This window comes from Zea mays, chromosome 5 (genome assembly GCF_902167145.1).
Source record: "Zea mays cultivar B73 chromosome 5, Zm-B73-REFERENCE-NAM-5.0, whole genome shotgun sequence".
Lineage (NCBI taxonomy): Eukaryota > Viridiplantae > Streptophyta > Magnoliopsida > Poales > Poaceae > Zea > Zea mays.
The window spans coordinates 219106599-219176090 of record NC_050100.1 but is presented as its reverse complement, the minus strand read 5'-3'; the positions used below and the strand labels follow the sequence as shown (position 1 = coordinate 219176090).

The 69492-nt window shown below is 50.4% G+C and overlaps 6 protein-coding genes and 1 pseudogene across 8 annotated transcripts; 6 read left to right on the top strand and 1 right to left on the bottom strand.

Annotated features, from left to right (window-relative positions):
- Positions 1-2353: 2353 nt before the first annotated feature.
- LOC100191321 (1-aminocyclopropane-1-carboxylate oxidase 1Acc oxidase) lies at positions 2354-4809 on the bottom strand. Its single transcript, NM_001136755.1, has 3 exons — positions 4631-4809; positions 3844-4073; positions 2354-3273 (listed from the first exon to the last, which is right to left on the bottom strand). Exons 1-3 carry the CDS (start codon positions 4745-4747, stop codon positions 2667-2669), a joined length of 954 nt encoding a protein of 317 aa, NP_001130227.1. The 5' UTR covers positions 4748-4809; the 3' UTR covers positions 2354-2666.
- Positions 4810-15442: 10633 nt separating this feature from the next.
- On the top strand, positions 15443-18404 carry LOC103627800 (uncharacterized). 2 transcript variants are annotated; one of them, XR_002262554.2, is made up of 3 exons: positions 15443-16242; positions 16318-16416; positions 18247-18404. XR_002262554.2 is itself a non-coding variant. In XM_008648103.4 (2 exons), exons 1-2 carry the CDS (start codon positions 15944-15946, stop codon positions 16346-16348), a joined length of 330 nt encoding a protein of 109 aa, XP_008646325.1. In that variant the 5' UTR covers positions 15444-15943; the 3' UTR covers positions 16349-16602. The 2 variants fall into 2 exon arrangements, 1 of the variants encoding a protein (XP_008646325.1); XM_008648103.4 differs by lacking the exon at positions 18247-18404 and having other exon boundaries at positions 15444-16242; positions 16318-16602.
- A 7294-nt stretch (positions 18405-25698) lies between these two features.
- Positions 25699-29924, top strand: LOC100283963 (tyrosine specific protein phosphatase family protein). Of its 2 annotated transcripts, XM_020553379.3 has the most exons (6): positions 25699-25780; positions 25876-26195; positions 26320-26413; positions 27577-27670; positions 27782-27825; positions 27935-29924. In XM_020553379.3, exons 2-6 carry the CDS (start codon positions 25933-25935, stop codon positions 28100-28102), a joined length of 663 nt encoding a protein of 220 aa, XP_020408968.1. In that variant the 5' UTR covers positions 25699-25780; positions 25876-25932; the 3' UTR covers positions 28103-29924. The 2 variants fall into 2 exon arrangements, with proteins under 2 accessions (XP_020408968.1, NP_001384489.1); NM_001397560.1 differs by lacking the exon at positions 25699-25780 and having other exon boundaries at positions 25854-26195; positions 27935-28368.
- Positions 28546-29897, top strand: LOC100273955 (uncharacterized). The gene has a single exon (NM_001148344.1). It carries the CDS (start codon positions 28597-28599, stop codon positions 29662-29664), a length of 1068 nt encoding a protein of 355 aa, NP_001141816.1. The 5' UTR covers positions 28546-28596; the 3' UTR covers positions 29665-29897.
- A 2002-nt stretch (positions 29925-31926) lies between the features above and the next one.
- LOC100286122 (ubiquitin ligase protein COP1) lies at positions 31927-40747 on the top strand. Its single transcript, NM_001159010.2, has 13 exons — positions 31927-32582; positions 33229-33306; positions 36383-36538; positions 36731-37090; positions 37301-37455; positions 37548-37613; positions 38140-38218; positions 38302-38457; positions 38549-38647; positions 38931-39035; positions 39135-39314; positions 39990-40100; positions 40209-40747. The coding sequence occupies exons 1-13, from the start codon at positions 32217-32219 to the stop codon at positions 40377-40379; spliced, it is 2082 nt and encodes a 693-aa protein (NP_001152482.2). The 5' UTR covers positions 31927-32216; the 3' UTR covers positions 40380-40747.
- LOC109940008 (uncharacterized) lies at positions 33315-35837 on the top strand (annotated as a pseudogene).
- Positions 40748-46084: 5337 nt separating the features above from the next.
- On the top strand, positions 46085-49523 carry NAR (Nitrate reductase [NAD(P)H]). Its single transcript, NM_001175872.2, has 4 exons — positions 46085-47122; positions 47210-47350; positions 47594-47826; positions 47937-49523. Exons 1-4 carry the CDS (start codon positions 46159-46161, stop codon positions 49269-49271), a joined length of 2673 nt encoding a protein of 890 aa, NP_001169343.2. The 5' UTR covers positions 46085-46158; the 3' UTR covers positions 49272-49523.
- Positions 49524-69492: the final 19969 nt, after the last annotated feature.

Genomic DNA, 69492 nt, shown 5'->3' with positions numbered 1-69492 from the left:
AAGTGGCCGTTCTCGGGAATTCACCGGCGACGTACGAACAAAATTCACCGGACTGTCCGGTGTGCACCGGACTGTCCGGTGAGCCAACGGTCGGCCGCGCAATCTGCGCGAGACACGTGGCTGAGCCAACGGCTAGAAGATGGCACCGGACTGTCCGGTGTGCACCGGACATGTCCGGTGCGCCAACGGCTCCAAGTCTGCCAATGGTCAGCTTCGCTATTTAAGGAAGGAAATCAGGCACCGGACAGTGTCCGGTGTGCACCGGACTGTCCGGTGCCCCCGATGACAGAAGGCAAGAATGGCTTTCCAGATTTGTGCTCAACGGCTCCTAGCTGCCTTGGAGCTATAAAAGGGACCCCTAGGCGCATGGAGGAGGATACCAAGCATCCTTTGAGCATCATTGATCACTCACACTTCATTCTTGCGCACTTGTTCGACATTCTAGTGATTTGAGCTCCGTTCTAGTGTGCTAGTCTCTTGAGCTCAAGTCTGGGTTTTGCGTGTGTGTATTCGTTGTGATCTTTGTGTCGTGTGTGAGTTGATAATCCCTCCCTTGCTCCGTGATTCTTTGTGAACATCTTTTGTAAGGGCGAGAGGCTCCAAGCTGTGGAGATTCCTCGCAAGTGGGATTAAGAAAAGCAAAGCAACACCGTGGTATTCAAGTTGGTCTTTGGACCGCTTGAGAGGGGTTGATTGCAACCCTCGTCCGTTGGGACGCCACAACGTGGAGTAGGCAAGCGTTGGTCTTGGCCGAACCACGGGATAACCACCGTGCCATCTCTGTGATTGATATCTCTTGGTTATTGTGTTGTGTTGAGACCCTTCTCTAGCCACTTGGCAAATTACTGTGCTAACAATTAATCAAGTTTTGTGGCTTAAGATTTTGAAGTGTTACAGGATCACCTATTCACCCCCCCCCCCCCTCTAGGTGCTCTCACATTCAATACAAGACACACCAAAGAGATCAAATCCTCTCCCAAGTTCAAAGATCATTCCAATCAAATAGTGACTAGTGAGAGAGTGATTTGTGTTCATTTGAGCTCTTGCGCTTGGATTGCTTTTTCTTTCTCATTCTTTCTTGTGATCAACTCAATTGTAACCGAGGCAAGAGACACCAATTGTGTGGTGGTCCTTGCGGGGACTTAGTGTCCCGTTTGATTGAGAAGAGAAGCTCACTCGGTCTAAGTGACCGTTTGAGAGAGAAAAGGGTTGAAAGAGATCCGGTCTTTGTGACCACCTCAACGGGGAGTAGGTTTGCAAGAACCGAACCTCGGTAAAACAAATCACCGTGTCACACTCTTTATTTGCTTGTGATTTGTTTTCGTCCTCTCTCGGACTCGATTTTAATTCTAACGCTAACCCCGGCTTGTAGTTGTGCTTAAAATTTGTAAATTTCAGATTCGCCCTATTCACCCCCTCTAGGCAACTTTCAAAACTCAATAGTGAAGACAATGAGGAGCTGTGCGGGAGATGTGATTCTGGAAACCCACTTGCATGTGGGGCGAGCCTGGGGCTATCCACAAAATTACTCGGTCGGAGCTTGGACCTCGCGTGCGCAGTCTTGCGAGATGCTCCAGCCAGAACTATCGAGAAGTTTATATGTTTCTCGATGTCTAGGTAAAAATACTGGAATCGTCAATGAGTGGTTGTGTCTCTATCGTATTTTAGCTTCTACATTTATATTGTGTTTATTTGTCTTCAGCTATATCTTTCTAGTTTAGTCCATATGCTAGTTGATAGGTTTGGAACCTAGTTTGCATAACTTCTGTGCGGTAGAGATAGTAACACACTTAACGTACTTGCGCATAAATATTTTATTTTTTGTATATACTTTTATTGTATAGATTTTAACTTAAAAATAGAGATCTTAGTTTATAAAATAGATTGTCTACTTCAGCACCTTTTAGACGTCATGGTTCATACATAGGTTCAAACATTTTAGGGTTTTCTATATTTGGCAAATTAGAAAAATGGGGCATAAACAATGTTAGGATGTGCTTTGAAGCAAAATATTTTTAGAGTTTTGAGATAAAATCATAGTATTAGAGAATATTATGTATTTTTTCACCAAAGGGTTGCATGGCTACCTTGTAAAAAAAGTTTGTTTTGAATATGATGGTTTAGTAGTTACCATGTTATTTTTGAAGTATTTAAAACTCCACTCTAATATAAAGTTTTTGTATTTTACAAATTTCTAGCACATGTACACTAAATACTATGGTTTGACTTGTCCAAGGGTCCCTTTACGCAATTCTTCGGAGTTTCGAATAGTCCCCTTTCTTGGCCGGGACATCATGTTTTTATTATATATGCCATATTCCGATTTGGTTGTCAATACCTGGGGTGAGTCCGTGAGGGGGATGAACATCTAGTTTTAATACACCAAAAGGTTTGATCATTCACCGGATATGGTAGTAATAGCAACTACACACCGGGTCCTGGTCACATACACACTGCTCGTACATTAACCAGACGCTACACACTTTTGAGTACATAATGTATACGCACATATAGATCGATCTGAGGCAACCGAAATACATTAGGCCGTTCCACGATCGGTAGTTACACACACAACTGTGCCACTATAAGCACATGGACGTACGTTGTTCGTTCAAGCCTCAAGGCTTGACGCCACGAAGGAAGCCGGCAGCGGAAGGCAGTCTTTCTCACGCGGTGGCGATGGCCGACTTCATGGCCTCGAACCTGGGCTCCTTGGCCTCGAACTTGTGGCGCACGTACAGGTTCATGTAGTCCTCGAACACGAAGCTCGGGTACGCGGCCTCGGCGCGGTCCTCCTCGGCGGCGCCGACGAGCGCGGGCGCCGGGAAGATGACGGCGTCGGCGCCCGGGTTGTAGAAGGACGCGACGGACATGCGGTTGCCGTCGGGGCGCGTGAGCACGCGGTGCATGACGCTCTTGTACCGCCCGTTGGTGATGACCTCCAGCTGGTCGCCGACGTTGGCGACGATGGCGTGGCGCATGGGCGGCACGTCCACCCACTCCCCGCCCCTGAGCAGCTGCAGGCCGCTCACCTGGTCGTCCTGGAACAGCAGCACGATGCCGCCGGCGTCGGTGTGCGCGCGGAGGCCGTCGACGAGGTCCGGGCGCGGGCACGGCGGGTACGCGCTCACCTTGGTGCCGAACGTCGGGCCGTCCGACCCCGCGAAGGCCGCCTTCAGGTACCCGGGCTCCAGGCCCAGGTTCTCGCACAGCAGGTCCAGCAGCCTCTCCGACAGCTTCCGGATCTCCGATGCGAACTGCTCCATCACCTGCCTGCAGCGACACGGAAGGAAGGAAGGCTTTGAGACACGGCCGGAATATTCCACCGGACAAACAGCGCTGTCGCCTGCTGAAAGGCGATTCGACCTTGTCATAGCTACGGGGCTCGCACCGCATTCTGCTGTACAGCTAGCTAGCTTGTCAAGCAATTAAAGGCAACGAGATGAACAGATAACTAACTGTTTTCGCGTCGTCGTCGTCGTCAGGCAGAATTCTGATAACTTAATTATATGCGTATGGACAAAATTTCTCGAAACATTACTTAATCCGTTATGTAGGAGCAGGTCAGGTCAGGTAGTATCCCAGCCTGGTATACTCAAGTCACTCTCAAGCTAAGACTAATCAGATCAATTAAAATAAACTGATCAGTCAAAAGCGGGTGACATGGCACTTAGAACATTCCGAGAGAAGCCAACAAAAAGTCGATTAACAAAGACGACTGATCATTGGGTCGCAGCTAGCAGATAAACACTAATAATATATGATACTGATCCACACGTCATTAATTTAATGGCGCGCATCCGCACGCACGCACGTAGTGTTGTGTTTGAGGTCTGAACGCACCTGTAGCGGTCGTCGACGTCGGGGAGGTCGGCGAGGTTGGAGGCCGGGAGGTGGCGGACGAAGAAGGTGCTCTCCCAGTCCACGTCCTTGACGTCGGCGCCCTTCTCGCCGGCCTCCAGCGTCCGCGCCGCGAACTCCTGGAACTTGGCCTCCCGGAAGGTGGCGTAGTGCGCCTTGGTCAGCCGCTCCACCTCGTCCATCAGCTCGTGCGAGATGCCGTGGTTCAGCAGCTGCATGCATGGGGATGGGGACAAGACAATACATGAGATGGTGATTCGTTCGAGAGCTGGGCATCAACGAACCAATAGATAAGATGCTACTTGTGTGTGTGCTGATCAGCTAGGCGCGGTGAGAGAAAGACGTGATGGAATCAGCTGGTGGTCGGCCGGTTGATGGCATGGAGAATAGGAATCTGTACGTTCGAGGATCGTTGGCTGTTTGTTAGGTAAAGCAAGCTGCTAGAATACTTTGTTTTGCTTTTCTTTTTCTGGAACGGTGCTCGCTTTAATGTGTATCGGTTTCTACTGTCAGGAACAACTAGATTGATTTAATCCGAAACGAACAGCCTGCATGTGCTGACAGAATGAAGGGGCTCTAGATGTTGAAGAAGCAGGGGGGTGGCAGGTCAGGCAAACAACAAGTGAAGTAGTAATTCTTCCTGCTGTGTGTGGTTAGATCATTACTTATTGTGATCAGGTGTGGTGCGTAGGTTAGTAGAATAATTGTGTTCTGTGGTAGCTTCGTGTGAGCAGCAAGCAGTCTGCAGAGTATGTATGTATATGCACACCTCGAAGAAGCCCCAGTTCTCGCAGCCGTCGCGGATGACCTCCATGGCCGTGGCCCTCTCCTCTGTCTCCAGCTTCTCCATGTTCACCACCGGGAAGGAGGAAACCGTGGCCGCCATCTCTCTCTAGCTCTCGTGATGTCTCGCTGTGTTGCTTAACAAGGCAGGACAGGGCAGGCTTGAGTTTGTTTGAGTGGAGAGCGAGGCGGTGCGCGCGGCCCAATTTATAGGCGGCTGAGCGAGAAATGTTGGATTACCAGAATGGCCTCGCGACGGTACGTTTATTATTACTTTCATAGTTTAGTCAGATGGATTAGGAAGCCAAACTACGCATTCTCAAATAAAAGCAGTCTGGACGTATATAGCCCGCCGCCCGCGATGCTCGCTGATCGGCTAGAGCTAGCCGCCTCGACGCTCGACGGTGTAGATGAGCATGCAACCTGGGAGGCTGGGACAGGACAGTCCGGATGTGCAGTACCGTATTCGAAACAATTAGAACTGAATTTATTCCTTCTTGCTATAATACCATCTATGTCTATGTTTTTTAGTCTATATATCTGCACCCATAATTTATAGGTCTGAAGACAAAATTTCTGAAACCCACTAATTAATAATGTTGGTAATTTAGCAAATCACCTATCGTGTACACCAGTCCGACACATTATGACCTAATCTACAAAAGTTAGTCCAACAGCAGCCAAGTCTGCTAAGATTTTACTAGACCATCAGCACACCACTCAACTTGCCTGGTAACCTTTAACTCCCCCTCCCCTCCTCAGTGCGACCCCTTCATCGCACCGCGTCATCTCTAACTAGGGTGCCGTTTGGTTCATATATTTGTAATGTAATGGGTAACGGATAACATTAAATCATGTTTGTTTTAGTCCAACCGTAATCAGATACCACACTAAAATTTGATACCAGCCTATTCAAATTTGTTACCGCCAGTAATCGAGCCGAAACCATTACCATTACCATTTGCGTTACATTTTTTGAACCAAACAGCACCTAGATGTGTGCACGGCGAGCTGAGTGGACAATATACCGAGTGGACAGATTTTTTTACACATCTATAACTAGACGTGTGCATGGGCACGGCGAGCCGCAATTATGCGGGCTATTCGAGATAGAGACAAGTCCTCTGAGGATTATTGCAACTGATCCCAGCTAATTAGGCTGGATATATATGATATAGATTATTGTACGATATCATACGGCTGTGATCCTATTCTATTACTCCCTCCGTTTCTTTTTATTTGTCGCTGGATAGTGTAATTTTACACTATCCAGCGACAAATAAAAAGAAACGGAGGGAGTACCTAGCTATCTGTAGGCCTAATCCTATACTTTACAGATTGATGTGGTCAAGACATTAGAGATAGTGGCATACGTAAGTACTCTACGACGATTCCAGATTTGAATACGGCTTTGTATGTCTTTTTTTTCGGTCACCGCCGCACCACCTACCAAAATTAGCAAATTCCTGTTTTTATTTGCCCCAAATTCCGACATAAGTACATAAAAATCTTGATTTTATTGCATTAAAACTTCAAGACTAGTTTGGAAACTTAAACCACCGTACCTCGGGGTTTCTGGAGATTTGAGTCTCAATCCCCAGAAAGGATTTCAGTTTTCAAACTAGCACCAAAATAATATATATACGGATTGTTTAGTCACTGAAGCCCAATCTTAAGCTAAATGCTATTCTATGAATTTTACATTTTTTTTATACCTACCTGTGAGGTACATAGGTTTGGATTTGATCCCTAATCTAGACCCTATGTCCCTCTCTGATAGCGCGGAGTTGGGTCATTTCCACGATTGAGCAGGCAGCACGTTGGCCTGCTGCCAGCAAGCCGCTCAAAAATAAATGATATGGTTTGCTGTCTGGTCTGGCCAAACAATTCTGTCTGGAGGTGCCACTGACCAGACCCGAAATGGCGAAACGCCATGCCTTTGCATTACTACATGGCTGGCATACGCTACATTTAATCTGTGCAACCATGTACGTACGGCTGTATCTACACTAGATTTGCCACTGGATGCCAATTCGGTTGTGAACCAGTTTAGACAGGCTAAAAGTTTAGAGACGCCGAAATTGAAGTCCTTGACAATTCTCTAGAATGAATGAAACTGGCTGGCTGTTCCTCTAGTTCCTGTACGTGTTAAAAAAATTTAACATTTTAATCCTAAAAAATGCATTCTACCCGATCGCGTGGCACGTTGTTGCTAGTGAGTTAATTAAACGCAGATTGACCCCGCCTTCTTTCTTTCGACATCTAAAAAGACTGTCTCTCCGTCGATGTACAACAAACACACGCGTGTTAGGACTTATGACCCGTGTAGGAACGGCGTCAGCACTCGCATCGACAAGGAGAACAATTCGTCTGCTCAACAATCCCGGACCCGGCGGCGATCGACCTTGCTGCTGGTGCTGGACCCCAATCTGATCGGTATCGTCATCCCTGACCGGCGTGTCTCTTGGCCCTGATCTGTCCTTCGCCCATCACGGCATCACGGGGTAGGGGCCGGATTAAACGCATCGCTAGCTGCGTGTCTCTCCGATCTAGCTGCTAGTCTGGTACACGATCTTTCAAGCGCTTTCTTGAGACCGCATGAGAGAGCGTGCGCCAACTTTTTACCTGTCCCCCCTGTCGCGCCAATTTCGGTGTTGCAGAAACTCTGTGGTTTCTGAAAGCAGACAAAAGCATGGGACGAGACAAGACCGGAGATAGACGCTTTTTACCAGGATGGAAATCACTCAAGCCTGCTCGGCTATGCTGCTAGAAACACTTACTTTTAGGCTGTAAAGGGTCCAAAACTCTCTCTCCCTCTCTAGTAGAGAGAGAGAGAGGAGACTCACTCTTGTATATTCACAGCAACATCCTTTAAATGTGTTTTCTAATGTAGTATCTGGTTGAAGAGTCAAGTAGAACGGAGTCATTCTGTCCTAGTTTTATTGTTGTTTGGTTACAAAGTAACTAGAACATAGTGACTCCAATTAGGGAATATTCTCCTCAGATCCGGAACCATCCCACTCCAAAAAATTAATGGAACGGAGCCGTTCTGTTCCCAGCCCGCTCCCACAGCTCGCTCTCCCATCTGTGCGCAGCAGCTCGCGCGCCTCCCTCTGCAACCAAACAAAGAACAGTATGGAAATCACTCAAGCCTGCTCGGCTATGCTGCTAGAAACACTTACTTTTAGGCTGTAAAGGGTCCGAAACTCTCTCTCTCTCCCTCTCCAGTAGAGAGAGAGAGATAGGAGACTCACTCTTGTATATTCACCAGCAACATCCTTTAAAGTGTTCTCTAAAAGTATGGCTAGCAAATAAACATCCTTATGATTTTTGAACACAGCACTTGCATTCACTAGTGCAGAAAGCATTTGTGTTGGCCACCCTGGGAGGTGGGTGGTGTCGAGTTTATACATGTTGGTACCAGATCCCATCATGATGCAATTACTGTAAACGTAAAACAAACAGTTTAAGTGAAAAAGTTTGAACTAGAAGGTTTTATATCTTTTTATCATTAGTAAGGTCCCATTCAGATCCTTAGAATTGAATTCCATTCTAATAATCGCAATCTATACTACTGTTCGCCATATGAGAGATATTATGTGCTACATTTTCTACTATAGGGAGCAACCCGAAGAGCATGTTATAATTCCTTCAAAATAATGGATCGAAACGGCCCCTAATAGTTTACTTAAAGTTACCGGGAATACAGATCCTAGGTTTACATTGGAAGTGGACTTAACAGCCACCATTGTATTTGTTAATTTTGGGGTTGTCTTAAGCCTACCATGCGTATATATAGATGGATGATTTGCGCTAGTGGTATCCTTAGGAAATTCACCGGTGGAGATGTATCTGGCCTTGAACCTACGGTTACATTTCTTATGACGTCTACCCTTTCATGAATAATCGGTTAGAATTACTCTTTACGAATCATCGCTAAAAAAAATCATAGCGTCGACAACAATTATTCCTGTAACAGTAATAGTGATTGCAAGTTGCATGGCCGAGGGAGTTGGTAGCGGACGATAATGATTAACCAATCATGTAGTACTATACAGATGTTGTTATTATTACTGCGATCTTGACGCCCTGTGCCTAGGTAGGCCCCACCCACACGACACAAGCGGAGCGGAGGTGCGTGCATCGCCCCGGCCGGTCCCACCGTCACAGTACTTGAGATTTGATAAGGTGGTGCACTGTTGAGGTGTCGCGGGCCATGGTGGCATGCATGGTCCATAGATCCCTGGACCTGGATCATGTATCTATCTATCTATCTATCGCATCATGGAGCGGCGAAGCCATGTTCGCCGTCGGGTCAGATCGGAGCCGTCGGCAGGCATCTCCTCCGTCACGGTAACAGCGCGCGGCGGCCGGCGACGCAACATGCACGTCGCACTCCGCCGCCCCGCGCGCCACGGGCCGCTAGCGAGCTGGCTCGGCATGGCCGCATGCAATGCAAGTGGGCGCGGCGCGCCCGTGGCCCGTGCCGTGTGGACCGATCGTCCGTCCCTGATTTGCTTAATTACGCGGCAAAGTAATATTATTTGGACGTCACGGATAGTCCCTGATTTGCAGCGCTCACACACATGTGTGTGGGTATTTGGTTTTGATCTTGGTCCCGTACGTCTTCAGTGCTTATCTAACTGCCAAAAAGAAAATGGGAAAAAAACTTGGCGCACGTACGGGTTGGACCAACCCGGCCTTCTAATCTGCGTCGACGAGCGACTATTTTACAGAACCAAACTGCTCACCGTGGACAGGAAATATCGTATTCTATTCTATTCTATGCATCGGAAGCCACTATCTCGCGCGTGCGTGCGCCAATGCAAGCCGCAGTAAAAAAAAAGGAGGAGAGGCACGTCCGATCTCGCCGTACGTTGCGATCTCGCCGAGTGCGCGGGTCAAGATTCAGATCACGGGGGCGCGCGCCGGGAAGTCAATGGCCTGTTTGGTTCAGCTTTTTTTTACCAGCTTTTCTGAGAATCTGGCTGTGGAGAGAATCTAGCTGTGGGAAGAATCTGAGTATTGTGTGGATTACGTACGGAGAAAGATGAAGTGGTCCAAAGAGTTCAGGATCTAGAAAGCAACAGATTCCTACTATCATGACGATTCGACCGATTTTGTGTTCATGTTGATTTTGGACGGTTTTTACCAAAACGGTTTTTATAGAAGCTGGCTGAAAAGCTAGGGCGTTTGGCGATCTGCAGCAGCTTTTGTTGGCCAGAAGCTAGAAAAAGCCCAAACAAACAGGGGCCAAGCGTGGGGTGGGACACTTGTTCGCTGGACGATGGACATGTTGTTATCCGATCCGATGGACGGCGCAAAGCCGAATAAAAATCAATACCCAGGACGCGTGACGTCCGCAGATCTCCGGCAGGCGCATTATATTAGAGAGACAGAGAGAGAGTCACGTTAGCCTTTGTTATATACTGTATGCGGCAAACAAAAAGGCTAGGAAGCTCTAATGGCGACTCCAGAAGATGATGTAATAATACACCCTAGATTGTAGTCGGATAGGTTTGTGCACCGTACGTGTATACACAAGTAATAGTGGCCGACGTTGACGCATCAGTGCATCACGTACGCCAGGCCCCGGCGCGAGCAGTCCCGAGCCCATTCCGCAGTCGTCACTGCGTCGAGAAGGTTCTGTGGATGGAATGGAACCGCGAGAGTGTGCCGTGCCGTCGCCGTCCCCCGATCGACAGAGATCGATCAACTGGCCGTAGCAGCAGTACGTGCCGACGACGCCGATCGTTCATACGACACGACGACGCGCTAGCTAGCTGCTGCTGCTTTATTTTACAGAAAAATCGCACGCATGCAGTAGAAACGGAGCCGCTGTGTTTGTCGGCGAGCATGAACAACTACGTTGCGTTCTCGATCGCCTGCTTCCTTTCGCTGCACTTTATAAATGTAGCGCTACCTAGACACTTTTTCACGTGCAGTTTGGCTGCTAGTCGTACAGTACATGCAGCCACCACTACTCGCACTGGAAAGAGGCGTACGTGCATGCTCAACTTGTTGAGCTCATCTGAAACCAGGAGAATCTCTCGTGCCGGAACGCGAAAGCGCAGTACGTACGTGCATGCACTCGCGCTCTGCCACGTACGGCACGCACGATCGATGGCGCGGAGGGGCGGCGAGTGCTCTTTACAGTCAGGTGGTCGGCCCAGAACGTGAGTGAGCGATCGAGCAATGCGCCAGCGCCAGCGCCAGCATCCTACCTGTAGCCGCCTTCCGTTGGAGGCAACGGCATCGGCACACGTGAGAGAGTATTCAGATTGTGCGATCTCGGAGGAAGGAACGTGCGTGCTTTCCGGTGCGGTACCTGTCTTTTGGATGAACACTTGCACCAGCAGCAGACACGGGAATCTAGCCTAGTACATCACCCAGCCCTGCCATTGGCCTTCCCGGATCGCACAACCTTAAACTTCGGGCATCCCCTAAGCGTAAGCGAGCCAGGCACGAATTTTCCGGCCTCTTTCCGGGACAGATCTAGCTTTACAGAAAATTAAAGCAGAATTTTATCCTACACGTACAGTGGTAGGCTCCCGTTTATTATTCATTCCATTTGGATAAGCACTGCTCTCTCTGTCTTTCTGTATTGTGCTGTATGTTACCCCCTCTTGTTAACTAGTGCGGGAATAATCTCAGCATTGTCTATGCATGTATCCTGGCTGGACTGGTTGCTACCTTGGATACGCATGCTATATACGTTGCTCGCACAAACTATTAATTGCATCTGTGCTCCTCGCCGAATCTCTCTACCAAGAATTCCTGAGAAGGAGAAAGGAAGCGAGGCACTTGACGTGGACTACAACTTACATCTTAATTAAGAACCAAATTCACTGGCCTATACTAGCCGGCGCCTTGGCTACGAAGTTCTCTTCACGAGCTTGCGCTGCTAGCTGCTGCAGTGAAGTAGTATAACAGGACGTGTTTCGTTGATGGCGATAGGGAACACACACACACGCTTTAATCTGGCTTTTTACAGGGGCGCTTTATGTAGCTACACTTTAATCCAGAGCGGAGGGGGAGTCAGGTCACTTTCGAACCCTGACGTACCTGCTGATCTCAAATCAGAAAATCTCAACTCGATCGTGTCAACAGTAATATATATAGCAGCCTAAGCATCAAGTCCCAAAAGAAAGAACGGGCAGTTAACTTATTGATAGCTAATCTTACCGATCTACCGATCATGGACTAAACTTGATGGCCTTATTGATACTAGTATATAGCTCATGATAATGCTACAATTCTACCGAGATGATGGAAGGAGAACATTCAAATAATATTGTCATTGAATTTATGTCGAGTAGGGACGGGGTAGCACGAGGGCTCTGAAAACGAGGCAACCTGGTCGCATGCAATTCATTAACCTAATCGCCCCTGCCGTTTTCTTGCACATGGATGGAGGGCATGGGTAGCGCGATGATGATGGGAGCCGATTGGGGGCACGGCAATCATCGGCGTACGGAACGTGCAACCGTGTGGCTGCCACCTGCTATAGGGCATCACCAGTCTCTGTCCGTCGTCATGAAACCATGTGACACTTGTGGGTACGTACGTAGGTGAGACCTGTGCAATGCAGGACTCGTTGGATCTTTTATGGGCTTGTCCCATTTATTAAATAAATTCTATGATGTGTAATGGTGGAGAATATCAATAGTACCACATTGGAAGTCCCAGGGTCTTTTGCCTTGACTTATATGGTGGGATTTATTCCACTTAACTTTAGAAGTCAAGAAATGGACAAGGGCGTGCCACACGCGCGCGCGCCGCCGCCGCCGCCGGCCGGGCCGGGCGTGGCGTGGCGTGGCGAGGCGAGGCAGAGCCAGCCGGGTGACCCTTCTCCTTCAGCTGCCGACTCTTGGCGTGACTCGGCGACTTTTCTCCTTCAGCTTCCCTCTGCGAGAGGTTAAGTAGAGGAGCACCCCTGTCACTCGGTACGCGCGAGAAACACTTTCAGTCTCACAGTCCAGCCGCCACCGAGTGAGGGTATTTCTATCTCGTGACTCTGCGCGCACAGAGAAGCGAGAGGGCAGGTGCCTCCGAAGCCGGTGCCGTTCGAGATCTTGCACGGGGGATCGGCAATTAGGTTTTTGGGGAGCGTCTACGCGACTGCCCAACGTCTGTCGTCGTCTTCATCTCAATTCAGTTCATTACAGTTTTATATTCTGCATATTATATATGTCATATGTAGTTTTGTTCTATCGTATTATAATATGTTATATCTGTCTGTCTTAATTTTACAGTCATCCTGTTTATATTGTTATCTGTTTATTTCTAGTTGTTCCGCAATAATCCATGAACCATGTTTATACACTTATTTTATTTATATGATTTACATGCTTCATATGTTTTGTGTTCTCATGATCCATATTTTATGGATATTTTTGAGATCATGTTATCTATGTTTGATTATCTATTATACGTCATCATCATAATGTTAATTTATGGAATTAAAATGGTACAGAAAATGCCTATATTTCTAATAGGTCTATACTCGGCCTAGTAGCATGGAGCAGATCATCCTGCATGTTACATGGCAACAGATCGCCTCCAAGCTATAGTACGTGTACACATCAGGATTGCAGTGGAATGGAACAAGGGTTTATATTTTGATCAGAAATCACAAGGGTGTAGGTGTAGGCGTCTAGCAGCCGTTCGCCGTCAAGTCCATCGTCGTGGCGAAGAATGGATAAGGTGATGGTAGTGACTTTGAGAAGGCAGCAGAAGCATCATAGATCGCGTCGCTGAGCTCTGCTACAGTTCTTGCCAGCAGCTGCATGCAACGTGGTGTGCCTGATTGTGACTGGTGAGACGTGACGTGAGAGGCCAATGTTCCGGTCCGGCGTGTGTGGAAGTGTGGAGTGGGCAGTACTAGCTAGTACGCTAGTAGCTAGCGCATGGAGAGAGGCAGAGAGCTAGCTGGCGCCGGCACCAGCAGTGCCTCACCGACACCAACTATTGTGAGCTGCTCATCAGGTCATCTCATCTGGAACCAGTAGTAATTCCGAGCAGTGTGTTGTCTTTTATCTGTTGTCCCAAAATATTTGTTTTGCACTGACATATAATGTCCGTAATACCGTGTCCTGTTGAACCGTATGCTCAGCTAAAACATTGTTTTATACTATTTTGCACTAGGACTGGAATCATATAGGAAAATATATGCACGCTCGTAGCCTAAACAGACTGGATCAAGTTAGGCTCTCTAAATTCACAAACCAGACAGGCGGATACTACAACCTACAGGACACGGTGGTCACGCGTATATGGCTTGCACAACTTGTTCTTGCTCACAGGAAAGATTGGCTGCTAGCTCGTCTACTTTCATCTGCCACGTCTTTGCTTATTTAATTCCCCACACAATCACCACGCTTCTCTTGTCAGTGTAGCTCAGTCAGTATAGCCACCAGTCACCGCACCGTACCGGATGCATGCATGCATACCTGATATGGTATCGGCGAACAGTGCTGTCCCCTCTGGCCCGAATTATTGGTACCTGTCGCGCCGACTAGTTATTAAGTGGCAACAAGTTTCCAGAAAGCGTGGATGGGCTGGACGATGATTGGTGCCCGGACGCCTACGGAGACGGCGCGGCGCATCTTGGGCCCGCCCTGCCAAGCCCGCGAGGCGTGCAGGCCGCTCCGCCTGTCTCTGACAACCTCGCGTCTGTGGGCTGGCGCGTGCTCGGCCTGATTCGAGGTCTCTTTCCCTTTCCTTTCGGGCCGGAGCCATCCCTCTATGCTGCGCCTCGCTCGTCACGCGGAAAGCCCTGGCGTTGGGCTGCGCTGTTGCGTTCTCAGTGGGCCGCGGTGGAGCGAGCCGCGCTTGCGGATTTGTGCTACTCGACCATGCACTTTCGTGTAGTTAGGCATGTAGTGGCAGCGTTGTCTTCGGGCCCTTCGGCTATCCACACGCCCGTTTGCACGGCCCCATTACAAGCTGACACGGATAGAGATATCAATGGGGACCCGATACCCGATAACTCGTGGGGAATTCCCCTATTAGGGCTGATTTGGTGACCCGGGATCTCAAGAGGATTGGAGGGGATTGAGGAAGAAATTAGTTTATTTCCCCCTCGATCATCTCCAATCCTCTCGTGACCCCCTTGTCACCAAATCAACCCTTAGGATACGTGTATGGGACAAAAATTGTCCCCATTGTAACACCCCAGGTGTTTATTTCTCGTTCGACAGCGAGTATGGGCTTAAGCGAGGGATATCGTTGAGAATAATAGTATCTATGTCCTGATTATTTTCGCTTATCATGATTTCGTTATCGCATTCATCTCTGTCTATCAGAACTATCCAAAATGTTTCATGAAGTTTGGAGTTTAGTTGTCTCGGAAATTATTGAGTTTGGTGCCTGTTTAAAAATCAACTAAGTACTGTGATCTTGTCCCAAATAAATTTATTAGAATTCGATGACTAAGGTTTTTGATACAAAATAAACGAGACCAGGGTACTCAGAACCAAACCCCAATAATTGCTTCTCTATTCATAGATGTGGAAAATCGTATCTTAGCCTGTGTAGCATTTTAATTTGGTCCATTTAAACCTCTCAAACTCAATCCTAAAATCAAAATACGTGTAAAAATGTGTTTCTTTATCTTTAATAATAAAGGGAAAATCCTCTTTTACTATCTCACCGCCGTTCAAGCATTTTGTACCGTAAGCTTTATCCCCTCCACGCACTAGCTTCTTCTTTGATTTATCAACCATTTTCATCTCCCTTTTATCCAGAATACAGATCATTTCTAGAAAATCCTCCTCACTGCACGTCATCAGCCCATGCAGCTATGTGGCCTCTAGAAGCCACACCAGGCCTCTCCCTTACGACCAGCTGCCATTTTTTCTCAGTCGTCGCTCACTTTTAAGCCAACGAAGGTGCTTGATCTCCCAGCTTCGATCGTCGGTAGCTTACCTCTGCCTCTCACGTGCTCAACGTTCATCACACATCCGCCATCGCCTCCAACTGCAAGCCACCAAGCCTCCTGCTCGCATGGATGCGCCCTCTGGTCCTCATCCTGTTCTGGCACAGGCGCCCTCTCCCAGCTCGTGCCGGCCAATCTCGACGTCGGGCCTCTGTTCGCTGGTGGTCAGCGCTCACTGGGATCGGATCGGCCTCAACACCGTTTCACCTCCACCAAGCCTCGCCGGCGTGCTCTCCTAGCCGCGGTCGGATCTGGCCTCCTGCTTTCCCTCCGGTACCCTCTCGTTCCCAGCTCGTGGTGCCTCTGCTCCTCTCGACGCCTAGGTAGCCATGGCGTCTCCTCCCCTTCCCTTCCTCTGCCATGGACGCGAGCTCCAAGATTCTGCTCGTCCAGGCCCCTTCCCAGGTGCTCCCGCTGAGCCCCTGGCCGAGTTTCTTTCCATGGCCGCCGCAGCACCTGTTTCCTGCACGCTGGTCGCCCCTGCCCCCAGCCATGGTGCCGTCAGGCCACCCGTCTCCTACCTCCCAACGCCAGCCCTACTCCCATGGCCGCGCCCTCTCCTCACTTGAAGTCAGCAACAACGCCTCGGTAGTGGTCGAACAGCACGTCGTCGACTCCGTGATTTTTGGGCAGCCTGGTTGCAGTGTCGTTAAACCCCGGTGAGATCTCGCTGTCCCTGCATGCACTGTGTTTGATGTAATGCCAAACCTATAAATCGATGTCGTTTCTTGCAGTCCTCTTTCGAAGACGCGTGACGCTTGTTAGGTATCAAATAGAAAGACTGAACCGAAACTATCGCCATGTTCGCGGACACCGCGTCAAGTTTAGTCGTGGTAAGTCGATATGTTATTTTCGTTAGTCGGATAAATGGTTGGTTTGTATGGATGCATTGGTCACGATGACCATCTTGTTTGTAGCATGTGTATTTTGGTTATGATCGATTAAATAAAGTGTTTGGTAGAAGGCCGGAGCCTGAGTCGTATTTGTTTTGTGGAATTCACGGCGGATTAATAATAGTACTCTGATTTGTTACTACTACTTGTGGCTTAGAATTAGAATTATCTACTCTTTTGCGTTCATGCAATTGTATGCGAGACAGACGTGCATTGGAATGCCCATTTGTTTATATGTATGGTTCATTGCTTTCTTGATACTTGGGCTAAACCTGGTTGGTTTAGAAAGGAGGCTACAATTTGGTTTATGTGATTGTCGAGTACGATTTAATAGATTCGATGTTTGAGATGTGTTGTTCTGTGGTGATGTTTAGAAAAAGAATATGCTTGTTATTTATAGCTCTTGGCCGATAAGGGTTATTAGTGTTTATTGGATGAAATCCTAATGTATGGTAACATTAATGACTTATCTTAGTAAGTGTCAAGAACATAATAATTGCAGAAGCCAAATATGAACTAAATTGAAATGTTTGCTCTTTGGACTGTGTGTCCAGTTTTAGTTGCGTAGCTTGTATAGGGAAGTAAACCGTGTCTTCTGTAGAAGTGTTACATATAAAACTTGTAGATAATTGCTTTATCTTGCTTGTGTAAAAATTTCATGACCATAGGCTTAGCAGTTTAGGAGTTATGATTTTTCCAAGTCCAGTTTCAGAATCTGTCGAAATTCTGTACAGGTTCCAAAAATTGGATTGTTTGGCTAAGTTAAAATGAGAATCAGCTCTTAGTAATTATAGGAGAATTGCAGTACTTTGCTTAAGCTTTCCAACAAGTTTTGGATCACCCTTTTTGGTGATCTAAAAGTTGAGTTACAGTTGTTTGAATTGTGATGTCCAAACCTGTCCAAATCTGGACAGAGAAGTTTGTTTGTATTAGCTGACTTTGATCCACATTGAATCAACCTGAAATGTTTACAAAGGATTTGTAGATAATTTTATAAGCTTTCTAGAAAGTCTAAGATCATCTGTTTTGGATGCCTAAATCTCCAGTTACGGAGTTTTGAAGTGGATAATCGAATTCTGTCCAAATCTGGACAGCATTATTGTTTTGTACTGTTTGACCTTTCTAAGTGTCTAATCTCATGGTGATGATAATACCAAAGTTGTAGAGGATTTCTTAGGCGTTCCAGAAAGTCCTAGCTCATTAATTTTGGATGAATATCTTGTGAGTTATGAGCAAAACCATTGACTGCTGAATGCTGTCCAGAAAATCTGCAATGGGGGTATTTGGTTTGATTCCTGTTTGGCTAAGTAGGAGTAATCAGTTTTTGATTCTTGAGTGATGAAGACTTATGACATTTGAAATGTTTATCCAAATGTCTTCTTGCACATGGTTGAGTTTTTCTTTCTTAATGTGTGCTCTAAACCTATTAGTTTGGGAATTAATACTTTGATGAATGTATTGGAACTAGTAGCTAATTAGACCTTGTGTGGTTATAATGAACTCAATAATGTGAAGAAGGTCAGTAGACATTTATATCTAGTATTATTGAGTTGATTCGATTGTCTTATGTTTATAAGTGTGTTATGAGTGCCTGATACTTGCGTTAGGCCTATTTAAGTGTAAAAGATGCGCTTGTGGTACATAGCAATATCTTCACATCTAGTGTGCTCATAGGAGTTGTGATTTTTTTAAGTGGTTACCCTCTTTAGTATAGAATATCTATCTCATGCTATTCATGTCCATGCTTATATGCATTATGCATTCCAATAGGTACGCTAGATGATTATGCGAGCTGAAGGACATGGATCAGAGCGAACCATAAGAGGGTATCGGTGGATTAATCTTGTGGATGCATCAAGCCAGCAACATAATGGAAGATGCTCACCAAGTGGTCGTCAATTAACAACACTAACATAGTGTTATCCCAGGCAAGCCCCGGTGCATTTGTCACCTCCTTGTTGTTTTAAAACTTTTATCACTTATATGATGCATTAGGTGATAGGAGTTGAGTGATGAAACAATTGATGCATTGCCATTCCTTGGAATTCGATTACTATTCCTTGATACCTGTTTTATAAAGAGAACTAATGAGGCTTAGCCCTGCTTAGAAACTAAAAGTTATTTCTTTTAAAAAGAATGTTGTGCAACACTGGATATGGGTTTTATGAAAAAGGAACTTGCAATAATGAAGGCATCACTCGCGATGATGAATTCATTATTCGAGTATTGTACCTCTGTCAGGTACATGGCTTGGGCGTTAAATAATAAGATGAGACCAGACGTTGAGCAGGAAATGTCGCCCGTCTGTGTCGCTTAAGGACCGTTCCGATTGTTGGCCTGCTGATCTAGGACCCTTTAACTGGCCACATGCCTCGTCATGGGTAAGCTTAGCCTCGGTCGGACCAATACCAGAAAGGCCGGCCCGCAATGGGAGTGGAGAGATGGCGAGAGTAGCTTGTACCCTCCGTGGCAAGAGACTGGAAGGTGGGGTGCTGTACTCTCGGAAACATGGCGGGCACCATGGCGAGGGTAACGTGTACCAACCAGGCCAACGGCTGGAAGGTGGGGTGCTGTACTCTCGGAAACATGGCGGGCACCATGGCGAGGGTAACGTGTACCAACCAGGCCAATGGCTGGACGGTGGAGTACTGTGCTCTCGGTTGGCGGGAACCCGTTCTGGTCTTGAGAAACCCGTGGGCGAGTTGACATATGCAAGGGTTAAGTGCTACATATGTCGTGTGGTTGGAGATCCCCAGCTGGGTATTAATCGATTCGGATCGCCGAACTTCTCGGATATGAAGACTGGATCTTCGACCCTCATCGTAGATAACAAGTGAAACTAAAGCTACTAAAATGAAGCTAGTGTAGGACAAGTGAATGCTCTAGATCAGGCAAATCTAGATTCAGGAAAAATACTTAATTTGTGAAGTAAAAGTTTGGCATAAGGATCCACTACTAGTAAGCTTTTCTGCGAAAATGTGTCTTTGAAATTCGATAAGCTTTACCTTGATTCCCGACAAACCAGCATACCCTTGAGAGTCTTTTCTTTAGTCGGGTAAGTCTTGCTGAGTAATTGTGTACTCAGGGTTTTATTCCCTGTTGTTTTTCAGGTTGTAATTTTGTTCTGTTGTGGATGGTGCTAAGTGCCGGTGGGCTCGGCCTTCTTATATAAGTATATCCCATCTTTAGCTTCTCTATCGAGGATTGTCTCTTAAGCTAGCATGTATTTTAAAACTTATAAATGTTTTATACATTCAAATTGTAATCTTTTTGAATCAAGTTCTTTTGTAATCAACTCCGATGATATATATTGTAATCTTGTTATAACTTGTAAATGTTGTAACTTGTAACCATTCTGTAATAAAGAATTTCCGCTGCAAATGTTGGTGTGTGATTTGTGTTTACTTAATCATGCGATCTTGGTGGTAAGTCGTTTATCCGAGGTCCTCGGGGCACTCGGACAGATCCTGTTAAGTTGTTTGGTGCACACGCATAGCTGTCTGAGGTCTTTGAGACAAGGACAGGTGCATGTGGGCCCGATAACTTAGGAGGTTCTGCGACACCCATGGGTATGGATATGGGATAAAATCTTCATCCATTGGGTAAACAAGTATGGGTTTGAAAAGCAATAATCCGAACCCAATTACCCATGGGTATTTCATACGTGTACACATGTCCTATTTGTATGAATGAGTTGAGGTCGAGCCGGCCACGAAGCCCAGCATGACAGCGCACTAGGCCCCATGTCCTAGCCCAACAAGGCAATACGGCAAAGCAACTAGCAGACTAGCAAAAAACAAAACCCTAAAATAACCAGCCATACGCTACGCCCTGTCTAGCCGGCCAACCGGTGCACGCTTGGACAGTTACACTAGCACTGCACACTGGCGACTTCACCAGCGACGAGGAGCATCGCCGACTGCTACGAGCCTAGGACGACGGTGACGACCTTGGATTCTCAGGCGCCAACGAACTTAGATAATGACCAAGGAAGGTGAGCAGACATAATTTCTCCATTTCTTCTATCGGTCCCGAAGTACTGATTTCTTTTATGATGGATGGATGAATGGATCATGGTTCATGAATGAGTGCTCGTCGATGTGGTGATGTCTAAAATCTAGATAGTTTGTGCCAGCTGTTAGTACCTAGTTATACCTTAATTGGGGATGGGGACCCGTTGGGGACCCGAAACCCGAATGGGTTTTTTGGAAGAATCAGGAGGGGGAGACCCCTACTGCGAATTTTATTAAAAAGCGAAAAGAAAAGGTTAGAATTTAGTCCTTTTACAAACAATAAAAAGAAAAGAATAAGAGAGCACTATTCCTATGTCTGCCACAGACTCAGCCAATTCGGGATAGAGGTGTCAAATTTCCCCCGCGCTCTGTGAATGATCAGTCGCATTTCTTTGGAGAATTCCTGCGCACAGCGATGCACTGAGGGATCTTTGTTTGAAAACAACCACTCGTTTCGGCTTTTCCAGATGCTCCAAGTCATGAGAATAATAATCTCCATAGAGAAGGGAACGTTAAGCTGATGGTTAAGGTTCGCTGATGCCTCCTCAGGATTAGAAATTCTGGGCGGAGTTATGCCAATTGAGTTCCAGCAGGCTTTCGCGAAGTTGCATGTGAGGAATAGATGATAGAGGGTCCCCTCTCTTTGCCAAAGGTAGTTTTCACAAGAATAAGAGTCCAGCTCCATGTTTCTCCTTCTCAGCATATTTCTGGTATTTAGCCTATTTTTGAGCCACAACCAGTAAAAGACTCTATGCTTAGGCTGACATTTGCTTTTCCAAACTAGTCTGTAGATAGGGTGAATCTGCATCCGGCCCATGGAAAATCTGTAAGTTTTTTGGGATGAGAATTTGTCCGACCCCCAAATGTACCTCAAACGGTCGTGAGCATCATTCAGAACAATTTGCTCCCAAGATCCCTTCAACACCAGAACTTGATCATACGCTTGTTCAGAGATAGGCAAATGAAAAAAACCATCAAACTGCTCCTGCTCCTTGGCCTCTTTGATAGTCAATTTTGTGTTTTTGACAAAGGAGAATAGCTCTGGAAAATTATGCCTCGGGATGCTCTGACTCCACTGATCATCCCAGAACGAAATTGATCTGTCATTACCAATAGCGGGAATAGCCAGTCCTTTGAAGTTTGGAAGAAGCTTGACTATGCTCTTCCACCAGAAAGAGCCGACACTTCTATGGCCAGGGAGACCACGGAGTGAGTAGTAATTATTCCAGATAAGATGTACCCAAGGTAAGTCACTGTGATTGAAAAATTTATACAAGAATTTGACTAGAAGAGCCTCGTTCTGCGATTCTAAGCGGAGAGCCTCCAGCCCACCATTCACTTTCCTCTGAGTAACCGAATTCCAAGCAATCAGATACCCGAATGGGTGTGAGTATGAGATGAGTTTTGCACCCATGATGGGTATGAAAATAGATATGGGGAAGGATCAAGCATGATGGGAATGAGTCTGGGATGTTATAACCCGGTGGGAAATTCCCCATCAACATCTCTGCGTCCGGAAAAGCAAAGCAAAGGCTGTCTGTGTACCAATACGCCATTGAAACGAAAGTTAGTTGGTGCAGCAGCCGCGAAAGGGCAGAAAATCCTGGCGTGCACCGTGGATCTATAGAAAAGCGCAAAAAGCGGTGGCCGTATCATTGGACGAAGCAGGATAAAAGCGGATAACATATAAGTCACTATCCAGCGATGTACAGAGCAGTAGAGCACCGGCAAACACCTCTTTCTTTCTTTTTTTTTAATATCTTCTTCAGATCATCAAGAGCTTACCGCGCTCAAGAATGGGACTGAGGAATACAGGCTGGTGTTTCAGAAATTCAGAGTGGGTGGGCTCTGCTGGTCGACAGCTGCTACCGGCCCTGCGTAGATTTGGCGGCCCGTTTCTTTCGACCCCGAGACTTGTCCGACGTGCCCCGTCCTGCTCCTGCCTGCCGGGGCCGGCAGCCAGTGGATTCGAATTCCAATCCTTACTGCGACAGCCGCTGGCGCCGTGTCTCCGTCCCATCCGTTCGCATCGGGGTAACCGTCTGTCTCGTTGCCCCCCATTTGGCATGCCCAACGCCAGTGAGAAATGCTTCGTCAGGCATCAGTGAGAAATGCTTTTAGAGGTAAAGGGTAAAAAACTAAACTACAGCACAAACGAGCGATCGACAGGGCAATAGAGAAGAAAAGCGTGGATCCCGCCTTTCGATCTTTCTCTTTCGAGTTCGGTTTGGCTTTGGCTTTGGCCCCCTACTTCCCTCTTCTTATCATTTTTATTTATCAAGCAGCCATTAGCGTCGGGCAATGGTGCTGTTAACATATCCATTCTCGTCTCATTGGCACCGTGTGCCATCGCATGGGGTCCAATTCCAATTCGTTAAGCCAGGGGGGGGGGGGGAATAACCGGTCCCAAGTCCATGATTGCCGCGGATAATACTTTCGATGCATAATATATTGGAGTGGATTAGCAAATCTGAATGTGTCCACCTGCAGCTTTAGATAGGTGGCCTGCACTGTTCAGACGATAACCACGCATGCAAAAGCAAAGCCAGGGGAGCAAATGGGGTCCTGGAGAAGAGGAACCCCTTTTATCCGGCGGGCCAGTCCCCTGACGCCGCCGTGGCCTGTCTGCTTCCTCTGCGGCCTGCACTAGCGCTATGCTCGAACGCCACTGGGACGCCGTGGGCATGCAATCAAATCTGCAATGCCTCATTGCCTCGTGACTCGGTCTGCACACGTCCGTTACCCGTCGGTTCCTTGCCTGATTTGGACCAACGATTTGCCTTCACTTTTCCACGGAAATTCGTCAGGTATTCAAGAATATAGAAGGTGACGAGTTGTTCTATACTTTGCCTAACGATGCAACTACAGATGGTCAATAAGCACGAGGTCCACGAGACCAGCACGGTCCGGTTTATGCGGGGCCGAACCGGCCCGGCACGAATAAACGGGTCGGGCTTGGACATGAAACTAGACACGATGGGTTAGCCCGGCACAGCCCGTTTACCGTTAAGCCCAGTTTTTTTTGCACTAAACCGTGCTTACCGGCCCGCTTAGCCCGTTTTTAGCTCAGTTTTTTCCGTTCTAAATGGGCCGGTCTCGGACAGGAAAACGAGCCTGCCGGCTTAGACGGCTTGGTCCGATTTTCTAACTGTGTCTGACGGGTCGGGCCCAAAATGAGCGGGGCTTCACCGGGCCGAGCGGCCCGTTTGACCATCTCTAGATGCAACTACCAATATTTTTTCGTCGATTTAGATACGGTTCAGATTGATTCGAGAATGTTGGATCTTGTGGCTTGTCCAATGTTTTGTGGTTGATCTTTCGATTCATTAAATATGGACTATACTCTAAATTCGGTGTTCCACTGCATTGAAGGAAGTCACAAGAGAAAAAAACGATGAAAAAGTTCAAATATAATTCGGTGTTTGTCATAGCTCTTCCTTTTGAGAAAAAAGATTCAGAGCAAAAAAGTTGTCGACAATTTCATCTACTTTTTTTTTTCTAACGGTGTCAACCAGCACGGAAGAAGGCCAAAATAACATAGAGGAGAGTGAATCCCTCCTTGTCTTGCACGGCATATGATCACACGTGTCGTTTGGATTTCTTAACTTGCCATACTATATCATTTAAATCTCCGAACTTTCATTACTGTTATCATCTGGTTTATTTATCTTATGTAAAAAATATTAGTTTTTAACTTTTTATAATGACGTTTAGGAAAAGAGATATAAATAACAAAGCCATATTTGTTTACCCTATCAGGTTTCTTAAAACCCGAAGCCTTTTCGAGCTTCCCCGCGTTTCACGGTCTGTCGTCATCGCGTGCGCGGACGCGTGCCTAGGCCCTGGAGCGGCCTTACGCCCATGTTTCGCGTGCCTTGTGTCCCTTCGCTTGTCCTGAACACGCGCATCTCAGCTCCCCAGGGACATCTTGTCCTCGTCCCGTCCGTCGCCACGCGAGGTATGGTCGTCCCTGCCACTCCGGTGAGGCCGGGCGTCGCAATCCGCGAACAGGCCTAGCGTCGCGTCCACTCTGACCCATCGCGCTTCATCTGCCGCACCGGAGCCACCACACCTTCGCCCACCCCACAGGAGACGCTCCATCGCTGCTATGGTGGGCCCTACCATCGAGAGGACCTATGCACGGTTGCAGGCTTGCAACGGGTAGACGACACGGTCCGTCGCATGGCCGTCGTCGTACCCACCACCCGACGGCTGCGCACGGTCTCTAGATCTGAACAGGGAGGCGACCCAATGGCTGCGCACGGTCTCCAGATCTGAACAGGAAGCGGCATGGTCGCCGTTGGCTGCCACTGTTGCCCTGCTTCGACCCAATCGTGCTTCATCCACCGTATGGGAGCCGGTCTGCCGCTACTATGGTGGCCCCTGGCTCCGTGCGGACCCACGCGCAGCTGCAGCGAGCAGGGGATGCAGCCCTTTGTGTGATCCTCGTCGGTGAACCCAGCACCCCACGGCTGCGTACGCTTCAACACTAGAGATGTCAATGGGGACCCGATACCCGTTAACCCGTGGGGAATTCCCCTATTAGGGTACGGGTATGGGACAAAAATTGTCCCCATGGGTATGGATATGGGACAAAATCTCCACCCATTGGGTAAACGGGTATGGATTTGGGAAGCAATAATCCGAACCCGATTACCCATGAGTATTTCATACGTGTACACCTGTCCTGTTTGTATGAATGAGTTGAGGCTGAGTCGGCCATCAAACCCGGCAGACTCCATTTCTTATATTGGTCCCAAAGTACTGATTTCTTTTCTGACGAATGGATCATGGTTCATGGATAAGTGCTTGCTGATGTGGTAAGGTATGAAATCTGGATAGTTTGTGCTAGATGTTAGTACCTAGTTATCCCTTAATTGGGGATGGGGACCCATTGGGGACCCGAAACCCGAATGGGGATGGGTATGTGATGAGTTTTGTACCCATGATGGGTATGGGTATGGATATGAGGATTTATCAAACATGATGGGGATGAGTCTGGAATGCTATAACCCGGTGGGGAATTACCCATTGACATCTCTATTCAGCACTGTAGCGACATAGTCGCCGACGCTGTTGTCCTCTCCACAGAAACTAGGTTAGTACCTTCCTTCAGTTTATTATGTGCCCCCTACATTTCGTCCCTTCTTGACATTTTAGAGACCTACCTCTACCGTCGTCCTCGGTCCAGCTCTTTTTTATTTTGGGTTCTTGCCGGACACCGTTAAGACTCTCGCTTTGCCGCTGATGGCGTTCGTGACCTAGGTGCTGTGAAACCTTCGTGTATCCAGGTTAGTTGGCCTATTGACCTCTGCTTGTTCATCTCGTAGACTATAAATAACCAAGTCTCCATGCCTCGTCCGCATCTACACACGCCCTTCCCAAGTCCCAACCGAACACACAGAGCACAGCAACAGCGGCCACCTGCCGCTCAGTGCGTGCCATGACCATGAAGCTGGATGTCCCGGCGAGGCAGAAGAGCCAGGACGCAGAGCAGAACGGCAGGACAGCGGCCGCGGGCGTCCTCGGCATTGACGAGCCGTGGAGCCAGCCGAAACTCCGTCACCCCGGCGACGCGCAGGCCGACGCCGACGCCCTGGTGCCGCCGCTCAACTTCGCCATGGTCGACGACGGCATCTTCCGCTCGGGCCTCCCGGACGCCGGCAGCTTCCGCTTCCTGCTCTCCCTCAATCTGCGCTCCGTCGTGTAAGAAAATAGCTCGTCCGTCCTACTAGCCCACCGCTTCAGCTCTGGCCTCTGGCGAGTGCCGCCGCCTTGACCCGCGACAGCGTCGCTATGCCTATGCTTGCGTGACCGATCGATCAATCAGGTACCTGTGCCCGGAGCCGTACCCGGAGGAGAACGCGCGGTTCCTGCAGCAGAACGGGATCCAGCTTCACCAGTTCGGCATCGAAGGGAGCAAGGTACTACCGTACCATCCTGCCAGACAGATGTCTCAATCGTCGTGCGATCTCTGAAATCTTCGGTCTGTGCACCGAGTCCGCGGGTGCATGGCAAAACGATCTTTGCGTCTAGTTTTTCTTTTTACTGGGCTTGATCGGTCTGCATGTGGTACCGTCCCTTTCAGAGTCTCAGCAACACACCATTTGGGATTTGGCACAAGTAGAAAATATTTCCTTCAGAATCATGCATTTCCCTGCACACCTGCATCATCACATCAGTGCTCCCCTCACAGGTGGCAACTGGCAAGTGGTTCATATATGAATACAAGTAGCACTCCATTGCAAGACCGGCCCTCCCTGCACTCTCTTCAGATGTTTGTTTGGTTTTGCCATTGCCATGAGCAAGTGCAAGCTATTCTTTATTTCTTTTTTAGTTATCTTGCATCCCGGGGTGGTGTTTTTTATATTATTCTTGAAAGTGAGCCGCTGTCGATGGACTTTGCCTGTCACCGAAACAGATGGCAGTTTCAGCATCACTGCTTTCAGGTTTAAGAGATTCTTATGTGCATTATGCCCATTTTGCGGCAATGGTTTTATAGTGATTTTAGCCGGTCAAGGTTAAAAGTGCTCAGGTGGAGCAAAGTAAGCACAAGAGCTGAAAATAAAAAAGGAGCATCTGGAGGCTGTAATGTAAGCCTGTAGCACATACAAAGACACTTTTTTTTTGCCTGTCGGGTGCTGTTTGACCAATGCTGTTTCTGCATAGTAAATTTTGTTGGTGATGTCGGGGGGACTCCAGTAAGCGTCAAGATAGACCAGGTATTCTCATCTTGTAGCTGCAGCTCTGCATTCTGTGTGCAATCCCCACTCCCACAAAAGCTCTCCAGCCTTTCACTGAAACATGTGTTTGTGTGTCCTCGCTTTCTACCTATGCTATGCTGCCCATACGTTTACATTGGTTCCTGAACAGACAGGCCGTAACAACACGCTGGTCTATACTGCACTCTTGTAAGGTCGCTTCTTCTCTACTACAAGTACAACTGTACAACGGCTCTAGGCGGCATGTTGTTCTGAAACCAAACCAGGGACGTCACTCGATTAGACAAACCCAGGCGCCCGCTATAGTATCAAACCACTTTTAAATCGTTGACAATGTGTGGAGCTTACTAATCGTTGTTGTCCAGAGTGGTCCGGCAGTGCCGGATGCCATGGTGGTGCAGGAACCATTCGTCTACATCCCTGAAGAGATCATCCGAGAGGCGCTCAAAGTTATTCTTGGTACCGGCAACTTCACTGATACGATACCTCTACACTTCTACTAACGTGCCACAGAACTGCACCTTTCGCCATCTGACATCTCTAACTCTGCTCCCGTTTCAATCTATCCAGACGCAAGAAACCAGCCGGTGCTCATCCACTGCAAGAGAGGCAAGGCAAGCCTGTTGCGTTCCAGTTGGTTCAGCTCAGCATCTTGCTTCCACGATACTACTACAGTTGCATCTGGTTTCCCTGACGCTGACGCGACGAGTGTTTTTCTTTCAGCATCGCACTGGCTGCGTCGTCGGGTGCCTGAGGAAGCTGCAGAAGTGGTGCCTGTCTTCGGTGTTCGACGAGTACCTGCACTTCGCGGCGGCGAAGGCGAGGAGCACTGACCAGAGGTTCATGGAGCTGTTCGATGCTTCGAGCTTGACGCACCTGGCGGCCTCATAGTCACAGTATTGAGCGCTGACCAGAGCGAGTGGCTCCCGACCGGTCCCGATCCTGCAACCATGCTGCATCAAGCAAGCGATTTTCCCCTGCTGTTTCCGAAGCAACTCGGCCGAGAATAATGCTGCTGGAACCATGAGTGTGTCCGCGAGAATTGATAGGCAATGGCCTTAGGTTTTGTTGTGTGAGTGCTGTGGTTGCTTCGTGTGCAACTGATTTCAGATTCTGAATTGGTGATGGCTGTGATTGGTGATGGCTGAACTCTGAACTGAAGATGTTTCGACGCCCTGAATCGAACGGCTGACAGAGTCGCAGACAGTGTCCGCGTTTTCATAGGAAATGGACGGCAGATTCGCACTCCTGTGCCAAATCCAATGGACGACCATCCTAATCGGACCCATATAAAAAAATGAACAAAACCGCGACGCCGCGAAAACCCTAGCTTGGTGCCGCCTCACCAGCTTGCCAAATCTCTAACCCTAGGTGCAGCGGCGGAGATGGCCCCCAAGCGCTCGGCTCCACCTCCGCCGCCTCCGCCCCCGGCTGCCTCCTCCGAGGAGACCGCCTCTGGTTCGGGCTCCGAGGAGGAGGAGGAGGAGGAGGAGGAGGAGGAGGAGGATGATTTGGAGACCGCCCACTCACCGCCTCCCGTCGCTCCCAAGAGCGTTGCTCCGCTGCCGCAGAAGGTCCAGGAACCCGAAGCGTCCGACGAGGATGAGTATGACGATGAAGATGACGAGCCGCAGAAGGTCCAGGAACCCGAAGCGTCCGATGAGGATGAAGACGACGAAGAGGAGGATATCGAAGAGGACGAGAAGGCCAACCACGTGGTCCCTTCTTCCGCCACCAAGAACCCGCCTCCGCCGCCGCAGACTGGCGAGGATTCCGAGGCTTCCGACGAAGAAGAGGATAGGGAGGCGGACGACGAGATGCCGCAGACGAAGCCCGCTCCAAATCAAGAGGTGGAGGCTAAGGGTGCAAAGCGGCCGAGCGCGCCGTTCCAGCGCACCTGGTCGATTGACGACGACTTCCGCATCCTGGAGGCCCTCGCTGCGCAACGCCTGGAGCACGGCGCGCTGCCTCAAACGGACGTGCTGGCCGACGCCCTCGCTGGCAAGCTCGACAATAGTGGCTGCAGCCTCTCCGATCTCAAGAGGAAGGTGAGGAGTTTGCAGAGCCGGTACGCCAAAGCGGTCAAGAAAGGCGCGCCACCGAGCAAGGATCAGGATCGCCGTCTCTTCGACCTCTGCAAGAACGTCTGGCCTTCTGTTAGCAATGCCAAGCCTGTTACCAAGGCGGTTACCAAGGCGTCGGCTAACGGTGGTGCTGGGAGGGAGCCTGACGAGATGTGTGAGCTGTACCCATACCTTGCGGAGGAGGTGAGGGCGCTTCAGAGGGCACACCCAGGCTTGTTCAAGCGGGAGTTTGGGATGATCGAAGACAGCAAGGCCCGTACACTGGACGAGAGGATCAAGAAGCAGAGGCGTGCACTGATGAACCTACATCTTCGTCGCCACGACCTGACCAAGGAAGTGACCAGGACGCTCATGGACCTGGCTGAGTGATGCAGTGGACTGAGCTGAGTATCATCTAAGAATTCTATTTTATGGTATTTAAGTGCACTGATGATCGATTACCAGCAAATGTTGTATGACCTACTCAAGCATGGTAGGTGAATCTTGATTTTGTTATCTATCTGGTGTCGAGTTTTTAGTTGTTCATGGTGTCAGACATGTTGCAGCGTCAGTGTTAAGTCAGGAAGTGCCTGAGTATGCACCTGTTCAGTTATTATGTTTTGATATGGTTTCTCAATTTCTTAGGATAACTCTGTAGTCTAAATTTGTCAGTCTGAGCTCTAGTAATATGGAAATACTCCCTCCATCCTAAATTATTATAAGTCATTCCTTGAGGAGTCAAAAGTAATTCAAATTTAACCAAATTTATATAATAAAGTAGTAACATTTATGACACCAAATAAGTATCACTGTGTTCATTATTAATTACATTTTTATACTATAACTATTTGATGGCATAGATCTTTGTAATTCTCTCTATAATTTTAGTCAGACTTGAGATGCTTTAACCCTCTAAAAATGTTAAAATTAACTTATAATTTAGAATGGAGGGAGTATGTACTATGTTATTCGGAAAAGCAAATCCACGACCAACCGATGTGTCTTGTGACGTAACTCAATTTCTTTCACACCCCACTGTCTCAGTGGATGAGTGGTTTCTGAATCCTTCTCTTAGAGTCTTATCTCTTCCCTCTGTTCCTCTTCTGCTCTTCCATTTTTTCAGATTGCTCATATCAATCTTGAGTATCTATTGTGCTCCCCTGCTCCTGGAGGTTAAAATTCAGTCATGCTATTCACAGAGACCAGTAACTGGATCCAAATGTTTCGTTTGTAGTGTGTGTTTCCAGGTTGTGTTGATACCATTTTATAAGTATCACTATGTTACTTTGAGAATTTGTTCATCTGTTAGTCCTAGTGGTAGTGGAGTCATTCACTTAACATGTCGATAAATTATGGACTCTTGTGTACATCAGGCATGTTGATTAGCTATAAAGTTGTACATGCTTGGAAAATGGTACTCCGTAGTTGCGACAGGTTTGGCTCTAATAAACTAGTGACTGCAGGATTTTTTTTATGAATCTGATGGAGCTGTGGCCTCTATAGCAAATTAAAAATTGGAGACGCCCCGACAAGGTGGTTCAAGAAACGAAAAACGAAAAAAAAATAAACTCAAGAGTAACGGTTACAAGTTACAACAGGCTCTGGATTCATAAAGTGAGGATAATTATGTTCATGGAGAAGCCTTGGTGTAGTTGAGCCTTCAAATCTTCAGCAACTTCAGGGAAACTACCCTGGCTTGGAATGTGTAGATATAATGAAGCTCCAACAAGAGGTGGCAAAGGGACATCTAAGAAACAGGTGCTCAGCAGTTTCTGCTATTGTTTGCTGGCAGAGAACACAATCAAAAGAGTCAAGAACCATGTTTCTTCGAATATTTCTTGCGATGGGTCTATCTTTGCTGAGCAACCAGAAGAGACTTCGTGCCTGTGTTGGCAGGAGGACTTCCAAATCCACTTGAAGGCATCATGAACTTGGTGGTGGCTCCCAAATCCCAATTAGCTTCTTGTATATATTGGCAACGGACAATATCTGAGCTCCCAATAGTGATCCAAATATTTGTATCGGTGTATTTGTCCATACGCACTATCTGCTCGTCACAGCCTAAGTGTTGGTGCTCGGTTGCACGGCATGATTATCGTTAGCATTTCATTAGTATAAAGATGGGTGAAATCCATTAGGTCTCGTTTGTTTCCTTTCATTTTGAAGAATTGTAATCTTAATATTGGAATAGACTATTTTTTAAAAATATGACATTCCATCAATTTCTAAAATTATCATATAAGCCTATCTCAAATTCATGGGTGAGAGATAGAAATTGATTCTATAAATTTAGAAACTACTTTTTTGATGTACAACTTATAGCACACTTTTCTACTTGCTTCGTTATAACATGAATATAGCATATAACTACCTCTCATATGATTTAAGATAATATACAAATATATTACATATATAAATATATGAATTTAATTAATTTTATCTAAATTATAATTATTAAAATGGAATTCAATTCCAATGAAACAAACGGGCTTGTAGAGACCCGCTTCAACTAAGATAACTCACACGGTGACCCAGCATTTCGTTCTCTGTTTGTTGGATGCACTGATGCATCAGTTTAAGTGGTGGTGGTGGATCACGCGCCTCGCCTGATCAACTGAGCCTTATTTGCACAGAGATTTCACAGGCTCTCCCATCGTCGGTTGGTGCGCGCGGCGCGTCTGGCGTGCAGCGGCGGCACGACACGCAACTAGCGCGAGGAGGGCGCGGCAGCAGCCGCTCCAGTCGACTTCTCCGACGTGGTCTCCTCCCACCCATACACCCATCCCTTCCCCTCCCACACAGGCACACACACACCCACAGCACCCAATTCCCTCGCGCTCCCCCTCTCCCGCATCACACATCCCACCGCCGCCGCCACCACCACCACCCGCCCTATACCCGTATATAATTACTCGTACCCGGACGCCACCGCCGCCTGCGCCATGGGCGACTCCTCGGTGGCCGGCGCGCTCGTGCCGTCCGTGCCCAAGCCGGAGCCCGCGCCGTCCGGTGACACCTCCGCGGCGGCCGCGGCGACTACAGCGGCGCTGGCGATGCCGGAGGAGGCGGGTATGCGCGCGGCGTCGGCGTCGCCTCAGGGGCCTGCGGAGGAGGGGGAGGGCCCCGCCGATAGGGACCTCCTCTGCCCGATCTGCATGGCCGTCATCAAGGACGCCTTCCTCACCGCATGCGGCCACAGCTTCTGCTACATGTGCATCGTCACGCACCTCAGCAACAAGAGCGACTGCCCCTGCTGCGGGCATTACCTTACCAAGGCCCAGCTCTACCCCAACTTTCTCCTTGACAAGGTTAGCTGCCTGTTCTAGTTGCCTCGGTTACTTTTATAGAATTCGTGTCATGTGCTGCAACTGCAAACTGCAAACTGACATTTGCTGAATGCAATTTATGTATCGCCCGCTGTGGCCGTGGTGTGGCAAAAACAGTAGGTGTTGCATGCAATTCCGAATTCTACTGTTTCGCAATGAAATTCCATTCGATGGGTCAACACTTGCACTGCCACATTACTCTGATCTCGATGTGGTTTGTATGGGATGCTGCTGCCATTGGGCTCGTCGATTCTCGGTTTACCCCTTATTTACACCGCAGTATTAGAAGTTTGGGGTAGCTTCTGTAGTACATGTTCCTCAGTGTCCGTGTTGACCAGTTGATTTCCTCATACATTTCAGTATATTGTTACTGATAGACTTTTCAGAATTGCTTCCACAACTTCTAGTGCTCCATGTCTGTTAGGTAGTATGCAATTACTATGCCATTCATCGCTATGTGTTCATAAATCTATGTTACTGGTATGCACTTATGCTATTGACTTTTAGCATTACTATACTCAGGCCCTTACTGGTATAAACATTTCTGTCTGTCTATTTTTTATTTAGAACCGATTGCACATATGACTTGCTAAATTTCTTACATTGCATCCTTGTCCTGTATATATAGGTTCTGAAGAAAATATCAGCCCAACAAATAGCAAAAACAGCATCGCCGATCGATCAATTTCGATGTGCATTGCAACAGGTCAGTGATTCCATGTGTTACTTTGCTAGTTGCTACTATTTTCAATGATAAAACAAACTCCACTCCTGCATTCACCACTTAACAGGCACATTTTAAGTCTCTGCATCGATCATTTTCCTTGCATCCGCTTTTGTGTAGCGACTACATTTGTATATGGCAGCCCAGCAGCTCTAATAAAATCAGCTAGTTTGTTTGGATGGATAAACATATCAGTTTGTTAGTCTGAGATGGAGTTTAGATGGATAAGTATTGGTTTGTTAGATAAGGTTTGTCGGCTGAGATAGAGTTTAGATGGATAAACATTGGTTTGTTAGATCTTAGATAAGGTTGGTTAGCTAAGGCTGCTATCTTAGATGGATAAACACTGTTCATCCACGTGAACAGTACCACGTTCCCCCAGCCAGCAGCCTTAACCCTAGGACGATAACGCCCAAGAGTTGGGATCCTGGTTCTCGACCTCTCACCCACCACTTGTACTACCTCTGTAACCCTAGTTCCAACAATCTGGTATCGGAGATGTCAGGTTCCGACGACGTGCCGCCGAAGTCAGCACCACCCACCAACTCCACCGTTGCAACAACTATTGATGCGAGGGCTGCTGCCACCAGCTCAATTTTCTAGGCGGACTTCATGGCTTTTCAGCAGTTGATGGTGTAGCAGTTTGCCGCCCTCATCGCCTCCATCAACGGCATGTCTAGTAGGACACCGCCACCACCGACGTCTCTAGCTTCTGCCACCACCAGTGCTGCTGCTTTCCCCTATGGCATGTTGAGCTATGGTGGCATACCCCCCCTTCCCACCATCGCCGCGCCATCCACCACCACCACCATTGTTCCCTTCCCATCTGCCACGACACCCCTTCCATCACCGATCGCCGCCTTGGTGCCACTGGCGTCAACCATGCCCTGACGCTCGTACCCATCCACCACGTCGCCTTCCCACACTCCCCATCCCCGATCCCCAGCTTTCCCGAGGATGCTCTTCCTGCAGACCATCACCCTGCTATGACCTGCAAGCGCCATCACCACCACCCCACTTCCACAAATTATCCTTCTCCACGTTCGACGGGAAAGATGACCTCGTAGGCTGGTTGAACCACTGCGAGCATTTTTTTCGCGACCAGCGCACTCTCGAGACAGACAAGGTCTGGCTCGCCTCGATCCATCTCACCGGGACTGCCCAACATTGGTACTACATGCTGGAGCGTGACGAGGGCTCCATCCCATGGTAGCGCTTAAAGGATCTCTGCCTACAACGCTTTGGTCCCCCTCTGCACAGCAACTTCTTGGATGAGGCTGCGCGTCTCTAATTTCGTTCCACAGTTGAAGACTATCAAGACCATTTCTTGGCTCTCATCTGCCACGCCGATCCGCCACCAGCATCGTGCCAGCAGGCGCAACTCTTCACCTTCGGCCTACCAGGACGCCTCCGCGTCGATGTCGAGTTGTGCAGCCATGCGGACTTGCAGTAGGCCATGGTCTTCGCCCAGTCATACAAACGCCACTAGCAAGGTTCGGCCGCCCGCCCACCCGCCTCAGCCCTCTGCGCGTCTACCGGTTGCGCAATTCCCTATGCTGGCAACGTCGTCCGGGTCAACGGCGGCGGCCTCAGCCCCGACAGCACTGACGTTCAAGTGCCTCACCCTAGCAGAGATGGCGGATCGATGCCGCCAGGATCTGTGCTACAACTGCGACAAGCCGTTTGTGCGAGGCCATCACTGCCAACGTCACTTCTACCTTGAGGTGACCGCTGACGACGACGGGGTGGCTGCTGCGGAAGGTCCCCAACCCCCGTAATCCTGCCTTCCAGGTCGAGGACGAGCTGTTTTTGGAGGCCGGTAGAGCTGTTATGACCAGCAGCCCTAATAAAAGCAACTAGTTTGTTTGGATGGATAAATATCAATTTGTTAGTCTGATATAGAGTTTAGATGGATAAGGTTGGTCGGCTGAGATAGAGTTTAGATGTATAAACATTGGTTTGTTAGATCTTAGATAAGGTTGGTTAGCTAAGGCTGCTATCTCAGCTATATAAATGTACCCCTTCAATTAATAAAAGATCAAGCAGGAAAGTATCTTGCCCGTGCTTCCCCTACGTTTCTACTGTTCATCACGGGCATTGTTCATCCCCATTACTGTCATCTGCGTGAACAGCCACGTTTCCCCCAACCAGCAGCGCTAACCCTAGGACGATGGCGCCCAAGCGCCGGGTATTGGTCCTCGACCTTCCACCCACCACCTGTACTACTTCCGTAACCCTACTTCTAACAATATGAGTAGCCACTGACGTTTTGTAAAGAGTATAGAACTTAAGTACATACCTCTTAAGTGTTTTTATGAATCAAAACTTCAGTAATGGAAACATCTTGGGATTTTATTACTTTATTTACATCATTTTCATGCAACTAATCTAAATATTCATAAAGATATTAGTCAAAAGTCAATTTGTTTCACTGCAAGTTTCCTAAGGTAATACTACCTCCGTTCACAAATATATGACACCATTGACTTTTTTCGAAAATTTTGACCGCTCGTCTTATTTAAAATATTTATTCAAAAATGTAAAATTTTAAGTTAAGCACAAACTACCTTAAGTGATAAAACAAATCACAAAAAATAAAAAATAACTCATTATTTTTTTTGAATAAGACGAGTGGTCAATTTTTTTTGTAAAAAGTCAACGGTGTCATATATTTATGAACGGAGGGAGTACTTTTCTGAGGCTAAAAAATGTTGTTTCAAGTGGAAGTTTTTAGACTAATTATTTGGGAATACATGGCTATGTTGCCCTTAGGATTGCAGCTGCTGTCTATGTTCTGTCCTCTTATGATTCACTGTTCACATGATGTACCATGCATTATATGATTGCCTCAGACAGCATCATTGCATATGTGAATCTAGTAGTAATATAATCGCAAGTTTGTAACCTGTAAATTTTGGTATTTCATTTAAGGGTTATTGTTATCTGTGTTTACTTGCTCACTATTAGTTGTATAGCTTCATATATCCTTGACATAGCTGTTGTAATTTGTGACCCCGTGAAAAAGCTACTGACAATTTATCATTTATTCTTGAGATAGGGAAATGAAATGGGGGTTAAAGAGTTGGATAGCCTTATGACTTTGATTGCTGAGAAGAAGCGGCAAATGGAACAACAAGAATCAGAGACAAATATGCAAATATTGCTAGTCTTCTTACACTGCCTTAGAAAGCAAAAGCTAGAAGAGTTGAATGAGGTTTGTCCTTCGTATTTTTATGGTTCTGAATTTCTGGTTCTTTCACACAATTCTAACATTTTAATGTCAAGCAACCTTCATCAATCTTGCTAATTAAATTAAATGAAATGAAAGTTTTACCTATTGCATTTATGTTGCTCTTTCTTATTCTGAAGTCTATTGTTGTTAATCATATTCACATCTTCTCAACAGATTCAAACTGATCTACAATACATCAAAGAGGATATAAGTTCTGTGGAGAGACATAGGGCAGAATTATATCGCACAAAAGAAAGGTACTCCATGAAGCTGCGCATGCTTTTAGATGAGCCTACTGCGCAAAAAATGTGGCCCTCTCCTATAGACAAAGCTAGCTGTCGCTTTCTTCCCAACTCTCGGACACCACTTAGTGGATCATGTCCAGGAACTTTACAGAATAAGAAGCTTGATTTGAAAGCTCAAGTAAGCCATCAAGGATTTCAAAGGAGAGATGCTCTAACTTCTTCTGATCCTCCTAACTCCCCTATACAATCGGGTAATGTTATTGCTAGGAAGAGGCGAGTTCAAGCACAGGTGTGTTTCTCACTCCATGCATTACTACATTTCTTAAGGCACAGTTTCCTCCCACATTACACCCAAAAAGTAGGCCTCTTATGTGTTGCATACATGTTTTGAACAGTATACAGTACACACATGGCCTTTTACTTAACTTCGTGTTAGATAAAATGGCACCGATCTTATGCCATTTATTTTTTAAATCTAATTCTATGAGGAACTTTGCAGTTCAATGAGCTTCAAGAATACTACCTGCAAAGACGTCGTACTGGAGCACAGGCACGCAGACAAGAAGAAAGAGATATAGTTGCAATGAATAGAGAAGGCTATCATGCAGGTCTTCAGGATTTCCAGTCTGTGCTAACAACGTTCACTCGATACAGGTGTGTGGTTATCTCTTGTGTCGAGGTAATATGCTTTTGTCTTTGTTCCATTCTCACTAGTCTCACCTTGTTTGTTGTCATGTTTACTTCAGTCGTCTACGTGTCATTGCGGAACTAAGACATGGAGACTTGTTTCACTCTGCCAATATTGTATCCAGGTGTGTAGTTTGCGAGTTTCTTATCTGTGGTTTCAGAATGTAACTAGCAGCAGAACCAGTGCAGTTACATGGATTGATATATTTATGTTTTGGTCATCTGATTTTAAATATTTATGCCTACACTATAAATTGTAAATCATTATCGAGCCTTTTTGCAGTTCTCCAAGAGTTACTACCGATTATAATTCTGGAGGTACCAAAATCAAGGGCTGTAAATGTTTATAATTCGTTCACCTTTTAATCTGGGCCTACCTTCCAAAATAAGAAGTTAAATCTTCACATCATTACTCTGGTTAACGTGGGAGAATCAGCTCCATTAAAGCAAACATGGAAGCTGCCTTTTGGTGTAATGTAAACATTAAGTTTTATTATACAATATATGAAGTAGACTTTCCTGCTCTCCTATGGGAGGATGCATGATTCAGCACATTTATTTCCAGTTCTGTGTGCTAGCCAATCAACTACTTCACCTTTGTTTTATTGCAAATATTTGGTATGGGCATTTGATGTTTTTGTTATATTGCAGTATTGAATTTGATCGTGATGATGAACTATTTGCTACCGCTGGAGTCTCGAAACGTATTAAAGTCTTCGAATTTTCCACTGTAAGTTTGCTTTTGTCAGGACATGTCCATTTCATAGTTCATTGTAATTGAGAATAGTAAGGTTGATTTGCATCATTACTTAGGTTGTTAATGAACCATCAGATGTGCATTGCCCAGTTGTTGAAATGGCTACCAGATCTAAACTTAGCTGCCTAAGCTGGAACAAGTACTCAAAAAATATTATTGCAAGCAGTGACTATGAGGGTATAGTAACTGTGTGGGATGTTCAGACCCGTCAGGTATCCACTCTCTATTCGACAGTTCATTCTGCAATGGCTGTATTGTAATTCAAACTGAGGCATATGGTTTCTGTGTATTGTGCCATGCTAGAGTGTGATGGAATATGAAGAGCATGAGAAGAGAGCATGGAGTGTTGATTTTTCTCGCACAGACTCTTCAATGCTAGTATCTGGGAGTGATGATTGCAAGGTATTTGGAAGTTAATATTGTAAAATTACATTCTCATTCCGAAACTAAGAGAGAAAAGCTTGGTGATTTTCTCAAATGTCAAGTACCAAAATCACTTTATGTTATATTATGACCTGGGTGGGTGGAGCATTCATTTTATCAGACAACTCATTGAAGAAATGATAGTAGTTTTAGATGGTCACAATGAATATTAAGTTCATGAACACAACAACAGATTTTTGGTGTATGCATTTTCAAGTAAGGACAAAAAAGAAGAAATAATTACGGCTGTTGTTTATGGCAGGTGAAAGTGTGGTGCACAAATCAAGAAGCAAGTGTGATCAATATTGATATGAAAGCAAATATTTGCTCGGTTAAATATAATCCTGGATCAAGCTTCTACGTTGCAGTATGTTGCTTCATGTCTAGCTTATATTGAATACTTAATTTGTTTGCTTTTCCAACCGAAATGTTATTTGTTTACCTATCAAATACTACAATATTTCAGGTCGGATCTGCTGATCACCATATTCATTACTTTGATTTACGTAATCCAAGTTCGCCTGTCCATATTTTTGGGGGGCACAAGAAAGCAGTATCATATGTGAAATTCTTATCTAACAATGAGCTTGCGTCTGCATCAACAGATAGCACATTACGCTTATGGGATGTCAAGGATAACTGCCCGGTATGCTCTTTCTGTGATAGTGTGTGTATATATATATATATATATATATATATATATATATATATATATATATATATATATATATATATATATATATATATATATATATATATATATATATATATATATATATATATATATATATATATATATATATATATATATATATATATATATATATATATATATATATATATATATATATATATATATATATATATATATATATATATATATATATATATATATATATATATATATATATATATATATATATATATATATATATATATATATATATATATATATATGCCATTCTTCCTCTGGAGCTTTTGTTGCAAAGGAAAGTGGAGTTATTTTCGTTTAGAAAGTACTCCAAACTATGCAGATAAAAGTGCTTTTGTTTCTGTTATGTTCCTGTGTTTTCTCCAGAATAAGCAGTTCACTGCTGTACATAGGACTTTTTCTTTCTGTAAAATTGATAAACAACTGAATAGAATATGAACTTCAGCACTTCACATATAATTCTCTTTTATACTGCACCATTTTCTTATAGTGCAACTGGCAATGAATTATCTGATTTGGTTCAACATTACATGCCCAATTTGAAATAGTGCAGCTACGAACATAATTTTTGGATGACCATTTTGTTATAACAACATTGTGTTTTTTCAGGTACGGACATTCAGAGGACACAAAAATGAAAAGAACTTTGTTGGCTTGTCTGTGAACAATGAATATATTGCTTGTGGAAGTGAGACAAATGAGGTTTTTGTTTATCACAAGGTAATGGCAAGCTTCTGTCCTGGTCATGTTCCCATGCAGCATGCATTGTTATGATGTGTGACTCAATATAATCAATCAGATGGGTTCCTAACTCTACACTGATTGCAGGCTATCTCGAAACCGGCAGCAAGCCATAGATTTGTATCTTCTGACCTGGATGATGCCGATGATGATCCTGGTTCTTATTTCATTAGTGCTGTCTGCTGGAAGAGTGATAGCCCTACGATGTTAACTGCTAACAGTCAGGGGACCATAAAAGTTCTTGTACTTGCTCCTTGATGTTATGGAGGGCGTTCAAGAGGTTCACAGTACTGTCCAGTTGTTTCCTTTCGTGTCATTATATTCCCCCAAAATTGGGAACGGGGGCATAATTGATCTCCGGTTAGGGAATGAAGTTTTGCAGATGGTCAGCTGACGTAGGGTTTTGAGGTATCAGAATGTGCATAGTCATGTTTATGTTGTATAGGTGTAATTGTGTAAAGCAGCCAAGTTATTGGTTACAAGTGTAACACGAGAAATACACATTAATAAAAAAAAAACCTCCAGCTCGTTTGTACAGAGATTGTGCTTGAACCCAGAACCTTATGTGGTAATTGCGATTGGTAATATATCTACCTGATATGATCAAACGGATGCCGTAATCAGCAATTGTTTCTTTCAGGTGTGTTTTTTTCCTGCTGTTTATGGGGTAATTTTCAAGAATTTTTTTTAAAACTTTCTGGCGTGTTGCTTGAAGAATTATGTTGTGTATATTTAAACCAGGCGATCTTACAAAGTGGACGCACACCATATATTGCAATTCTCTACCTGTATGCAGACGTAGTATTTTATCTGTATGTGCCCAGGTTCTTTCTGCTACTAGACGCCTAGAGTGGTACAGTACTAAAGAAAACTAGGATCGTGCTCTTTTTCTTACGAAACAATAGTAGGGTCAGCGCGTATTAGCTAAAACTAGATCGGTTCCACAGAAGAAATCTAATAAAAAGGTACCAACCACTTCCTGAGATAGTTTTGCCTTTGCACCTCACGTCACAGGTCGGAGTCGGACTGGCGCATCTCAGTCACCAGCTGCACGGGGGGGACAGTGAATGCGCCGGCTGCCGCATCGCAGCTTTTGTTCGGGCTGCCGAGTCGCATTCCGTCCGGTCCGGTGAGCAAGAGGCTCGTTGGCCCTTGGAGCGCCCAACGGCCTATACGGTTTCCGCAGGCGCAGCCGATCGAGCGAGCGTCGCATTGCAGCGCGTTACCCGTGCACGCACAGCACAGATGCACTGCACGGCCTGTCGACCGCGCCTGCCCACCCATGCCGCGTCCCCGATGCGGCGGAAGGCGGGCGAGTTGCGACGGGGCCGTGCCGCTACCGCCCGCGGACGAAGGAGGCAGCGTGAGACATGCCGACGTGAGCGCCTTACGTTTGTTTATTCGTCCGCGCACCGGGATAGAGGCCACTTGTCGGGTGTCGGCTAGTCGACTTCACGGGATGTACCTCGCGATCAGAGTCGTCCATGTTATGAACTGTAAACTGCTGATCGAGTGATCCACGTTCAAATCCAAGGTACGCATGGCCTTAGCCCTTAGGGCATATACAACCTGAGCGGTTGAGCCTCCTGATCAGTTTTCAATACACAAGAGACACCTAAAAAACTGCATCATACAATAAGATGTTTTTAAATCTGTCACATCATAAATACTATCAAGAGACATATGTATGAAGAGTCGTGTAGAGAAGTTCTTTATAAAGAGTCTATCTCTTTTATTTTTTACATTTAACCCCCTAAAGACCCTTCAAGAGATAGGGGGATTAACAGGGAGTATGGAAGACTTTGATCATAAATCATCAAGGAGTATTCCAACACTTGCTTTACTATGCACATTTCCGTTTTTGAGCGACTTACTCTAAACATTTCTTTTTAGAAAACTGACATGTTAGCATAGAGTTGAAACTATGATGCTAAGTTCTTTATCATATATATATTATTAGGCACTTTCGTGTGACTTATAATTGTGGTTTAATCTACGTAAGAATTTTTAGAGAAGACATACCCTTCTCTTATACATCTTGTGCAGCCAGTTTTGTATTCTTCCATCTCCCTCCACGAAAGCTGGCATTGCCGTATCAATGATTCAAAACACCGAAGATTCCGCTTGAAAAAATATCTAAACCAGCCGCTTGTGGGATGCTTTCCTGGCCTCAAGAGTACGTAGTAGGCCCAAAAAGAACATGAATACTACTCACTAATGGGTGCGCTTTATATCAGTGGCGGAGCTACATAGGGACCATTGGGTTCAGTTGACACCAATGATTTTTATCAAACCAAGGATTAATGTATATAGTTTATTGCTTGAACCCAATAAAAATTTAGTCCCGAACCCATTAACTGACTTGTGGTCAGTCCTGTTCGTGCAACATGGCTGGCTGCAAAGGATAGACCACCACCATTTAGTTTGGTGTGGTATAGTCATTATGATTTATAGTTATACATATATTCCTAAGTGAACCCATTGGCAAAATTTTCTAGCTCCGCCTCTGCTTTATATCACTTTTTTATGTTCTCTTCTCTCAGTCTCAGGGGCGCAAACAGAAAGAGAGCGCCTGTTAGTGGTTCCAAAAGGGCGAGCGAGTTCGATACGGCGTTTCATTCCGGAAGCAGCAGCAGCAGCAGTAGGTTGATACGGCGCTTTCGCTGTAGTGCAGCTCCATCTCGATTCGTCTGGACGTGAACGTTTTCGTCGTCTTTTATTTTTTTTTTATTTTAAAAAGGGGGTTCTTTTGGGGTGCTGAAAAGCGAGAATATTCTAGGGTTCTGTTGCCGTACTCCGAGAGAAAAAACAAGGTGAGCCGTCGATTGTTGGCGTGCACTGGTTCTGTTCTTGTGCGACGAACCGGTCTCTCTGGTTGGATGCGGCAGTGGTTTCGATAGATACGTCCGTCTTGCACAGCTGCATGTACGTACGTACGTCACAGCGTTTTGTTTGTTTTATTAACCATGCACTGGTTCGCTCGCAAGTCGATCTGATGGGGGGATCGATCTTTGGCTTATTCTGGGATTCAAGTGGAATCACTTGCACAAAGCTGTGTGCATGCGATGGGAAAAAAATTTGTTGCAGCCCGGCTGCAAACCAGGCTGTTTGCAGCCCCTCACAAAAATGAAGATAGGTCCCACCCGCAGGTAAATAATACAACTAAAACGTTATCTAGTGGACCTGCAGGTGGGGCCTATCCACCTTTTTGTGAGGGGCTGCAAACAGCCTGGTTTGCAGCCGGGCTGCAACAAATTTTTTTTCCATGCGATGTATCCAGAGGTGGGGTGTCCAAAACAAAAGATATCCATTCATCCGACTCGAGTCCGAGGGCGCTGCAGCAGTTCTTTAACCCACATATCTCGTGATTCGTGACCCATATATAACAATAACAAGCTGCATGTTCTTGTTTGTATGCGCTCTCTCCCCCGGTGCATGCACACGGTGAGCATTACGTGGCTTTTGCACGCTTACAAAAGGATGTTTGAGGCCTAAAAATTTTGCACGAAGGAGCAAGGGGGAATCGACAGGTATCAATCAGTACGTGGGCTTTTGCAGGACCAGCTGGACGACTTGAGAGATGCAGTCCAATCTTGCTGCTCGATTTCGTATTCTTGACCATTTTCCGTGGAAGAAACGGAAATGCAGCACAGTTGCACCGCAGCGCTTTCACGTTCGCAGCTTGCAGCGCTACGGGTCACCTGCAGACGCGCAGGCATAACTCGTGATGAAGCATGGCATTATATTGCAGGGTGAAGCCTGGTCGGGTCTTGTAGACCGACCCTGATGCATGGCTCGGCCGGGCACCACGTTCCAGAGTCGTGGCGTTTGGCAGGCAGAGGCAGAGGCAGGGACCGGATGAGGTTGGTTGGCACAAAGCACCAAAAAGAGACACGGCGCGCGATCGCGATCCATCTCAAAGATGGCGCCGCACGCAGGAGCTGAGCCACTACTACTACTAGGACGCAGCGGTCCGTCCAGTCGCTAACCGGGGGAGGCTGAGCTCCAGAAAGCTCACTCACAGCACAGGCGCCGGCCCGCTATAGCCGCTGCTACGTGCTCCTGCCTCTCTGCCTGCGCGTTGGCCCTTGGAGGCGGCGGGAGGCGACCCCTGTGGCTTGTAGTGGGGAGCCGGGCGGGCCTTGAGGTCCTGAGAAGCTGCGCCACTGCACCTACTGCTGCAATCCTCGGTCTCCCGCAGGCCGCAGCTGCAGCTGCATCCTCCTGGCGTCTCACCGGTTACTTGGCCATTGGAAAACGCCATGCGCCACGCGCCTTGTTAATTGGACTAGCGATTACCGCAGGCCACACCAATCATTTAGTCTGAGACCTGTGCATTTTCCCTGTCGAAGTGGGCGGCTGGGACGGGGGAGCAGTATCTTATGGTTCGTGATTAGCTAGCTTAGCTACTCTTGCGTTGCGTTGCGTCACGGATGGTTTAACATAGTAATATTTGCCGAGTTTATTAATGTACCCAAAGATCTGCTTGTTTTATACTAGTGACCAGTGACAGATTGTGGAGTGGTCATTAATTGATCTCTGAGGTTTTCTTTTTCTTTTTGGTCTGAATTGAGAGCTGCGAATGGAGGCACTCTTGTGTTCATTAGCTATAGTTCTGACTTCGCGCTATCACTTTCTGACTTTGTTCAGAGAGGGGGAGAAAACAATGCAGGTACAACTTACAAGATACGTTCAGGACGCGGTCCCCGTATAATGAATATCAAGGGCTGATTAGTATTACACCTCCTGTCTACTAGATATTTGGGATTCAAAATGGAAGGAACCTAATAAATATATCAAGCTGCTTCGTGCATATTGAGCTTCTTTGTCCTAGTGTCTTTTAACAGATTTTATTTATAACCATGTTCTACAGCGTCAAAAAATGCAAGAAACAGCTTCAGTAAGTTCGGTGTATATGTATACAAACTACAAACCCCCTACGCTTGGTTAACCTTGTAGCTAGGACGATCAAGATACCCACCTGTGATTGGCGAAGTAGACGTGAAAAAAAAACAGAGCAACGAGAGAAAAAAAAGAAGCCAATGGTGCCCGGCAGATCTGCATAAACTAGTCGGCGAAACCGAAAGGAAGCAGGAAAGAAGCGACGGGAGCTAGCGTGTCCAGGCAAAGGCCTCCCGTCCCAAGGCGCTCATCTCAGACGCGCACGGTGTCCACTGTCCAGTCCAGGAGCTCCTCAGGATTTCACCCGGGAAAGGTCGTCTCTCAGGCAAGCGGCATTCGGGGATGGTTGCAGCTGCCGCACTCACTCTTGCCGTCCGCCTCCCCTTCCTTTGTCGTGTCACGTAAGGCCTTGTTCGTTTGCGTCGGATTGCACCCGGAATCATTCCGGCTAATCAAAGTTTATATAAATTAGAGAAACAATCCGGCCGGGAATTATTCCGACCCACTAATCCGACACAAACGAACAAGACCTAAAGGTGAAGCTGAGGTTGGTGTCAGACCAACAGCATTCCACTTCGATTTGCATTCGCATCAGAAGTAGTAGTCCTAGTGACCTTTCAGTACAACACGGCCACGGCATTCACCGGAGGGCTGCACATGTGTGGTGTGATGTGTCCAACTTCAACTCTGATGAGAAGGCCAATGCAACTAACCGGTGCCGAAACAACAGCCTTCTGAAATCCTGAACAGCCTACTTGTTTCATCAGCGAAAGAAAAAAAAAGAAAGAGATAACTCTGAATAGTCCAGCTAGCGGTATGCGATTGCGACTTGAAATTACAAATTAGTGCTTGCTATCTGCACGGGAAAACTAAAATATCGTTTTCAGCCAGTCGGCCATGCAAGTGAAGCCGTTTGTATAGGATGGAAAAGAAACACCAGTGGAGCGCACCATGTTTCTTGTTTCCAGCCACGAGAAGAGAACCACCGCGCGCGAGCTCTGTCGTCCGTCCCTATATAAACGCCGCACCACCACCTCCCCAGCTTCCAAGACCAGATGCCACTCTGAGCTTCCGATTAACCTCCAGCTCTGGTCATCACAATTAAAACAAACCGTTCCCGCAGCTCGTGCCGACAATGGCGGCCTCCGTTGAGCGGCACCTGGCCCCCCACCCGTGGCCGGCCAATGCGCCTCCCAAGAGCTTCGACATGTTCCGCTCCGGCGGCCCAGGAGGCAAGCGCCGCACCGGCCCCGACTCCGACTCCGAGGACGAGGACAGCATTCCCCCGGACTGGCGGTCGCTGTACAGCCCGCGCCTGGAGGTGGAGCCGCCCGCCCACGACCCACGCGACGAGGCCACCTCCGACGCGTGGGTGCGGCGCCACCCGGCGCTCGTCCGGCTCACGGGCAAGCACCCCTTCAACTCGGAGCCGCCGGTGCCGCGGCTGATGGCGCACGGCTTCATCACCCCGGCGCCGCTCCACTACGTGCGCAACCACGGGGCGGTCCCCCGGGCGGACTGGTCCACCTGGACAGTGGAGGTGGCGGGGCTCGTGAGGCGGCCCGCCAGGCTCACCATGGAGCAGCTGGTGACGGAGTTCGAGGCCGTGGAGCTCCCCGTCACGCTGGTGTGCGCGGGCAACCGGCGCAAGGAGCAGAACATGGTGCGCCAGACCGTCGGCTTCAACTGGGGCCCCGGCGCCATCTCCACGTCCGTGTGGCGCGGCGCGCGCCTCCGCGACGTGCTGCGCCGCTGCGGCGTCATGGGCGCCGCGGACGGCGCCGCCAACGTCTGCTTCGAGGGCGCCGAGGACCTCCCCGGCGGCGGCGGCGGCGGCAAGTACGGCACCAGCCTGCGCCGCGGGGTGGCCATGGACCCCGCGCGCGACGTCATCCTCGCCTACATGCAGAACGGGGAGCCGCTCGCGCCCGACCACGGCTTCCCGGTGCGCGTCATCGTGCCCGGGTTCATCGGCGGCCGCATGGTCAAGTGGCTCAAGCGGATCATCGTCGCGTCCAGCGAGTCCGAGAGCTACTACCACTACCGCGACAACCGGGTGCTGCCGTCCCACGTCGACGCCGACCTCGCCAATGCCGAAGGTTTGTACATCGGTCTAGTTTTGTTTCCTCTGCTCGCCAACGTGTGCGAGGGCGACGACGCTAATAAATGTTCTCTCTGTTGTACAGCGTGGTGGTACAAGCCGGAGTGCATGATAAACGAGCTGAACATCAACTCGGTGATCACCACACCAGGACACGACGAGGTGCTGCCCATCAACGCCCTCACGACGCAGCGGCCGTATACGATCAAAGGATACGCATACTCCGGTGAGTGAGTCCAACAACGCAGCATTTCATCATCCCATCTTGCATTGCATCACCCACGCCCCCTGGATCTGAGTCGGAGTCAAGGAAGAGCGATCCGAATTTTGTTTGAGCTCGGGCTTTCTCCATGTTAAAGCCCAGTAAAGAAACAACGTTTGAGGCTTCTATTGGGCTTTCCAAGCCTATTTTCCTAGTTTCCTTGTGGGCTAAAACCGAAACTCACGGTGGTGGTGCCTCTGTTGCCAGGTGGCGGCCGGAAAGTAACCCGGGTGGAGGTGACGCTGGACGGCGGCGAGACGTGGCATGTGTGCTCGCTCGACCACCCGGAGCGTCCAACCAAGTACGGCAAGTACTGGTGCTGGTGCTTCTGGTCCGTCGACGTCGAGGTGCTCGACGTGCTCGGGGCCAAGGAAATCGCCGTCCGCGCCTGGGACGAGGCCATGAACACCCAGCCGGAGAAGCTTGTCTGGAACCTCATGGTGAGTTGCCGCTCCATCGTGTTTCCCTTCCCGTGGAACCATGCATGTCCTCCTCTCCACGACTGTGTTAGCTTAAATACACGCACGTGCGTCTGTTCCTCTACGCGCAGGGCATGATGAACAACTGCTGGTTCCGGGTGAAGATCAACGCGTGCCGGCCGCACAAGGGCGAGATCGGCATGGTGTTCGAGCACCCGGCGCAGCCGGGCAACCAGCCGGGCGGCTGGATGGCGCGGCAGAAGCACCTCGAGACATCGGAGAGCGCGCAGAGCACGCTGAAGAAGAGCACGTCCACGCCCTTCATGAACACGGCCACCGCGCAGTACACCATGTCCGAGGTGCGCCGCCACACGTCCCCGGACTCCGCCTGGATCATCGTGCACGGCCACATCTACGATTGCACGGGCTTCCTCAAGGACCACCCGGGCGGTGCCGACAGCATCCTCATCAACGCCGGCACCGACTGCACCGAGGAGTTCGACGCCATCCACTCCGACAAGGCCCGCGGCCTCCTCGAGATGTACCGCGTGGGCGAGCTCGTTGTCACCGGCAGCGACTACTCCCCGCAGAACAGCCACGCCGACCTCAAGGCCATCGTCGAGGCCCCCGCTGCAGCCGCGCCGTTATCGGTGACGTCGACCGTCGCGCTCTCCAATCCGCGAGAGAAGGTCAGGTGCCGGCTCGTCGATAAGAAGAGCCTGTCCTACAACGTGCGCCTCTTCCGGTTCGCGCTGCCATCGCCGGACCAGAAGCTCGGCCTTCCCGTCGGCAGGCACGTGTACGTGTGCGCGTCGATAGGCGGCAAGCTCTGCATGCGCGCGTACACGCCCACGAGCCCCGTCGACGAGGTCGGCCACGTCGATCTCCTCATCAAGATATACTTCAAGGACGAGGACCCCAAGTACCCCAACGGCGGGCTCATGTCGCAGTACCTGGACTCCCTGCCGCTGGGCGCGACTATTGACATCAAGGGTCCCATAGGGCACATCGAGTACGCCGGCCGCGGCGGCTTCGTGGTGAACGGCGAGCGCCGGCTCGCGCGCAGGCTCGCCATGATCGCCGGCGGGACGGGCATCACGCCGGTGTACCAGGTGATCCAGGCCGTGCTGAGGGACCAGCCCGACGACGACACGGAGATGCACCTCGTGTACGCGAACCGAACGGAGGACGACATGCTCCTGCGGGAGGAGATCGACCGCTTGGCTGCCGCGCACCCGGCGCGCCTCAAGGTGTGGTACGTGGTCAGCAAGGTGGCGCGACCGGAGGACGGGTGGGAGTACGGCGTGGGGAGAGTGGACGAGCATGTCATGAGGGAGCACCTGCCTCTGGGAGACAGCGAGACCATTGCGCTCGTGTGCGGGCCGCCGGCGATGATCGAGTGCACAGTGCGCCCGGGCCTGGAGAAGATGGGGTACGACCTCGACAAGGCTTGTCTCGTGTTCTGAGCTCTGAATAGCGGCTAACGGATGTCGTCAAGGTGCAACTGTACATAGAAATTCTGTGGTGCCTTGAATCTTGAACCCTAGTAACGCGTCGATCTAGCTAGAACTCTACCGAGTTCTCTTGTAATACTAGCGATTTAAACTGGCCATGGAAGTTCATACTAGCTGGTGCCATGGCCGTCTTGTCAAGATGAGATGTATTGGTCCTACTATATACAGCGCAATAAAAACCCCAAGGCCATTGCAATTGCTTGGTGAGATTCACTCTCTACTATACAGGCTCACCAACATGGAAACATGGACGTCGTCACGGCGGTGTCCACAGCCATCACTGGGATGTGGCTGTGCTGTTCCACCAAGTCAGTGACAGTGGGGACGCCTGCACCGCCTCTTTGTGACTGATGTGTGGCATGACGACGATGCCTTCTCGCAGACCGCTTCCCTGTCCCTGCACTCCTGAGCAGAGTTCACCGTCTCGTTGTCTCCTCATTTTCCGCTACCTCTCGAAACTGGGGAACCGAGCGGTTTTCATCGTTTTCTCGAAAATTCCAAACGGTTTATAAATTCAAATTGGAGTCACATTTCGAGTGTTTTATTGCCAAATTTTGAGCGGTTTTCGCCAAATTTCGAGCAGTTTTTTTTTGCCAAAAACATGAAATTTTGAATAACATTTTCCGGTTCATGGAATCCTTTAGTTTATATCTCTACTACTACTTAAGTGACTAATGTAGGCGTCCACACCCCCGGATGGTGCACTGTTCTGCCGTATCCCGCCCGCACGCCGCGCTCCGCGATCCTCCCCAAGCGCGCAGATCCCGTCTCCGCGCCGCCATCAAGGGTCGCGTTGCCGCCCCTCCCCGCCCCGCACATTGCCAGCCGCGACAGACGCCGCACGGTTGGCTCCGCCCATCCACGCCCGTAATCCGTGCCTCCGCTGCCGCAGAACACTAATATGGATCAATCCGTGCCTGATCCCCTTCCTCCGCACAGCGCAGCGTCGTTCTGATTTCCGCAATCCGTGCCTCAACCCCCTTCCTTCGCGCAGCGCCCTTCTCTCCCTCCACGCTTCCAGAAATCCCCTTCCTCCGCGCAGCGCCGCATTCCAGAATCCGCCCCAAAAATCACTACTCGCTCTGCGGCGATGGAAGGGAATCAATTCGGTGATGGAAGGAGGCACATATTGTGGATTACATGGCCATCGTTTCTCAATTCGGTGATGGAAGGAAGCACGTGGAGTCCGTGGCCGAGGAGATGGAGCAGCGCCGCCGCGAGCTGCGCCTCTTCGCCAACACCGGCGTTGACGCGGCCACGGGCACGCCGCGCTGGGTGTCGGCGCCCTTCACCCACCCGGCCACGCTGGATACCGTGGCCATGGACCCGGACCTCAAGGTCTGCGACCGCGCCGACCTCGAGAGCTTCCTCAAGGGCCGTGCCTACTACCATCGCCTCAGCCGCGTCTGGCGCCACAACTACCTCCTCTACGGCCCGACGGGCATAGGCAAGTCCACGTTCGCGGTGGCCATGGCCAGGTTCCTGGGCTACGACATCTACAACGTCTACCTATCTCGTGCTGATGCCGCCGGCGACGACCCCCGCGCGCTGCTCCTGCACACCACCCCGCGCTCGCTTGTCCTCGTCGAGGACCTGGACCGGTACCTTCAGGGCGGCAGCGGAGACGCGAAGGCGCGCGTGGCCAGGGTGCTGAGCTTCATGGACGGCGTCACGTCGTGCTGCGGCGAGGAGCGTGTCATGGTGTTCACCATGCGTGGGGCAAGGACACCGCGGTGGTGCGCCCGAGCCGTCTGGACGTGCACATCCAGTTCACGCTCAGCGACTTCGAATATGAGAAAGGTTTTTTTGACTAGGTGTGCATTTGGTTCTTTCTCGTCCTTCCAAATTGTATTTAAAATTTTAGAATATGAGAAAGGTTTTTTGACACTCACTATTTCGATCGAAGATACTTTTGACTAGGTGTCCAGGACGACTGGGTTCGCTATGCTAAGATGACTGAAGAAATTGGAGAGCAACTGCATATTGTCGGTGATGACCTTGTCACTAATCCCACTGTTAGTACCTTGTTTTCTTTCCTTCTAAAATAGAAGTTAAAATTCCAGTTTGGTTGTTGCAATACCCTTATGTCAGCTGCTTTTAATATAGTAGAGATATGTTCTGGTGTTTGCTAATCAGCAGATGCCATGCTATGAGTTCTGTCGTGAATAACTCTCTGGGAGCAATGGCTTGGTTTTGTGGTGGGCGGTTGGACAAAATCTTTAGAATTAATAAGACTTCGTAGGTTGAATTAGACCTTGCAAAATTATGATTTTGTCTTAGTGGTGTCACCAAGCATTTGCCAGTGAACAAAAAATTATGACTTTGTCTTATTATATCGACACCATGCATATTCCAATCTTCTGTCATGCCTCACCACTTTGGAGTCGCTATCCAGTCTGGTATGGCCCTTCTAGAACCTGTGCTTAATGATGTACAAAAAAGGTTGGCCAACATGTGGGCGTCACTACTGTTATTACGTGGCTAGGTCCGCTCTCTCTCCGTATAATGGTTGTCATGAATGAAATTGGAAGACAGGTTCTACCTTCTACCGCTCTTGCTAGATGGCCCATTGTATTATAATTTGATTTATATCAGTTTAGTTCATTTATGAGATATTATGACTTGTTCGCACTGCATTTTTACAGTTTCTCATGCAGTGAAAAAGCTATAGTTGCACCACGAGTGTAAGTAAAATGAATTATCCTCCATAATGGATCATGCAGACAAATAGGAAATTGTACCATTAATACAAAACATGAACTATCACCCAAACAAACCCTATCTACAAGGCTAATAATATCTAACACTCTTGTGACATTGCTTATTGTGTGTAATCTTGTGTGAAGTTAGTTTGTCAGACAATGACTGGTTGGTTCGAGCTCTTCGCCATCGGCTGCCTCCGAGCTGTGGCTTCTTCTTGCTGGGAAAAATGCCTCTCCGGCATCGACCGCCTCTGAGGTGCGGCTTCTTCCTGGCAAGAAAAATGCCTCCCAATCCCTCGTGGCTTACTTACTCATATCTTGCTAATGTGTTCCATTGTGCTGGTAATGAGCAATTCTCAAGGGGATTTCGAATGGACTCTCGTATGGGCAGGGGCTAAAGGAGATGGACAAACTGGTGCGAGTCTCGCCTTTGTTGTTCATGTTCTTGGGGATCACTGTTGGGTATGCAAACAACCAGCTGTTAAGAACTCATTTAGCATCTTATAATATACTTATAAGGTTGTGATATATTGTTAATTGCATCCAGATTCGAACCTTGTGATCTCAATTAGCTATATGTTATGCAGTATGGCACAGTTCTTGTTGTCCATGCAACTGGGGGCCTTAGAGTAAGGCAGCCATCCTATAATATATATGCCTTGTTATGTCAGTACCAAGGTAGAATGTTTTTTCACCTATTTTGTTTTTTGAACAGGATAACATGGAGAACTTCAACCCTTTCGGTGAGAATGGAGAGCAGGGTACGGGGTAAGTACAACTTCATTTAAGCATTTGCAGTTCTCTCCCTATCCCAGTTTTTTAGTTTTTCAGCTGGATTCTGGAATAGATTGAATACTTACAATGATTGCAGTACTTTGCACCATTCATCAGTGAACTCCTGACCAAGTTTTACTGCATACATATTTTGTAGGTGGGCATTCACACCCCTAACCACATAAAACATGTTGTGGGTAAGTTTCCATCAAATTTGGATTTCTACTAAAAAATAATATAAAACTCCCTTATAATTTATGGACGAAACATTGTGAACTCACTTTGTGATGACAAACTGTCTAGCCAATTCTAATAACAAAGCGTGCAATTGGTTTTATGGGAAAAATGAGTTTTACTATGATATTATGTTGGTATTTTGGAATTTTATTAAAAAAAATAATATAAAAAACATGTAGAATTCTAATAACTGCAAACATATAGAATGTTTTTTCACCTATTATGTTGGTTATAAAATGAATTTGAAGCGCGCAGAGGATGGGAGGGAGACTGGCCGCCGGCCGGTTAGTTGACGATGATGGCGCCGCGCCCGCTGGGGACCTCATGGTCATATGGGATCTGATGGAGTGATGGGGAATCCACTCCTTACCCGATATGAAGGCATCTGTCGTGTATTTGGCTACCTGGGCGGGGTCGTGGAGAACATGGACGCCCCCCCAGTCGACGCGGTGGGTGGTGTCGGCGCCGGGCCCTGTGTTGGCAAACTCCATGTATCTCACGCTCTTCGTGGTATTATTGATGACGTGTGCCCTGTCCCACGCCACCCAGCCGGCGGCGCTCACGACGTCGCTGAGTTGGCACTCTATGAAAATGACGTGGGAGTACTTCCTGCACCGGCCATGGATTCGGGTCAGCTTCGACGCTGCACCGGTGGAAGACGAAGCCGGAGTTCTCGTACATATTGTTGTCGCAGCCCTGCGCCGTCACCACGTTGTGCTAGCAGGGGATGGGCCGCCGCACCCGGATGCGGCAACGCTGGAAGACCGCCTTCGCGTTTCCGAATATAAAATCCACGGTCCCGTATATGTCCGTCTCTAGGTACACCTGGACTCCATTTTCGGCGTACAGGCTATCTTCGAAGCCTTCGATAGCGCAGCCAAATACGACGGTCCGGTTGGAGTTTGACCTCAAAGCCACCGCCTGCCTTCCTTTCGGCCCGGCCTCGTTACGGATCGTCAGATTCTGGGGCAAAAAGCCGTCGGCTACAACATCTGCATGCATGCATAATAAAATAAAATGTTAATGTTAGTTACTATCGCATATATGCATGCCTGTGTGTGATGCATATGACAGATCTAGTTAGCTAGCAAATCATCGGATCGGAAGACGACGACGCCGATCGTCGATCGGAGCACTTACTCACGGTGGCCGTCATCACCATCGCCGTCCCCGTTGGGTTGCTTAGGTTGCCAGAAATTACTGTGTTGCCTCTGCCCTCGCCGAGCAGGACGACGTTCCGTCTCGTGATGTTCACCTGTTCTATGTACTCTCCGGTCTTGATGAGTACAACAAAACGGTGCTTCACCTTGGGGACAAGCTAGCCAGCTTCAGCCAGAGCTCGTCCGATGCTGGTGTAGCACGCCGGAGCCACTCGGCGGCACTCCTCCAGCCGCTCCTGCTGTACGACCACAGCATGCGGAGCCGGGGGCCAGGGCTCCTTTGCGGCAGGAGGCACCCGCTCGCCACCGGCGCCGGAGATGATCACCGCCGCCATCACCAGCACGAGCGACAGCGACGATCTGCCAACTGCTGCCATGATCCTGCAGCTAGCTAGCTACTACGTACGCGGGCCAATGTAGTGCGTCGTGTGCGTGTGTCAGTCTCTCTACTCAATAACTCCTTGCTCAAGCTCAACTAGCACATCAGCAGCCTCGGATCTGATACTATATATATATATATATATATATATATATATATATATATATATATATATATATATATATATATATATATATATATATATATATATATATATATATATATATATATATATATATATATATATATATATATATATATATATATATATATATATATATATATATATAGACTGGCCGCGTATATACGTACGTACGTTCGGTGGGTGGTGCAGGCCAGCCGCATATACATCGGGCAGCATGTTCTAGCAGTGTGACCGATCCGATACATGTTAGATCAAGATATGTGCGCTGTCGTTTGGAAGAGAGAGAGACATACGTGTCGTTCTGAGAGGGCGGGTGGCCCGGCCGAGATATGGAAGAAACGCTGCATGCATGCAAACCATAAATGAAGCTACCTAGCTAGCTCTGGATCAGAGCCAAACTTTTCTTCAGCTGCCTACTTAGCTCTCGTGCCCTAGCAAGGATCGGAATGGACAAATGAAACTTTTTTGTGTTGGTGAATGGCTGGCTGCCGGCAACTGTATGAGCTAGCTATAGTCGCATATATGCATGCATGCCACGTAAAAGCATACAATCATGACCAAACGCTTGTAGTTCAATCCTAATTATATGAATACCAGCCACGCAGCCAGCCAACCTTGCTTTTGGTCGTCTTGAGATGTGCTAGTGTGTATTGGTGTGATGTTGGTAAAAGATTGAGTAAAATACATAAGACGAGTGATTGGTATCTTAAATCTGTTAAAGGTCGTAGTTTCGTTACTGCCGTAATGAAATTTGTTATTACAGTGGTGGGAAAAACGCTAATACATTCTGGTTGTCCTCCAATTTCTTATATATAAAGCGCGACGCAAACGCGCGACCGCGTTCGTCCACGTCGGTATAAAAAACTGTGCGCACGATTTCTGAAAGGGAAATAGGGTCAAACCTTTTTCCTAAATGATTTTGGTGGTTGAATTGCCCAACACAAATAATTGGACTAACTAGTTTGCTCTAGATTATATATTCTACAGGTGCCAAAGGTTCAACACAAACCAATAAAAAGAACAAGTTAGAGTTCAAAATGAAAGGAGCAAAAGAAAGTAAAGGCTGCCCTGGTCTGGCACACCGGACTGTCCGGTGCACCAGGGTGGATCATCTCCAACTCGCTACCTTCGGGTTTCTGTAAAAGCCACTCCGCTATAATTCACCGGACTGTCCGGTGCGCCAGCGGAGCAACGGCTACAGCTCAACGGTCGACTCCAACGGAAACCTGAAAAGCGCTACAGCACGCGGACAGTTCGCGCAGAAGTCAAAGCAGCGCCAGAAGGCGCACCAGACAGGGAACAATGACTGTCCGGTGCACCACCGGACTGTCCGGTGGCCCAGGCTGTCAGAGCTCCAACGATCAAACCCTAACAGTTGGGTGACGTGGCTGACGCACCGGACAGTGTCCGGTGACGCACCGGACTGTCCGGTGCGCCCATCGACAGCAGCCCAACCCCAACGGTTGGTTTGGTGGTTGGGGCTATAAATACCCTCAACCACCACCACTTTAAGGCATCCAAGTTTTCAGTCATTGCATTCAATACAAGAGCTCTAGACTTCACTCCTAGACACAAACAAGAGATCAAATCCTCTCCCAAATCCAAAATCACTCCAAACACTTAGTAGCTAGTGAGAGATTTTTGTGTTCATTTGAGTTCTTGTCACTTGGATCGCTTTTCTTCTTCCCCATTCTTGTTCTCAACACCTTTGTAATCAAAGCAAGAGACACCAAGTTGTGGTGGTCCTTGTGGGGTCTAAGTGACCCATTTGATTGAGGAGAAAAGCTCACTCGATCTAGGTGACCGTTTGAGAGAGGGAAAGGGTTGAAAGAGACCCGGTCTTTGTGACCACCTCAATGGGGAGTAGGTTTGCAAGAACCGAACCTCGGTAAAATAAATCACCGTGTCATCCGCTTTGTTTGCTTGCGATTTATTTTCGCCCTCTCTTTCGGACTCGGTTATATTTCTAACGCTAACCCGACTTGAAGTTGTGCTTAAAGTTTATAAATTTCAGATTTGCCTATTCACCCCCCTCTAGGCGACTTTCAATTGGTATCAGAGCCAGTACTTCATTAGAGTCTAACCACTCGAAGTGATGTCGAGAGGATCCGTCAAGAGGGAGATGGAGACCGACACAAGCCGTGGGAGAGCTCCATCGAAGGAGTCCGATGCCAAAGGAAGGGAGGAATCACCTCCCCGTGTCAAGTCACATCGGAGTGGCGACAAGAAGAAGAAGATGAAGAAAGTGGTCTACTACGAGACCGACTCTTCGTCGCCATCCACCTCCGGCTCTGACGCGCCGTCCGTCACTTCTAAGCGCCATGAGCGCAAGAAGTTTAGTAAGATCCCCCTACGCTACCCTCGCATTTCTAAACGTACTCCATTACTTTCCGTTCCATTAGGCAAACCACCGGTTTTTGACGGTGAAGATTATTGTATGTGGAGTGATAAAATGAGGCATCACCTAACCTCACTCCACGCTAGTATTTGGGACGTTGTTGAGTTTGGAGCACAGGTACCATCCGTAGGGGATGAAGGATATGATTCGGACGAAGTTGCCCAAATCCGGCACTTCAACTCCCAAGCCACTACTATACTCCTCGCCTCTCTAAGTCGAGAGGAGTATAATAAGGTGCAAGGGTTGAAGAGTGCCAAAGAAATTTGGAACGTACTCAAGACCACACACGAAGGGGATGAGGTGACAAAGATCACCAAGCGGGAGACGATCGAGGGGGAGCTCGGTCGGTTCGTCCTCAACCAAGGAGAGGAGCCACAAGCCATGTACAACCGGCTCAAGACCTTGGTGAATCAAGTGCGCGACCTCGGGAGCACAAAATGGGATGACCATGAAATGGTCAAGGTTATTCTAAGATCACTCGTTTTTTAACCCTACACTGAAAGTCTCCTAGAGGGGGGGGTGAATAGGGCGAATCTGAAATTTATAAACTTAAGCACAACTACAAGCCGGGTTAGCGTTAGAAATAATAAATGAGTCCGCGAGAGAGGGTGAAAACAAATCTGTCGGGGACCATAATTAGGGGTACCCTCAAGGCTCCTAATTCTCAGCTGGTAACCCCCATCATCATAAAGCTGCAAAGGCCAGATGGGTGCGATTAAGTCAGGGATCAGTCCGTTCGAGGGACTCGATCACGCCTCGCTCGAGCCTAGCCTCGGACAAGGGCAGCCGACCCCGGAGGCCCCCCTCCAGCGGCGAACATATTTCCGGCTCGCCTGAGGCCCTGTCTTCGCCAAGAAGTAACCCTGACCAAATCGCCGCACCGACCGACCAAATCGCAGGAGCATTTAATGCAAAGGTGGCCTGACACCTTTATCCTGACGCGCGCCCCCCAGCCGGCAGAGCCGAAGTGACCGCCGTCACTTCGCCGCTCCACTGACCGGCCTGACAGAAGGACAGCGCCGCCTGCGCCACTCCGACTGCGGTGCCACTTGACAGAGTGAGACTGACAGGCAGTTAGGCCCGGCCGAAGGCACCCTAGGAAGCTCTGCTCCGCCTGACCCAGGGCTCGGACTCGGGCTAAGTCCCGAAAGACGGCGAACTCCGCTCCGCCCGACCTAGGGCTCGGACTCGGGCTAAGTCCCGGAAGACGGCGAACTCCGCTCCGCCCGACCTAGGGCTCGGACTCTGGCTAAGTCCCGGAAGACGGCGAACTCCGCTCCGCCCGACCCAGGGCTCGGACTCGGGCTAAGTCCCGGAAGACGGCGAACTCCGCTCCACCCGACCCAGGGCTCGGACTTGGGCTCAGCCCCAGAAGACGGCGAACTCCGCTCCGCCCGACCTCAGGGCTCGGACTCCGCCCTGGCCTCAGCCGGCGGCCTCCGCCTCGCCCGACCCAGGGGCTCGGACTCGACCTCGGCCACGGAAGACAGACTCGACCTCGGCTTCGGAGGAGCTTCCACATCGCCCAACCTAGGACGCAGACCAGCCACGTCAACAGGAGGTGTCATCATCACCCTACCTCGAGCTGACTCGGGCCGCAGGGAACAAGACCGGCGTCCCATCTGGCTCGCTCCGCCAGATAGGCAATGATGGCGCCCCGCATACTCTGTGACGACGGCGGCTCTCAGCCCCCTTACGGAAGCAAGAGGACGTCAGCAAGGACTCAACCGCTCCGACAGTTGTCCCTCCGCCAGGCTCCATCGCTCCTCCGACGGCCACGACATCACACCAGCTGGGCGCCAAAATCTCTCCGGCTGCCACAACGGCATGTACTTAGGGCGCTAGCTCTCCTCCGCTAGACACGTAGCACTCTGCTACACCCCCCATTGTACACCTGGATCCTCTCCTTACGCCTATAAAAGGAAGGACCAGGGCCCTCTTAGAGAGGGTGGGCCGCGCGGGGACGAGGACGAGACAGGCGCTCGCTTGAAGCCGCTCGCTCCCTCTCCCGCGTGGACGCTTGTAACCCCCTACTGCAAGCGCACCCGACCTGGGCGCAGGACGAACACGAAGGCCGCGGGATTCCCACCTCTCTCACGCCGGTCTCCGGCCGCCTCGCTTTCCCCCCTTCGCGCTCGCCCACGCGCTCGACCCATCTGGGCTGGGGCACGCGGCGACATTCACTCGTCGGCTCAGGGACCCCCCGGTCTCGGAACGCCGACAGTTGGCGCGCCAGGTAGGGGCCTGCTGCGTGTTGACGAACAGCTTCCCGTCAAGCTCCAGATGGGCAGTCTCCAGCAACCTCTCCAACCCGGGACGGTGCTCCGTTTCAGGAGTCTTGAGTTCATGTCCCTCAACGGCAGCTACGACATGATACTCATTCCACCGCCGGGCGACAGCGGCAATGGCGGCCGACAGTCCGCCCGCCGGCGGCGGAATCGACGACGTCTTCCCCGCGTGGTGGAAGAACAACCTTCGAGCTCATCCCGCCCTCTTCCCCGCCGATGGAGGGGAAGGCGGGGCAACCAAGGCCAAGCAGGAGGCAGCGCCTCGTCGGCTGTCGAGCGAGTCGACGGCCCCAGCACCCCAACGGGGGGCGCGTCGGGCATCGACCTCGCGTTTGAGACGAAGGCGAGTGTCGTCTCCCCGCGACACGCCAATCCCGAGCAAGCGGACGATGCCAGCACGCTCGCGAAAAGCTTGCTAGACGTCACCCTCGTACCTGAGACGACGGTGCAGTCAGTCCCCGACATGACGTTATCGCCGCTCGTCGACCAAGAGGTACCGACCGATTCCCATCCCACGTCATTTGGATTCAGCCTCAACCCGCCTAGCGACTTCGCTTTGGCGGGCGCTCTCGTAGAGGCAGGACCAAACCCTCTGGGGTTTCGTATGCGGTCACCTTGGGACCGGCTGACGGACGTCTCGACCTACGGGCCCTCCGGGTCCGAGGAAGACGACGAGCCCAACTTCTGTTGGGATTTCTCTGGACTTGGCAACCCTAGTGCCATGTGGGACTTCATGACCGCATGTGACTACTGCCTCTCCGACTGTTCCGACGGTAGCCGTAGCCTCGGCGACGAGGACTGTGGCCCAAGTCGCGAATGCTTCCACATCGATCTAGGGGGTCCCTCCGAAGGCAACCATCTCAGCATGCCGGAGGATGGTGATCTCCCTAGGTCGGTGCCTCGCGTTGACATCCCACGGGAGCTAGCTGTGGTCCCCGTTCAGGCGGGGGACCATGACCCACAGCTCGAGCAAATCCGCGGGGTGCAGGCCAGGCTCGACGAGGGAGCAGGAGCGCTTGAGCCGATCCGCCGGGATGTCGGGCAGGCATGGGCGGGCCAACCCCCGGCCGGAGAAATACGTCATCTACCCCAGGGCTTCCAGCACCGCGTCGCCGACGACGTCAGGGTCAGGCCACCACCCGCATCTAGTGGGGTCGGCTAGAACCTGGCAGCAGCAGCGATGCTTCTCCGATGCCGGAGCCATCAACCACCAAGGGGCGGCGAATCCAGGGAGAGCTCAAGAATCTCCTGGAAGGCGCCGCGGTCCGACGGGTCGAGAGCTCTGCCTCCCGAAGGTAGGGGTACCGGTACCCCTCGGAACCTCATGCCGTGACTTCCCGATTCGTGCGGGAAGCCTCGGTCTACACCGGGCGCACGCGCAACACAGCGCCTGCGGCCCCGGGTCGCCTCGGCAACGAGCACCATCACCGCGACCGTCGGGCCCACCTCGACGAGAGGGTGCACCGAGGCTACCACCCCAGGCGTGGGGGACGCTACGACAGCGGGGAGGATCAGAGTCCCTCGCCCGAACCACCCGGTCCGCAGGCCTTCAGCCGGGCCATACGACGGGCGCCGTTCCCGACCCGGTTCCGACCCCCGACTACTATCACAAAGTACTCGGGGGAGATGAGACCGGAACTGTGGCTCGCGGACTACCGTCTGGCCTGCCAACTGGGTGGAACGGACGATGACAACCTCATCATCCGCAACCTCCCCCTGTTCATCTCCGACACCGCTCGCGCCTGGTTGGAGCACCTGCCTCCGGGGCATAGCTCCAACTGGGATGACCTATTCCAAGCTTTCGCCGGCAATTTCCAGGGCACGTACATGCGCCCCGGGAATTCCTGGGACCTCCGAAGCTGCCGACAGCAGCGGGGAGAGTCTCTCCGGGACTACATCCGGCGATTCTCGAAGCAGCGCACCGAGCTGCCCAACATCAACGACTCAGATGTCATCGGCGTGTTCCTCGCCGGCACCACCTGGCGCGACCTGGTGAGCAAGCTGGGTCGCAAGACCCTCACCAGGGCGAGCGAGCTGATGGACATCGCCACCAAGTTCGCCTCCGGCCAAGAGGCGGTCGAGGCTATCTTCCGAAAGGACAAGCAGCCCCAGGGCCGCCCATCGGAAGATGCTCTCGAGGCGTCAACTCAGCGCGGCGCCAAGAAGAAGGGCAAGAAGAAGTCGCAAGCGAAACGCGACGCCGCCGACGCGGACCTTATCGCCGCCGCCGAGTACAAGAACCCTCGGAAACCCCCCGGAGGTGCCAACCTCTTCGACAAGATGCTCAAGGAGCCGTGCCCCTATCACCAGGGGCCCGTCAAGCACACCCTTGAGGAGTGCGTCATGCTTCGGCGCCACTTCCACAGGGTCGGGCCACCCGCGGAGGGTGGCAGGGCCCACGACGACGATAAGAAGGAAGATCACCAAGCAGGAGAGTTCCCCGAGGTCCGCGACTGCTTCATGATCTACGGTGGGCAAGCGGTGAATGCCTCGGCTCGGCACCGCAAGCGAGAGCGCGGGAGGTCTGCTCGGTGAAGGTGGCGGCGCCAGTCTATTTAGACTGGTCCGACAAGCCCATCACCTTCGACCGAGCCGATCACCCCGACCATGTGCCGAGCCCGGGGAAATACCCGCTCGTCGTCGACCCCGTCATCGGCGACGTCAGGCTCACCAAGGTCCTCATGGACGGAGGCAGCAGCCTCAACATCATCTACGCCGAGACCCTCGGGCTCCTGCGTGTCGATCTATCCTCCGTCCGCGCAGGCGCTGCGCCCTTCCATGGGATCATTCCCGGGAAGCGCGTCCAGCGCCTCGGACAACTCGACCTTCCCGTCTGCTTTGGAACACCCTCCAACTTCCGAAGGGAGACCCTGACGTTCGAGGTGGTCGGGTTCCGAGGAACCTACCACGCGGTACTGGGAAGACCATGCTACGCGAAGTTCATGGCCGTCCCCAACTACACCTACCTGAAGCTCAAGATGCCGGGCCCCAACGGGGTCATCACCGTCGGCCCCACGTACAAACACGTGTTCGAATGCGACGTGCAGTGCGTGGAGTACGCCGAGGCCCTCGCCGAGTCCGAGGCCCTCATCGCCGACCTGGAAAGCCTCTCTAAGGAGGTGCCAGACGTGAAACGTCATGCCGGCAACTTCGAGCCAGCGGAGACGGTTAAGGCCATCCCCCTCGACTCCAGCAGCGACGCCTCCAAGCGGATCCGGGTCGGCTCTAGGCTCGATCCCAAATAGGAAGCAGTACTCGCCGACTTTCTCCGCGCGAGCGCCGACGTCTTCGCGTGGAGTCCCTCGGACATGCTCGGTATACCGAGGGATGTCGCCGAGCACTCACTGGACATCCGAGCCGGAGCCCGACCCGTCAAGCAGCCTCTGCACCGATTCGACGAGGAGAAGCGCAGAGCCATAGGCGAGGAGATCCACAAGCTAATGGCGGCAGGGTTCATCAAAGAGGTATTCCATCCCGAATGACTTGCCAACCCTGTGCTTGTGAGAAAGAAAGGGGGGAAATGGCGGATGTGTGTAGACTACACTGGTCTCAACAAAGCATGTCCGAAGGTTCCCTACCCTCTGCCTCGCATCGATCAAATCGTGGATTCCACTGCTGGGTGCGAAACCCTGTCTTTCCTCGATGCCTACTCAGGGTATCATCAAATCAGGATGAAAGAGTCCGACCAGCTCGTGACTTCTTTCATCACACCCTTCGGCATGTACTGCTATGTCACCATGCCGTTCGGCTTGAGGAATGCGGGCGCGACGTACCAGCGGTGCATGAACCATGTGTTCGGCGAACACATTGGCCGCACAGTCGAGGCCTACGTCGATGACATCGTAGTCAAGACGAGGAAAGCTTCCGACCTCCTTTCCGACCTTGAAGTGACATTCCGATGTCTCAAGGCGAAAGGCGTCAAGCTCAATCCCGAGAAGTGTGTCTTCGGGGTGCCCCGAGGCATGCTCTTGGGGTTCATCGTCTCCGAGCGGGGCATCGAAGCCAACCCGGAGAAGATCGCAGTCATCACCAGCATGGGGCCCATCAAGGACTTGAAAGGCGTACAGAGGGTCATGGGATGTCTCGCGGCTCTGAGCCGCTTCATCTCACGCCTCGGCGAAAGAGGTCTACCTCTGTACCGCCTCTTGAGGAAGGCCGAGTGCTTCACTTGGACCCCTAAGGCCGAGGAAGCCCTCGGGAACCTGAAGGCGCTCCTCACAAAGGCGCCTATCTTGGTGCCCCCAGCTGCCGGAGAAGCCCTCTTGGTCTACGTCGTCGCGACCACTCAGGTGGTTAGCGCCGCGATTGTGGTCGAGAGGCAAGAAGAGGGGCATGCATTGCCCGTTCAAAGGCCAGTTTACTTCGTCAGCGAGGTACTGTCCGAAACCAAGATCCGCTACCCACAAGTTTAGAAGCTGCTGTATGCGGTGATCCTGACACGACGGAAGTTGCGACACTACTTCGAGTCTCATCCGGTAACTGTGGTGTCATCCTTCCCCCTGGGGGAGATCATCCAGTGCCGAGAGGCCTCGTGTAGGATTGCAAAGTGGGCAGTGGAAATCTTGGGCGAGACAATCTCGTTCGCCCCTCGGAAGGCCATCAAGTCCCAGGTCTTGGCGGACTTCGTGGCCGAATGGGTCGACACCCAGCTACCGACGGCTCCGATCCAACCGGAGCTCTGGACCATGTTTTTCGACGGATCGTTGATGAAGACGGGAGCCGGCGCAGGCCTACTCTTCATCTCGCCCCTCGGGAAGCACATACGCTATGTGCTACGCCTCCATTTCTCAGCATCCAACAATGTGGCTGAGTACGAAGCTCTGGTCAACGGATTGCAGATCGCCATCGAGCTAGGGGTCCGACGCCTCGACGCTCGCGGTGACTCGCAGCTCGTCATCGACCAAGTCATGAAGAACTCCCACTGTCGCGACCCGAAGATGGAGGCCTACTGCGATGAGGTTCGGCGCCTGGAAGACAAGTTCTACGGGCTCGAGCTCAACCACATCGCTCGGCGCTACAACGAGACTGCGGACGAGCTGGCTAAAATAGCCTTGGGGCGAACAACGGTTCCCCCGGACATCTTCTCCCGGGATCTGCATCGACCCTCCGTCAAGATCGACGACACGCCCGAGCCTGAGGCACCCTCGGCACAGCCCGAGGCACCCTCGGCTTGGCCCGAGGCGCCCTCAGTTCAGCCTGAGGTACCCTCGGCCCCCGAGGGCGAGACGCTGCACGTCGAGGGGGAGCAAAGTGGGGTCACGCCTGATCAAAACTGGCAGACCCCGTACCTGCAATATCTCCACCGAGGAGAGCTACCCCTCGATCGAGCCGAGGCTCGGCGGGTGGCGCGGCGCGCCAAGTCGTTCGTCTTGCTGGGCGATGAGAAGGAGCTCTACCACCGCAACCCCTCTGGCATCCTCCAGCGATGCATCTCCATCGCCGAAGGTCAGGAACTCCTGCGAGAGATACACTCGGGGGCTTGCGGCCATCACGCAGCGCCTCGAGCCCTTGTCGGGAATGCTTTCCGACAAGGCTTCTACTGGCCTACGGCGGTGGCCGACGCTACCAGAATTGTCCGCACCTGCGAAGGGTGTCAATTCTACGCGAGGCAAACCCACCTGCCCGCTCAGGCTCTGCAGACGATACCCATCACCTGGCCTTTTGCTATGTGGGGTCTGGATCTCGTCGGCCCCTTGCAGAAGGCACCTGGGGGCTACACGCACCTGCTGGTCGCCATCGACAAATTCTCCAAGTGGATCGAGGTCCGACCCCTGAACAGCATCAGGTCCGAGCAGGCGGTGGCGTTCTTCACCAACATCATCCATCGCTTCGGGGTCCCGAACTCCATCATCACCGACAACGACACCCAGTTCACCGGCAGAAAGTTCCTGGACTTCTGCGAGGATCACCACATCCGGGTGGACTGGTCCGCCGTGGCTCATCCCATGACGAATGGGCAGGTAGAGCGTGCCAACGGCATGATTCTACAAGGGCTCAAGCCTCAGATCTACAACGACCTCAACAAGTTCGGCAAGCGGTGGATGAAGGAACTCCCCTCGGTGGTCTAGAGTCTGAGGACAACGCCGAGCCGAGCCACGGGCTTCACGCCGTTCTTTCTAGTCTATGGGGCTGAAGCCATCTTGCCCACAAACTTAGGATACGGTTCCCCGAGGACGAGGGCCTACACCGACCAAAGCAACCAAGCTAGCCGAGAAGACTCGCTGGACCAGCTGGAGGAGGCTTGGGACAAGGCCTTATTACACTCGACGCGGTACCAGCAGTCCCTGCGACGCTACCACGCCCGAGGGGTCCGGTCCCGAGACCTCCAGGCGGGCGACCTGGTGCTTCGGCTGCGACAAGACGCCCGAGGGCGGCACAAGCTCACGCCCCCCTGGGAGGGGCCGTTCGTCATCGCCAAAGTTCTGAAGCCTGGAACGTACAAGCTGGCCAACAGTCAAGGCGAGGTCTACGACAACGCTTGGAACATCCAACAGCTACGTCGCTTCTACCCTTAAGATGTTTTCAAGTTGATCATATACCTCACACGCACGCAAAGTTTAGTCATCAAGGAAGGGTCGGCCTCGCCTCGGCAAAGCCCGACCCTCCCTCGGGGGCTAAAAGGGGGGGAACCCCCTCTGCGTCGAAATTTTCCTCGAAAAAAGATCTTTTCTGCCAGAATGTCTTTCGTGCTTTTTGACTACTTCGAAAGTGGATCCTGAAAACGACGGAGTACACGTAAGCAGCCAAGGCTGACCGAGCCGAGGGACTCCTACGCCTCCGGGATACGGATACCTCACTCATCACCTTCTGCGATAAGTAACTCACGTTCGGATAAGTGATTTCGCGGACCGAACAAGTCTTCACGTTCGGAAGCTCTTCTGCCGAAGCGATCCTTCGAGCCTTCTCGACTGCGTCGGTGGCAGAGCCCAATGGACGGGTAAGAGTGCGCGTAAGCGGCAAGGCCGACCGAGCCGAGGGACTCCTATGCCTCTGGGATACGGATACCTCACTCATCACCTTCCGCGAGAAGCAACTCTGGCTCGCACAAACATTTCTGTTACCAACAAAAAAGTCCAGATACTCGAAACAAAAGGAAAAGAGACGCAGCTTTACAACACGGCGAGGGTGTGTTTTGGTCTCGGCGGCCGCAGGAAACACACGCTACAAGACAATCCGATCCTGCAGGCTCGGGTCTTGACGCTGGAAGGGAGCAGCAGCACCCTCGGCATCGACAACACTTTCGGCGAGGTCCGACCTAGCCTCGGACAGCGACGCGGTCCGAAGATCTCCACTCCGAAGGACGACGTCATCGCCACGCCCGAGCCATCGCTGCCAGGGTCTTCTCCGGGAATCCGACCCGAGCAGGCGGCTCGGCCGGTCACCTCGGGGCCTCGGCCAGTTGTCCTCCAAGGACGTCAGCCTGACCCGAGGCCTTGGCTGGTCAATTCCGGCGTCGGTCCCGCTAACGGACGACCCGGCCAGGCTCCGGCCAACCAGGTTTTCTTTTCGAGCCAACTCTGCCGCTGTTCATGCTGACACCGCTACCCCTGGCCTCGGCTCATCGGAGAGCGGCCGAGGGGTTCCTTTGACTAAGCTAGAGAAGCCTCGGACAACAAGGCCGACCGAGCCGAGGGACTCCTATGCCTCCGGGATATGGATACCTCACTCGTCACCTTTATACGGGGCGACACACGCTTGGTGAAGCGGTTCAGACAACCAACAGGCGAGTCTTAGTGCTCGAAAATGAGGAAAAACACGGCTCCGTGCCAAAATTACATACATGTTCAGGCCTCGACAGCCACAATGAACAAAAACACTGGCATTCAAAGTGCCATTACAAACGGAACTCCGGTTCCACCTCCGCAGGTAGGAACAACCCCACTCGATGGGGGGGGGGGGGGCCTGCGGAGCAACAGAAGACCGACGAACGGCGCGTCGTCGCCCGCTCCGGCAGCGGCGACGATGACGACTTCTGCTCCGGGGGGCCGAACAGCGGCAGCGATGACCTCAGGGCGGATGCCGCTGCCAGGAGGCCCCCGCCCGTGCCCAAACTCGTGAGGCAAGGACGGGCAGAAGGCCGTAGAGTTGGAGGTCGGTCCGTGGGCGGCCCTGGCTATCTCGTCGGCGGAAGAACCTCTTCCAGCTGCCGTGGCGGAAGCCGGTGCCGAGAGCGGCTCCGAAGCCACTCGGGTCCGAGAGCCAGGCACGCTGCAGCTGCCGGCGCCACGGACGACAACCGCCCTTCCCCCCGATCACTGAGGGAAGGAGCGGGCCACCACCCACGCGGGGGCCGACCCCAACTCGGCACACTCCCCTCCCCAGCCCTGGTGATGAAAATCCTTGAGGCCGAGGGAGGGGCAGAGGCCGCAGCCCGGCTCGCTTTCCCTCACCATCAAACTGGAGGTCACCGTCTTGGGTGACCGCCGGCGGGGGGTGCGGCCGGGCTGCATGATGAAAATCCTTGAAGCCGAATGATGGCTGAAAGGTACCAACTCCCACGGAGTTGCGTTCCTCCAACGATGAGGCGGAAAGACGGCGGGTATCCCCCATCCGGGGGCTTGGAAGGTGGAAAGACACGATGCATAAGGGAGCGCGAAGACATGGTCGCCTTCCAAAGGGGGTCACCCTCCTTTTAAAGGCGACTCTCCCTACTTGCGCCCCCAACCGTTACTGGATGAGTCTTCTCCAACACACTCCAAGGTCCTCCCCTGCGGCGCGGGGGCTGGGTCCCACACGTCATGCAAACCGGCTCAGAGCAGAAGAAGCCAAACCGCCGTGCGCGGTGCGCACAACCGCCCAGCGGTTACAAGCGACCCTCCACTTTTGCCCAGACCAGCGGGCGAAAGGGCGGGCAGCCATGCAGGTGGCATGCAACCGCGCCAAGTGGGCGCATTTCTCCGACTCCCAACACGCCCGGCATGGGGGCCCAGGCCCACGAGTCATGCAACCGGCGCGCCGAATGCTTCGTGCATGCAACTGCACCGCCACTTGCGCCACTACCGCGCCTCCTCGACTGCGGAACCAATACCGCGACTCGAGGCGACCCAGCGCGCGACCCAGCAGCGCCAGCCTGGCGCGACGGTCAATGCGGCCAAAAATGGGCCGGCAGTAATGGCGGTGGCAGGCGGGCAGGAGCAGTGGCCCCGTCGTCAGCCAAGCTCACGTCCCATCCGGGGGCAGCAAGAGAACCCTCTCTCACGGCGTGAAGACAACTCGCTCGTGCTCCGTTCCTCGAACGGCTCGCGCACGCGCAACGGCCGCCCCACCAACCACTCGCCCCGTCGCATTAACTCCGCGGCGGGACAGGCGGCGCCTCTGGCAGGAGAAGCGGGCGACGCTTCGCCTTCGCCATAATGACCGCATCAAAAAAGGTACGCCGCGTCGTTCGATTTCGTATCCTTTTCCTTTTTTCCTCTTTCTCTCTCTTGCAACAGGGACCGGGAAAGGGGGATACCCCGAAAAGGATCCTTCCCCGTGAAGGAACCAGGCTTCGAGCCTCCCTACTGATCAGAGGTTCGAAGGCTGGCCCCCCGGAAGGGTTCGACAGCCGCCTCAAATCACGTGGGCCCTACACCCACTACTGGTCAGAGGTTCGAAGGTCGGCCCCTCGGAAGGGTTCAACGACCGCCTCAGGCTACTCGGGCTCCACGCCCACTACTGATCAGGGGTTCGAAGGCTAGCCCCCGAAGGGTTCACAGCTGCCTCAGACACAGAGCGAGGGATGACCATGGGTACGTTCGATACATAACCAAGGCTCGGGCTGCGCTCCCGAGGTACCCTAGGACATTTCCGAGACCAGCGGGAACGATCTTGTAACGGAATCCCATCAGAGGGAGGCATCGAGCCCTCGGACCCCGTCGCCAGGGGACCGGGTCCGGCAGATCACCCGCAGGTACTTTTGGGCGTGCCTCTGGGCCCCTAGCCGACCCCTAACGAACGGGGCACGGACGTCCACTCGGATTACCCGCTTGCAGCTCACCGGAGACACCATATTCGGCGCCCATCGAGGGCAACATGGCGCTTTCCCCCCTCCTCCTTGCGGAAAGGTGACGTAGGGGCGTATGTAAAAAAGCCGAGTCTGTCCCTGATC

Bases quoted from the DNA above. Each gene is read 5' to 3' on its own strand.
- LOC100191321 (NM_001136755.1), bottom strand. From the start codon at position 4,747: ATGGCGGCCACGGTTTCCTCCTTCCCGGTGGTGAACATGGAGAAGCTG. The intron at 4,074-4,630 runs GTGTGCATATAC...CCATGCATGCAG, and splicing joins AGAACTGGGGCTTCTTCGAG to CTGCTGAACCACGGCATCTC. The intron at 3,274-3,843 runs GTGCGTTCAGAC...GTGTCGCTGCAG, and splicing joins GACGTCGACGACCGCTACAG to GCAGGTGATGGAGCAGTTCG.
- LOC103627800 (XM_008648103.4), top strand. From the start codon at position 15,944: ATGGACGCGAGCTCCAAGATTCTGCTCGTCCAGGCCCCTTCCCAGGTG. The intron at 16,243-16,317 runs GTGAGATCTCGC...CGTTTCTTGCAG, and splicing joins TGCAGTGTCGTTAAACCCCG to TCCTCTTTCGAAGACGCGTG.
- LOC100283963 (XM_020553379.3), top strand. From the start codon at position 25,933: ATGACCATGAAGCTGGATGTCCCGGCGAGGCAGAAGAGCCAGGACGCA. The intron at 26,196-26,319 runs GTAAGAAAATAG...TCGATCAATCAG, and splicing joins CTCAATCTGCGCTCCGTCGT to GTACCTGTGCCCGGAGCCGT. The intron at 27,826-27,934 runs GCAAGCCTGTTG...TTTTTCTTTCAG, and splicing joins TCCACTGCAAGAGAGGCAAG to CATCGCACTGGCTGCGTCGT.
- LOC100273955 (NM_001148344.1), top strand. From the start codon at position 28,597: ATGGCCCCCAAGCGCTCGGCTCCACCTCCGCCGCCTCCGCCCCCGGCT.
- LOC100286122 (NM_001159010.2), top strand. From the start codon at position 32,217: ATGGGCGACTCCTCGGTGGCCGGCGCGCTCGTGCCGTCCGTGCCCAAG. The intron at 33,307-36,382 runs GTCAGTGATTCC...TTCTTGAGATAG, and splicing joins TTCGATGTGCATTGCAACAG to GGAAATGAAATGGGGGTTAA. The intron at 39,036-39,134 runs GTATGTTGCTTC...ACAATATTTCAG, and splicing joins GATCAAGCTTCTACGTTGCA to GTCGGATCTGCTGATCACCA.
- NAR (NM_001175872.2), top strand. From the start codon at position 46,159: ATGGCGGCCTCCGTTGAGCGGCACCTGGCCCCCCACCCGTGGCCGGCC. The intron at 47,351-47,593 runs GTGAGTGAGTCC...CTCTGTTGCCAG, and splicing joins CAAAGGATACGCATACTCCG to GTGGCGGCCGGAAAGTAACC. The intron at 47,827-47,936 runs GTGAGTTGCCGC...CTCTACGCGCAG, and splicing joins AGCTTGTCTGGAACCTCATG to GGCATGATGAACAACTGCTG.